Below are 53,147 nucleotides of genomic sequence, written 5' to 3'. Positions count from 1 at the left end.
GGATGACAAAGAAATCTTCCTTTTTTATTTCTGATCCCTGCCTCTAAAATCTCCTCTTCCTCGTCCTCATTGATAAAAAACTTAGTTACCCATGATCTTATTGCGTCTTTTGACCCTGCATGTAATGCATTTTTTAACTGTTGTTTATATGGACCATTTTCGTCATCATTTTCCACCAGCCCACTGTGCATCTTAAATGTGTTCATCATTCTTGTTCTAAAATCATCAAAAGTTTCTTCCTCCTTCTGTTTGATCCTGCTTATCTCAGTGTAGTTTGCTCTGCGTTTATATTTTTTGAATTGTTCTTGCTGCCCCCTCTGCCCCTGTATTAGGATTTGCCACTTGTATCATTGGATACAGTTCAGATGTATTTGGCGGACTATCTTTCCCTACTGAAGGACAAAATGGGGGAGGGAGAGAAGGCGCGATGGAAGCAGTGGCCCCCTGCACCAAGCTCTCCCCTAATGTTCTAGACCATGCAAACTTTTCTCCTTTTGATCTAGTGATAGGCCTGTCACTATCGCTGTCCTCATATTCAGGGGGCGATGGCAGAGCTGGGTATAAACTTCTACTCTGCCCTCCCGGTTTTACCCCCTCTGTGTTTTTTTTTTTTTGTAGAATCACCATCTAGTTCTCCACCCCCTCCTGCTGCTTGTTGCTGCGTTATCTGCCTCCTTGACCCAGTTTCATTATCCTCATTGCTGTAGTACATCACATTCCTGTCTTTATTCTGTTCTACACTCCTTTTTTTAGATTTATTCTGCCCATTTTCTCTTTTTAGCGCTAATTCTAACCAAAAATTCACATCGTCATACCCCTGTTAATGCATTTTCTTTGGATTTGACTTTGTTTTTTTTGTTTGATATTATCCTGCAGTAAAGTTTTTGTGAGTTAAGACGGCCGTCAAAGTTATAGTTTGTTATCCAATTATCCAAATGTTTTATTTTACCAGGATCCTGGGTTTCGACATATTTCCAGTCATTGGATGTTAAACTGTCTGTCGGCTTATTTTTACTTATCCCTTTCCCCATTTTTATGAAAATTTGGCCCAGTTTGTCGACGCCTAGGGAGTCCTAAAAACTGGGGTTCTGTTCAGTAGGCCAGCAATTGAAATAACCTGTTGAGGTAACCCACACTTCAACTCTTTCGAGTGGGGGTTCTTACCTCTGCATCCTCAAGAGGTTTGCTGGTTACAGTCCTACTGTTTTATATGAGGTAAAATACCAAGTGGTATTTCTACCTCCAATCACTCGCACAGTCACACACTTTTTTTTTTTTAATTTTGTCGCGGAATTTAAGCGCCTGTTCACGCAGGACTCCGCCGTCCTTTTTTTGCAACGGGTATTCGTCGGGCCCCGTCTCCCTGAACAGGAAGGCACCAGGCTCCGTCCACCTAACCACGGAATTTTGCGCGAGGACTCCGCCGTCCTCCACGGATTTCGTGCTCTATTTGTTACCTGTTAGAGTCTAGAATTGACAGGGTTTTCTGTGCGCGCAATGACCCTCAGTCACTCGCCACTTTTTAAACAAGAATCACTCACCCCCGTTGTCTTTCCCTGGAGCACCGTCAACCGTGAGATCCCAGCAGGCAGGTCGAGCTCCAGCCCTTGAACAGGATCTGATAAGTTTCCACTAGGAAACTTGCCGTGCGCACGGTCTGTACTGGGGTCGACCAGACCGAAGGACCAATCGAAGGACCAAGTAAATGTCAGGTTTGACACCTATTAAAGACAAGTTGAACAACACAGAAAAGACAAGAGAGTTAGATTCTTTTGTACTCGCGAGGAGAACGGACAGAGATGTGTTTACAGTTACAAATCTCCAACCGCTCTGAAACACATTTGTCCGCTCCTCTCTTTTTATTATCTTCAGAGTCCCTATCACAGAGAGCACTGCAACTCTAAAGGGTGTGGTCAAAGCATTTTAGTTGCAGTGCTAAATGGCAATCACTAACTAAACACATGTTATCTTGCATTAGAACACAGAGTAAAAACAGAACAGGTCGTATATCTTCAAGGCGACGATTCGTCAGCTATCTAACAGCTCAAAGGAAGAAGTAGTCCTGGTGAGCAATGAACCCCGTGAGCACGGTTATCACTGCTTCTCTTCAGGGAGGCCCTCTTGTGAAGACGGAGATAAAGTAGATCAAAACATACAGAAACAGTCTTTATGTTTAGAGAAAAGAAAACAATCATGGAACATCAAATATGAAACACTATTGTTATAAAGGAAACAACAAATATATGATAATATATACATTTCACCTAACAATGAGACTCCATTATCCATACTTAAACTACACTCAAAAAATAACTTTGGACCAGTTATTACTTTTCATTAATTTCAGCATTTACAATCTTTTGTAAGATTATATCCATAAATTTTATGTTTTTATTACCTTTAAGTGAAAAAACATAATAAATAGCAGAAATAAAATGAAAATGTGTGAAATTATGTGTTTCACTTAGTGAATTTAGTTACTGAAATAAACTTTCAGGAATATTATAATTTATTGAATATGAGTGTATATGATTCCCAGATAAATCAGGACCGCATCAATTCATTTGGACATGTCAAAGAATAATTCTGTCACATAAAAAGTCCAACCTACCTGGATCATGTTGATATGTGGATATTGCAGCACAATCCTTAGTCTCATGTTGTGCTATTATTTCTCAATCTTTGAGTTTTGGATGTAATACCTGACTCTTCCATGGTTTAATCTATGAAGATTAAACCATATAACATATAACTGTGTGTTCACCAACTCATCCCATTGCCAGAGTTTCCTGACTCCATTAGGCAATGGCATCATTTAGCAACTTTAAAGACAGTTAGTATTGACTTTTTTTTTGCTGAGGAGTTGACAACAGTGCTTAGGACTGTGAATCATGCTTGTGTATACACTGCTTACACTGACTACCACCTACACAAGGATGATTGACACTTGTACAAAGTCAAGATTGCCGGCTGCTGCATGTGGAATGGCAGAGAAACAAATTATTGTTACAGAGCCTAGCACAGGCTAGGCTCCGCTGTGGTGAAGTAGCTGCACTGCAGCAGGGAGGAGGCTGTGAGAAGCACATGAACTGATTCACAGCACTAAGACCCTCCTCCTGGCTCTGATTGGTTGTTTCTGACCAGGAGCGGTTTATTTCTGCAGATGGCAGTAGGACCACAGGGAAAAGACATACTAGCTCAGGTTTTTCACAGATCATCTGTCATATTCCACTGTCACATCATGGTGACAGTTTTAACAAATGTAAAAAACAGATTTTTATATGTTACTTAGTGCAGCTTTAAGGCTTCTATATTATATGTGAAATGTATTTCCAGTACTTCCACACTGTATCTTCCAACCTTATTTGTAATTGTATTCTCTGCCTAAAGTTACATGAGCTAAGCTGGTGGCATCATATTCTAACAGACTTCAAGCTGTAATTGCTGCCAAAGGTGGATTAACCAGGTATTAAGCAAAGGCTGTGAATACTTATAAATGTGATTTTCCTGTTTTCTATTTTTAATACATTTTCCAAAAAATCTCCAGCCTGTTTTTTTGCACTGTCATAACGGGGTATTTGTAGAATTTTGAGTAAAGAGATTAGTTTAATGTAAATTAGAATGTGTCAGGAGCATAAAAAGTGAAATCCTTCGACTACTTTCCTGATGTACGATGAGAGGTTCGTTTTTGACATTAGCTAAAGGAAAAGTCGTATCAGAACTTTAAGGCTATCTTACATTATGACATGTTATTTCTTAGCAGATGAAAGAAAATCTTGAACAAATTCAAAATTTTGTATGCTGCGATAAACATTTAACCCTGTTGTATTAACTGTTTTACATTACACCAAATGTGTTTCGTTAAAATTTTAAAAAGGACTGAACATTTTATTCACACGCACATACACTGTTCACCTTTTTAGACAGTTAATGGAGGGTTTTAGAGGGCAAATGTACTGTGATTTTCCCTCTATAGTTTACTTTCACTCAGACCTTTCATTCTAGAAATTATTTATGCTCAGTCTTTAAATGATGCAGCTCATGCTACACCAGTCTGACTGAAGCACAAACTGTTAGAGCATGCAGGCGGGTCACTTCTGGGTCACTGCAGGGGTCACACTGATTGAAAATTAAATGGCTAAATATTGAAATCATTGACTTACTGATTAAATGTTGGCTGATTGTAATTCATCACATTCCTTTTTAATATGTTTTATGTTATTAGTGTTAAAATTTTACCAACATGTTCAAAGAAAGTATGCATGCATTGCATGTATCTGTATAGTTCAGCCCATAATTATTCCCACTAGGCAAAAAGAAAAAAAAATCCCATGGGACTCCGCTTGTGGTGTTTAAAGGCAAACTGAACTGTTTCAAGGACAGTTTATACTTGCTAAAGATCCAACATTTGCTTTTTAAAATGGAATTTCCAGCTTCTCTTTCTGGTGCATGTCCTCGACCTCGTAGCTAACTCAAAGTCCCACTACTGGGTCCCAGCTGGGTATGGCACCACAACCAAGCCAAACCTTCTCAAGCCACAGATGATAGATTTTTTTTTTTCACAAATTATCACTCAGAACATAGTGACAGTTTTAACAAACATGTAATGATTTTTTTTTATGGATATTACCTATTCCAGCTTTAAGTAAGGCATGACCATTTAGACTTTACCATGTTAAAGCACCTTATTGCCCAAACAGTAACATTTTAAAAATGTGCTGCTCTTGATCAAATAAAGCCTCAAGCAAAGCCACCAATGAATGCTGCTATCATTAAAACCAAAGAGAAAAAGCAAGAGTTCTGACCTTCCTCTTTGGAGCTACACTAAGTGCAGCAAGATGTGAAGTTGTGAGAGGTGATAAATATGGAAAGGGTAAATAATTCCATTCTTTCCTGGATTTTAGGGCTTTAATTTGAATGAGAGAGTTGTAAGTAAGTGGAAGTTTTAAAAAGTCTGCACAGCCTTAACTTTTCCCATTTTTACCATATGATCATTAAACTAAATCGTACATTGTGCGACGATTTGAAGCATTTCTTCTGCTTCAAGCTGTTTGTCTTCGGCATCATAATGCCACTGACTGAACCTGACCTGTTCCATGCAGACAAGCATACCTCTGAAAGCCCAGACCAGATCCGGTTAAGCGTTTTTCGTCATATTGTTTTGAGTGCATATATGTTACCTTCCATCATTTAAAAAGCATTTGCAGGAATAATATGATAGTATTTCAAAGGTTTGTATTTTTTATGCTATTTCTGGCAGACAGAAAATACACAGTTCATCTGCAATGAGCAAGATGCATCAAGCTGAACATGTAAACAGCTCATAAAGCCTCCCACATGGCTCTCGGCAGCTACGTCGGGGCCAAAAATATGACACCAGGATGAGATGAGGCTGCTGGGGAGGCATTGATAGGCTTTTAAAGGCACAGCGGGTGGGCAACTATCAGCGGGATACTTCTACCTGTTTATTTTAAAAGCAGAATGGCTCTTTCCTTGGGATTTGAATATAGAGTGTCTATTTTTGTTTTTCTGTCTTTTACATACAGAGTGTGTTATAGCCTGAAATCAGCATTATATTACAAATGACTGGGTCGCGCTGGTAATAAACGGCTTCTTTAAGATGGTAAAAAACTGTGACTATGAGTAGCAGTGGTGCGATTCTGTCAATACAGAAGCATAATAACAGACTACGTTTAAAAAAAAAATCCTCACACAAAGGAGATGGAAAAGCACATCAGATACGTGACCATCTGATCGGCTGTTTACATGGTGAAGGAGGCAGAAGAAACACTAATAAAATTAAATGCAAAAAAATGGTTTGATGTTAATGTTGCAATAAGATCTAGTTGCAATATGAATGTGGTTTTTTTGTCACACACCTAATCACACTAACAGAAAGAATACCATTGAACATCAACTGTACATGAAGCATAAAGTGGCTGTAACACAAAAGCTGGTTAGACTGAGACCAAAAATGAATTAAACATGTTACACATTTTAATGCTGAGGAAACAAATGTCTATTTTTTATTTATTTATTTATTACTGTTTTTATTACCTGATTATGTCATAAAGTGCGGTGTGGTTGAGTGGTGAGGCAGACGCTGTAGACCCAAGTTGAAGTGAGTAAATTATTTTAATGATGAATGTCCAGTGCAACACAGTCCAACATGATCCAGTATAAACGGGCAGCACGGCCGAGCGGAAGCCAGGGCTCGATGCCGGTAGCAACCGTTAAACAACTGACGAGACGACGGACTGACAGACTAGACGCCAAAAGAGACGAGGACTCGACAAAGACACACAGGTGACACTAAATACACAGGAGGGTAATTAGGGAACGAGAAACACCTGGGAGTAATTGAGGGGAGAACAATTCAACACAGAGGCGCAGAGACACAGAAAACTCAAAATAAATACACAGAAAAACATAGAACATGACAGATTAAAAAAAAACACATATATTGTTGAGCTCCAAGGGATGAGAAAACACGTCTCGAGTTTCATCTGATCTTTGTTAAAAATTCAAGGTACAAAATCATCATTTATTAATTTCTACTGTCAATCAAAGTCCAACATATTATACTATATGTGGGTAACAGCCAGATACTGTGATTACTGCTGATAAAACCTCAATGTCTTCAGCTTCTAGGTTCAGCATGAAAACAATAACTTTCTGTTTCAGAATAGAATTGAAGATGACAGCTTGTGCTGCAACCTGAAGAGAGACAAAATCTTATGGTCACTGATGCCACAGAGCACAGCAAAGTCATACAGGGGTTGGATGGGAACCTGTTCCACAACTACAGGCTAGTAACTGTGTCATGATGGGTTCAAGTTTTCTAGCCCACATGCAGAACACAAGACAGGAGAGTAGAAATCAGTTTAAGTGATTTATTAAGATCACACAATTATCAGAATGTGTCAAGGTGGTCTGGTCCAGGGAATCAACGGTAACGGGCAGCAGTGGTTCACTGCGGGAGGAAAGAGCAGACTGGTGAGTTCAGGGGTCGTGGGAAGATGGAAAGAACAATGGAGGAGTGTGGCGGAGAACAGACAGGTAGGCTCGGGTGCAACGGAGACACAGAGGAGTGGTTCGGCCGCCAGCCGTGGAATCCAGGAGATACTTGCAAACAACGGAGAGGTGAGTCTGGGAACTCGGGCAACCAGTGGGTACTTTCCACGGCGTCACGAGGGAGGTTCTGAAACCAGGAAAACGGCCAGGATCTAGTCAGCGGGTCCAGAGTGTCAAAAGGGATCACTGAAGGCAACAGAGAAACACAAAGAGAATCACAGGAAAGCTCATGGCAACGAGGAACACAGAGACAGGGCTCAAGGGGGCTCAGAGGTACCGTGACTGGCAAACACTCAGGCTACGCTGGACTGGTGGCCTACTCCTAAAGTATGCTCCGCTGATGAGGGTAATCGACGACATCTGAGGATGATGATGACACCATCGCACTCCAACCGGAACCTGTCGCCATCTGGTGGTAAGAGGTGGAAAAGGCGCACAGGAAAAACCCCACCAAGAAAACCAGAGAGCCCCGGAACATAAACTGGTGACCAACAGGGAAACAAAGAATTCTCCTCCTGAGGTGGTCCACTGTTGTGCAAATTTATTAAAAACAGAAAAACAAGAAGTCACATTCACAGAAGTAATTGAGCTGCTTTCACTGTTCCTTACAGTGATGTTTCTACAACTTACATGGAGTTCACCTGTTACAAATTCAGCTGATTGGACTGGATTTGGAAAAGCAGATGACCCTTCTCTAAGTTTCTCTGAAGTCTTTGTGCCCTCTGACCTTCACTCACTGTTCTGACTGCCAGTTACTCCAGAAATGTTTGTTCCGCTCTCACCATCCTAATTTCTACCCTATTACCAAGAAGCTAACAGGTTAGTTTCATAACAACACAGTCCATACACAACACAATGAAACAGTTTACAGATACAATTAAAAAGATAAGAATAGAGGCTCTAAAGATGACTCGCTGGTATGTATGAACAATGCTTATACCAGATGGAATAGGAATTTCATGTGCCTCACAAATGTGCTGATAATTAAATAAAAGCTGAGTTAATACAATTCTCCCAAATACACCAGAATTTTACAAATTTTACAGAGGATGTGGAAGGAATATTCTAACTTTTATTTTCAGGTCCATGCTATTAAAAACAAAACAAAACAGCCACCACAGGGACAACACAACAAACAACATACAGCCTGAGCGATCTGCTACTACGAAATAAAATAAACATATTTATACCTCTGCAACCTAGAATTCTTGTTGTCTTTCTTCTTAATTCATATAGAAGTACACATACATTTCCTTGTTATCCTTTCTTCTATTTCCTCTAAGGTTTATATGTTTATGCTTTATGTCCATATAAGGCAGCACTGAAACCCAAGTCAAACTCTTGGTTTGTACACACAAACTTGGCCAATAAAGCTGATTCTGAAAGCTCATAGACCATGACATATTCTTTCCAGGTTATAAAAACGTGCTTTGATAGTTGTAAACTACCTCAAATGTCCTTGACAATGATGTTCTTAGCTGTTTTTTATCATCCTGGTAGTGTCACAGAGTTAATCAAAGCTTCAAACAACTCAAGGACATCTTCTGTCTTACCATGACCAGAGGAGAAAGGAAAGGAGAAAGGAAAGGAAGGGTCATGTGCATTTACTGGCTTAATGAGTTGCACATAAGAATCAGTTGTTGTGTTAATCTAGCAGTGTGTCCTCTTTCATCACATTTAGTGATGATATTTTTTTAAAAAGTTGCTTCATCTCATAGTGAAGCAAAGCGGGTTGTGAGAAGGCTGGGATTCAAACCTGTGATGGGCAGATGGAGGCCTGAGGGCTCTGTTTATGGGGCCCATGCCATACACAGAGAGTGGGCCCCAGTATTAACATTGTTTTCAACGTACTTACTATTGATATTGCATGTCTGCCACAATCTATATTGTTATTGTTTTTTTGCTGGAAGAACCACTTGTATTTTTGTGTATTTTTTGGGAAAATTTTACAACTCTGCTCATTTCAGCACTAGCCTGGCCATCGCCTTCCTACACTATTCCCCTCAATTCTCATCTCCCTTCTCAGCTCTGTCTGGCCTTTCTGCCATTGAAGTGATTTCCTGTGGTATAATTTCTACCGGGCCAATCAGTGAACAAAAGAAGTGTGAAAGGTGACATTGATTTTCTGTTATCTGCCTGTAGTTTAAGCAATAGCATCGGAGGGAGGGAACGAAGCGATCAGTCCAGATGTTGAGGTAATATTAACAGCTGCTTCATTCGGATCGCCACTTCACTCTTTGGAGTGAAAGATGGTTTTTCACAGCGTCAAACAAATGGCCATGACACATGTCATGGCCATTTGTTCTAGCGATTGGGTAACATGTAAAGCTTCCGCAGAGATCACGCCTCCAGGAAGTAATCGTTTCTCAAAAGTTGAGAGTCCAGACAAGAAGCTGGTTTTTACCAGGATATATCAGTGCTACTGTTCTGAACAAATACATGTAACATGTAAACACGCCATTATTGGATTAGTTATTACATTTGGTTTATTTAATCTGAATAGAATTCAGTCCAATCAAGGAATTTTTCACTAGTAAACATGAGGGGAAAGGTAGAATAAAACTGAAGCAATAGAGAAAAACCCGAGGTACCGGCGCCCCCTGCTGGGAACAGTTCTCCAGGCAGGACCTGCAGCTCCTGCCTCAGCTCTGCCCTCTGGTGGAATCCTGCATTTCAGGAACAACCAAACACCAGAATAGACACTAAACTAGTTTTGCATGTCACCTGCGTCTGAACACCCCACCAGTGTTTTGTTGTATTTTACAGACACACTTGATACATCTGCTCACAGTCAAATTTATTCCAACCTCATCAATCCAATATTAGACTCTTTGAGATGAAAGAAAATGTTCAATATCAGGATGATTTTCTCGTCTCATACAGTGTGGATCTGCACTGAGGTCAATTTAAGTCTCACAGAGTAAAAAAAAGAAACACCGTCTGAGTTTATATTATAATATCGATTTTTGATCTGCTGAGAAGCATTACCACTCCATTCTCTTCACAGGTTGGTGGAAAGCTGATAGTTGCTTCTCTCAATGTCTTCTAATCAAATTGTTATTACTTTTTGGGTGTTTTTACACTTTTTATTGCTTTTGGGAGAAGTAGGACTACAAACACTAATTTATTAGAGTCAGACTGTGGTGGACTAAAGTAAATTGATTTAAGTAAAGGGTCTTTGTGAAACATAGAACCAAATGCTATCTCATTGTTTTTAGATGATTCCAACAGAAAACTCTTTTTTTTCACTGAACATGTCTCCCTGTTATACTTTCTTTTTTTTGTTGTTTTTACTACATAACCAAATGTCTATGATCACACTAAATAGTTAGTACTGGTCTTTCCAATCCAACAAGGTCCAAATGGATATAAGTATTGATTCAAATGTTTTTCCTTAACCAGAAATGTTTGGACCTTGAAAGTGTATATAGATGTCCCTCAAAATAGAAGATACAAAAGTGAAACAACAGTACACAAAGCTGTGTGCACACAAAATTGAACATTCATATTTCTCTTAAATATTAAGTGGTTCTGAGTATCAGATGAATCAGATTCACAAAGTGAGAAATGAAAAACTTTTTCTTGAGATTCAGCTCCCGTCATTAGGTTGTAGCAGTACAAATGCAAACTGACAACACCTTTAAGAAACATAAGCTGATATTTCCATTTTAATGGAACAAAAAGAATGTTAAAATATACTGGGGCACATTTACACCAGCCCCGTGTAGTACACTGTAATCCAACTCTAGTTTGTTTGTCTAGAAAGTTTGGCTTGTTTGTGGAGAAGTGAATAATTGAATTCTGAAGCAGACCATAAAAGTGAATTTTGGTCTGCCTAAAAGCCTGCGTCTTGCTTTGGTTGGAGTGAATTTTGCTGCACTTTGAATGCATATGTGAACGCCAGGTGGACTGGAGAGAGCTACCAAAGAAAAAAGCAAACAATTGCACAGAGCATTCTGGGTAGATAACCAAAATAAATGCCAATCTGGTTCTAGTGGGAGAAATGCCTCGTGTTTCTTTTACCAAAGACAAAAGAGAAATTATCCAACCGCTAAAAGCTGATGCTCCATTGTCGTTCACATTTCATGAAGAATGAAGTTGCACTCAGTGTCTTCTTCAGAGGTTTTTGTGTTGTTTCCTTCTGTGGTTTTTGATGCAGCACCACCCCAGGCGAGGGGATGAACAGGTTTTTCAAAGGTTTTTTTTTTTGTTTGACACAGTGCAGTGTGAAAGAAAACTGCACCAATGGAAAATTGAGCAAACTTTTCAACATTGTTCCCAAATCTAACTGAGACAACCAGACCATCAGGTGTGAAAAAGCCCTTAACCTCTTCCATGTTGCGTACATAAATATGGGTTCTCAAATCATTCGGTTCATAATGAACCAAAGCTGGCTCAGAATGTTCATATATTTTTGTAGAAATTTGGCATATTCAAGAGGAAAGGCCAAGACACAAGATCTGATTGGCATCTGATTTAACAGGAAAAAAAGGGTCACATGATGTATGAAGCATTTAGAAAACATTAAAGTAAATTGAGCTTCATAGACTGTTAACGTTTAATTGTAACTTCACCTTGTGTGAAGGTACGTCTTCATCTGTCTGACCAACACCTGGGGTCTATCTTGCAGCTAAGTTTGAGCAGTATTCTCCTGAGTCCTCTCTCTTCACTTTAACTTACTCCACAGCTTTTCTATGAGATTTAGGTGGAGACTGAGACGGCCCTGGAATAAAGTGTAGGTGGTGTCATGTGAATTCTTTCTGTAATGAATTACCTAAAATGTTCTACATAATTTTCCACTTAAAACTCCTGATGATTAAAAATGTCCTGGTTATTCAGATATCCCATGATGCTGTGCACTCTCTGGAAATGCCCACAACATCATAGAACTTCCACCATACCTAAAGTGGACATGAGGGACTTTGTTTTATACCAGACCCACCCTTTCAGTAATTCATGGCACAATGCTTCTTCATTGGCTCAATCTCATCATCTCGACCAGTATTAGTAAAGACATTTGAGTTCCTCTGGGAAAGAAGCTATTCTGGTTTCATAACTTCAAACAGTGATCTCCTGCTGTTGCTTGTGGCCACTGGTGCATACAGAAACATTTCCTACCCAGTCTGCTCTGTTTTTCTCTTTGTTGCTTGGTCCACTGTCTCTTACCTGCGTGCATTTTGCTTCCCCAGGAGCCATGTCACTCTGAGGACATGTTTCTGTCTTAATGGGATAAAGCAGGGGTGTCAAACTCCAGTCCTCGAGGGCCGCTGTCCTGCAACTTTTAGATGTGCCTCTGCTGCACCACACCTGAATAGAATAATTAGGTCATTAGCAAGGCTGGGAGAACTGATCTACAAAAGGAGGAGGTAATTAAGTCATTTCATTTCAGTGTTTTGTAGCTGTGGCACATCTAAAAACTGCAGGACTGCGGCCCTCGAGGACTGGAGTTTGACACCTGTGGGATAAAGCAATGGGAAGAGCAGTCGTATGTTATTTAGGATGTGATCTAGCTTCTCCCCACTGTCCTTAGGCAAAACACTGACTCCTTTGTATGAAGGTGCATGTGTTTGGGGGCAGTGATGTCAGTAACGTGCAATGCTACATGACATGCAAAGTGATAGGCACTGACAAAGCAACCAATCCAGGAGCGTCATCTATTTTCTTTCGCGCTGATTGGCTGTATCCCCAAGTATGGAAATGAGGAAAAAAGTGGATTTTTTTTTCTGTGGTAGTTCAAAGCCAATTTCTACTGTGCCTACTAATGCATACTGAGGTATATTCAAAGAGGCGGATGTTACTATTGAATCCTGTCTATTAAAGTCAACATACAGGGGAGACCCCAGCAGTGATGTGGGGTCATAGGAGGCAGGTGAGGCTCTGCCTGTCATCATGGAAAAAGAATATATAATGATAAAATAATTTACGGTATATTGCTATTTTCACCCTGTAGTTTGTACTACAAAGTACCTATTTTTCATTTAGCTTAACCAATTCTGATAATATTTTCTTCAAAATCGCAGAATTTTCGCAATTTTCTATTCAAATGCTCGGAAGCAAAGCCGGTGAGGCAGCAGCAAACTGAGCCTCACCTGAGATTGCGTAACCTCTCGCTAACTGCACTGGCTGCCATTCTATGAGAGCATGCTCCTCCTGTCTGTATGTCACCAATAAAATGGTTAAAAAACCTTTAATATATGAGCTGATTTTCCATAATTTAGCTTATAATGTACAGTGCTTTTTGTCAACGTGTGTGTAACGTGTTTTGTGTGCCGAGGAACAATCAGAAACGGCAGAGAACAGATTTGAGGTGAGGCAGCAAGTTCTCTTGCGTCATGACAGGGGGCGCTCATGATCCCAGAAATTGTGACTCCACAACTTCAGAGTAAGATACAGTAACAGCGAGCTAGCCATGCAGTAAAGTCAAGTGCAGCAATATATTTATAGTTTTCTCCTCTTACCACACCAATCACGTATTTTGCAAAATAAACATTAAGCCTATAATCATACTACGGCAACAGACTGAATGTTCTGCTCTTTGTGTAGGAAATATCTGAGTGTTTTTTTTTGTGGCGTCAGTTGATATGGCAACAAGTCTGCACGTAGTTGCGCTGATTCAGAGAGCGAGAAAGATGTGGTTTTGAGTTGTGTTTTAATGGTTTTTCCCTTTCCCTTTGCTGTGGCGCACAGCACAAAATTAATAATGTACATGTCTAAGTTTGATTATTCTACGGCGGCAGAACGGCTATGCATGACATGTAAAAGAATAATCTTTTTGTCCTCCAGCTTTTGTCAGCATGTGCGGAATTTCCTCATGTAAACAATAACATTCAGGGGGTCTATATTTGTAAACATGATTATGATTAAGTCAGTGCCTCACCAGCTATAAACCTCACTGCACGTCACTGGACCCCAGTATGTCATTTTCATTTTGAAATCCTGGTTTGTTGGTGGAAACCAGTATAGCAGGTACTTCATCCCAAATGTGAGGTAACTATGGTGATCATAATTAACAACTAATCATGGATTTTTTAAATTTTTTATAGATTTTCTTTAGGAGACGTGTTGAACCCGGAACTGAAATTAAATATCTTCTGAACAATTTCTGTTGTTTGATAAGCTAAACATAAAATCTTACTACCAAGTCCACCATTCCAACGTCCAGTGGCAGCAGGAGGGACTGGTGCATTTAACAGACTAACAACATTGGGGCGGTGCTTGGTGTTGATGTAGTTCCATATAAAGAGGCTGTTAGTCATTATCGTGGCCATCCAGGCTTTGATTCCCAACCCTGGGAACTTTGCTGCATGTCTTCCCCTTCTCTCTCTGCCATTACATTGCATACATGGTTGTCTGTCCTGTGTGTCTCTGTGGTGGACAAGTGTCCTGTCCAGGGTGGTCCCCACCTCTTCCCCAGTGACCAATAGAGAAAGGCTCCAAGGTCTTTTCTATAAGCATTAAGATGATAAAGTAAAATAGTATGAAAGCTATTGCAACAAAAACACCCTCACTGTAGAACAACAAACTGAAAACAAGTTTGTTCTTGTTAGAAATGTGCTTTTAGACTAAAGTGTGTGAAGGTCACTCATTAATTATCTAGTGTGTCTTCATTATGGAGAGAAGGCTGGAGTAAACACCAGCATTAGTAAGTAGCAGTGACTTTAATCAGCTGAGTTTGTGTGAGGATCAGTAGGAAAATATTTACACTCAAATCATCTTCCTAGATGAAAAATAGGCTTTTTACATACATAAAGAAGTTGTTTTTATTGTGATGCATAATTAATATGTCAGCAAACCTGATATGTACTAAAACTACTTTACCATAGACCAACATTTTCTGTGCTCGTCTTTTTCCATCATCATGTTCTCTGTATGGCTTCTGCTGAAAATGTATGAATGCTTTCTAGATTGAATTTATTGTTTGATTTATCATGTCTTTTTATTGTAAACATTTGAATATTTCCAGAGGCAGACAGACATTTTTAACTTTTTTGTCACACTCTAGTGTTTTAGATCATCAAACAGATTTAGATATCAAAGAGTCTTCAGACTGTCTGGATTCCACTGGTTGAGTAGAAATCAATCCTTAGAGTGGTGAGAGAAATTAAGCTGTAAAATGTGATGAATATGTTACTTTAGGATTTGGTGGTTTATAAACTTAAAGTTGATTCATCATCGTACCTGGTCTGATGACAGACCAGGTGTTGGCCTGCCCATGAAAGCTGCATGTTATGAATATTTTTTCCAAATTCATATTGCTCTGTAGATAAGATTGTGCAATGATTGCAGATATATTCATATCCCATCTTCGTCACATTACTGTCACAAACTTAAATGTATTTTAGAGAGATTTTATGTAAGCGACACAAAATAATGCATTTTGAACACTATGAAAGAACAACTAAAGAACAGAAGCTAACAATGTTGTATTAGAGCATGATTCTCCTTTCAGATTATTCAGAAATAAGTATGTCTAACCTGCAATGTAATGTTACAAAACAAGGATGTTACCATCATCAGTGTGCTAATAGTTGTCCACACTGAACCAGTGTAAAAACATTAAGGTTTCCTCGTCTTCTAAGCGGTCCAGCTCCATGTAAACATTTAACAAAGCCAATTGTACAATTATTCATCAATGGACTTAATCCACTGATGTATAAATATCACAGCCTTGTAGAGAATTCTTTGACATTTTAATCCAAAAGTAAGAGAAATTCAAAAACATTTCTAAACCACAACAAAACAATAGATTCACAAAGGACGACAGTGGTCCTGCTTTCTTTCTGTTTTGTTGAAGTTTAAGAAAAGACGGCACTGGAATCATCCTGGGGAGTGGAGAAAAACAGAGCAAAGAGTAGTTAAGAAGTGAAGCTGGAATCAGCCTAAACTTGCAGGAGGAAAGATGGAATTGTCAGGCTGACTTTTACTTGCATAAATTGACTCAAATTAATGCAGTCCCAGCATCAATGTTTAAGTATGCAATTAAGAGTTGGAAGTGTTTCAAAAAAGTGTGATTAATCATCTAAATTACCTTAAAACTTAAAACAAATTAGATGAAGACTATATAAATAGCACTTCTTTTAAAGTGCAAATATTTGATTGAATTAAAAACAGAAAAATAAAACGCTCACATTAATTTAAAAACTGACAGATTAAATGTTCTCCGTGGATTCTTTCTAACTTGCGTTAAAACATTTATTTGTCTCCATCTCCCTTCACTTCTGGCATGAAAGAAATGAAGTGAGCGCTTTAATCCCTACCAACATAACATCAGGGAAACTGTCACCTTTCAGCAACATCAACCTTTCTCTTTTATAAAATCGTTTTTTTCATCGTCACTCACCACCATCCTCATGAGGACAAAGTCTCACTTAAAGGGCAGGAAAATATAAAAGAAAACATTTAAAGGCATCGCTGGAATTTACTAAAACAATTAGGGAGCTCTGCAGTGTGGAAGGAGTCCAGACGAGGAGGGAGAAATACAAGGCCTCTCGGAAGTTAAAAGCACATGAACAAGCAGTCTGTTTGTATGGACATCAAGTTTACTTTGACTACATTACATCAGTGCTCTTATGTGTACTCTGGTTCCACAGCTGCTGCTGTCACAGTGCATCAAACAAGAAAATGCTTGTTTTTTATTACATCACATCTTTCAAAACAAAGACCTGGAGGAAGAGAAGACTGAGACTTCTTTCAAATCCAACTTCTTCTGGTTAGATCAGTAGAAAATCACATCAAATAATAGAAAATACATTCCTGTTACTCGTAGTGAGAACTTGCATTGAGTTTTTACATTTAGATGTGTGTTAAGCATACACTGTACAGTAGTGATGGGTAAATGAGGCGTCATGTATCGTTTTTACCCATAGCAAAACTGTATTGATACTGTGTCGATGCTGCATCACTGAATACTGACACCTGCTACACTGTAAAAAAAGTCAGTAAATTTACGGTAAAAAACTGTAAAAAACCAACAGTTTTTGACCGTCGTATCCAAAAACATTGCATTACCGTAGAAATTACATGGAACTACCGTAAGTCGAAACTGCAAAGAAAGTCAGTAAATTTACGGTAAGAAATGGTAAAAGACCAACAGTTTTTGACCGTCGTACCCAAAAACATTGCATTACCGTAGAAATTACATGGAACTACCGTAAGTCGAAACTGCAAAGAAAGGCAGTAAATTTATGGTAAGAAATGGTAAAAGACCAACAGTTTTTGACCGTCGTATCCAAAAACATTGCATTACCGTAGAAATTACATGGAACTACCGTAAGTCAATACACATATATATCATGAATTGTTGACAGTCATGAGCAATAAAAAAAAGGATTGTAAAAATAATAGAAATGGTAAAATCCATAGAAAAATTGTATTCTTTACCAGTAATTAATAATCAATGGTACTAATTTCCCAAATTACAAAGTTTGTTGAAGTTAATCAGCAAAATGTTGCATAGAACTACATTACAATAATTGATTTCTACAAATACATCTTAAAATATATTACTCTCTTCTATTGACTTGTAGTGCAGGGGTTCTCAAAATGTTCTGCTTATAAATCTATATATTGTATTTAGTAAATAGTTATAGGGTGACTCAATCATAAGCATTTTAAAACAATGCAACACAGTTGCTTAGCAAAATAATTGCTTTCATTATTTAATCATTTATTGGGAAATATTAATATATTTATTCATAGTTATTCATTCAAGCTTTCTCTTTTTACTCATAAGGTTCTCCATACCCAGTGGCGCAACTGCACATTATTCAGGTGGATGCTGCGCCCCTATGCGTTGCATACACTGCATACCCACTTTTTGCGCCACTGTCCATATCTGTCAGGGGTCACATCACAATGATTTTCATCTTTCGACTCCCTACCTCGGGAATCCTGTTCTAGTCAACATTTCTAAGATAAATAGAAGCTCTAGTGACCGTTCATTGAACGTGGTCTGATAGGACCAGTAAATGGTAATGAGGGAGGGTGAAGACATGCATCTTGGGTGGTGAGACCTAAACTCGAACCTGTGACTACAGCGTCAAGAACCTTCTCTGTTGTGTGTTACTTCTGAGCCACCGCAAGGGTACTGCATGTTTAGGCTAACAGAGAATCGTTTCTGAGTGACGTCACCCGTACAAGATCGCTCCTCCCCACTCATCTTCATGTGTCCCCATGACATGTTTTATAAACAGAGTAAGGACCATACGCAGTGTTTTGTTCATTCGCCGATTAAATAAAAAGAAATAGAATAATAGCAGCTACAGTGTGTGAAGAGCATTACACTCACTGAGACTTGAGTCCTAGTGTCCATGAAAATGTGTCGTTCAAAACAATCAAATCGTGCGTAAATATTACACCACTAACAGAATTTACATGTACCGTCAATCCTTACATAAACACAGAGTTCTCCATTTTCTGTTGAGTATTTAAGCACAAGCGGGACAGCGGTTGCAATCGATTACCCAAGTTGCTTGATATGTTAACTGCGGTTTAGTTATGATGCAGTCTGACGGTGGGAGGTCTCTTGTCTAAAAAGGTCCGGAATATAATTTACATAAGGACGTAGTTGTCTTTAATACCAAGAACATAGGACAAAAACAGAAGAGATTTAATCTTGACCACGTGCCGACGATCGAACCCAGGTATTCTGAAGGAGAAGTGCAGACAAGCACCAGTGTGCTATTTTCCTTCAACTCGAGTGAAAGATTCAGATCCAACTACTTGGCACATCTCCTGTACATTAGCACCTGACAGGATCCTGTTGGCATTAAAGTGAAGTGCAGCACAAATGTCCTTGTATTAATGACTGGTGTGAGGGCTGAAATTATAGATAAAACGGAAAAAAACTGGTGAAAAACAATAAGATTTGAAAATATAATAGCCCGAGAATTCCAAAACATCTAATTGTAACCCTCTTCATACAATGAGAACGTATCGTTGCCTCGGGGCTGGGGGGGTTGAGCGAGTGAGCATCGCTCCTTCACCCCGCCCCCCAAGACAGCGCTCCTTCCTCTGACGGGGGTGGGGCGCCGATTTATGTTTTCGCGTCCACCTGAAAAATGTGTGGTTGCGCAACTGTGTTTACCCTTATTAACTTCCTTAGAATTTCCACCCCTCCCACTTTCTTAAACGGGGTCTTTTGTGAAGTGCGCATGTTCCAAACGCAAGTTAACAGTGCTGAAAAAAATAATTAAAATATATTTCATTTTATTTTTATTACGAAATGAAATACATATTATTAAAAGTTAAAATAGCACAGCATATTGAAATAACCTATTAAATAAATAAATATATAAGAGATAAATCACGTTTCTGCCACTTCCGGAGCAGAAAACCGCTGCTCTCTGTCGTACTCAAAGGGAATAAGACACCTCTCAGGTTCTGCCCCGTGCCGTTTCCAGGTAAGGACCTGCTCCGATTAAACCCTAATTTACTAATCTACAAAGGAAATGTTTACTTGCAATTTCTGTGGCAATTTGGCTAAAACATTAAGACTTTATTTACTTCATTGTAAGCTACATCGAAATGAGCCGCGATGTTTATTTAAATGCGCTGCTGCTGGTTGCAAAGACACGTTCTTGCGTTATGAAGCGTTGAAGGCTCATTTTTATCGGAAACACAACACCTCTGGTCCTAGTAGCGTCGGAACGGTTGTTACCGACTTTAAATGCTCGTTGGCATTGTGTGACCACCAGTGTCAAACTACTAAGGCTCTAATAGCTCACTTGAAGCATCATATTGTGGAAGGGCGTGTTGTGAATTGTCCTTTCAGAGGATGCAAAAAAGTTTTTCATGTGAAGTCCTCGTTTACTGCCCACATTTCCCGGAAACACAGAGATCTTGCAGATAATATCCATGACTCATACAAATGTTCTGGTTCTCAGTCATTATCTGTTCACAATGATCCAGATAACATCGAGTCGCAAGGAAATGAGATTATTTTACAGACAGCTCCAAATGAAAGTGATAATGATATTACTGAGGATTTCAGTGATCTTTTTTTTAGAAATGTCTCTCTATTTTACTTGAAATTGCAAGGGCAGTTTCTATTACCAGCTTCAACCATCCAGAATATTGTTGAGGAGATACAAAATATACACGAGTTGGGCCAGACATACTGTTTGAGCAAACTTTGGTCACTGCTAAAAAATGAGACACCATTATCAGATGAAGACATCACCAACATTTGTGAGTCTGTCAAGGGATCTGATCTATTCTCTATATGCCATACTGGGCCGATGAGGACAGCACACTCAAGAGTGCAAACCTTCAAAAAAAACTTCAACTATGTTGAGCCTAAGAAAATATTTTTAGGAAGAGATGAAAACAGAACAGATAGGTTTGCCTACTATGTTCCTCTGAGGAAGACTTTGAAATGTTTGTTGGAGTCTGATCTGTGGAAGAAATCAAGGCAGCACACGTCTGAGTCTCCTTCAGACATTTTAAGTGACATTAATGATGGTCAGATATACAAATTCAACAACTTTTTTGTGGAGAATCCATCATGTCTCAAGCTAATACTGTACCAAGATGCATTTGAAGTGGTTAATCCTTTAGGCTCAGCAAAGACGAGACATAAGATATTAGCCGTGTATGTGTCTGTTGCCAACTTGCCACTTCATGTACGGTCTGACACAGACCACATGTCACTGGTTTTATTGTGCAAGGAAAAAGATTTCAAGGAATTTGGGCATTCTAAAGTTCTTTCTGAGTTACTAGAAGACCTGAGGCTGTTGGAGGAAAATGGGATTGTAATGGTTGATGAAACGGTAGTTAAAGGAACTGTATTTTGCATTGCTGGAGATAATCTAGGCTCACATTGCATTGGTGGGTTCTCTGAAAATTTCAGTCGCACACAGCATTTCTGCAGATACTGCTTAATAACCCGATCAGAATTTCAGGGTGAGGACCCAAATGTGTGTGGACCACTCCGCACTATTGAGAGGTACAACTCTGCTCTTGATGAACTCCAGACAGCTGAGGAACCGGACGTAGAAGGTGTAAAGTTCAGGTCAATATTTAATTCTTTGAAATACTTTCATGTCTGTCTTCCAGGTTTACCTCCTTGTCTAGGTCATGACCTCTTTGAGGGAATTGTATCTTATGACCTGGCATTGTACCTGAAATATTTAATTAAGAAAAAGGGATGGTTCACTTACTCCACTTTGAACAGGCGCATTAAACAGTTCAAATATTGTGACTCTGATGCCTCCTCGAAGCCGTGTGAAGTCACTTATAACGCAGCAAAGCTCTCAGGACAGGCTACGCAGAACTGGAACCTTCTAAGGCTGTTGCCCCTCATTATTGGCGACAAAGTACAAGATACAGCAGATGATGTGTGGCAGTTGACTCTCCAGCTGAAAGATACTGTAGAGTTGATATGTGCTCAGAAAATTTCTTTGGCTCAGATTGCATATCTTGACGTTGTTATTCAAGAGTATTTGGAGACAAGAAAAGCGCTTTTCCCACAATGTAATCTAAAACCAAAGCACCATTATTTACGCCACTATCCAGCTCTGATTATAAAATTTGGACCCTTGATTAGACTATGGACAATGCGTTTTGAAAGTAAGCACAGTTATTTCAAGAGGTGTGCTAGACATTTGAAGAATTTCAAAAATCTCTGCCTCACCCTCTCTGAAAGACATCAGATGTTGCAGGCTTATGTTTCAGCAGGCCAAAGCGGTCAGACTATCTTACAGATTAAGTCTGGTTCTCCTTTTTACTCAACATTATACAGTAAATCAATTCAAGATGCAGTTAGGCAGTTTGACTTCACTGAGACCAACACAAATGTCTCATTTGAAATACTCTACAAGGGAACGTCTTACAAAAAAGGCCAATTTCTTGTAACAGGGAGCATGGAGGCAGTGGAGTTTGGTGAACTACAGCTTATATTGATAAATAATGAAACTGTCCATGTTCTGGTCTCGGTGTATATAGCAGAATTCCTTCCCGAGTATCACATGTACTCTGTTAGGAAAGATGATGAAAAGATGCAGTGTCTAAACATCTGTGACTTGATAGATTTCTATCCATTACCATCTTACATAAAGAATGGAAACAAAATGGTTCCACTGAAACACAGTGTGCTGTCACATTAAACCGGGGTTTTGAAAAGTTAAGTCCAGGACCCATTTGCAGCCTTTTGACTGTTTTTCTTTTCTTTTATCTTTTGCCAATGACGATAATCCCCTAATGAAACAGTTTTACTAATCCAGCATGACTGATGGAGTCTTTAGTTTTAATTAAGGCAAAATGAATGCAGAAAACATTAACTATTACCACAAAACATTGCCTACACATTTAAAAGTTTAAAGTATCAAAACTTTTTGCATTCTCTTGTGAGGACCACATGTATCCAGCAAGCCCTGCTGCACCCAGATTTACTTTGAATGAATTTATTCAATTTTGGAGACCTTTAAAATGTCCATAGTGGATCACTTTTTCTCAGTTGAGTAAGAAAAACTGATTAGTTTTTCTTTTTAGCCTCTTTTTTTCTATCACTTTTTTTCTTTGGCCCTTCACTTCTTTCAACTTCAATATTTTGCACCTTAGGACAGAAGGTTTGGACACCGCCATACTAATGATGTTTTGGAAGAAGTCTTAGGTTGTTATTTTTGTGTTAACTGGAGTTCTTTAACTGTTTTGTTCTCAGATATGGATGATGACTCCCGAAGCCTCACACGCAGGGTTATTTATGAGGGGTTGGCAGATCTCCCAGTCTCAACTCTACAGACTTTGGAGGACACACTAGAATCTTTGGGGGTGGAGACCAATGAAGATTTTCAGTATATTAATGAAAATGATCTGAGATCTGTACTAACACCAATTCAAGCAAGGAAGTTACTGAAAGCTTCGAAACAAACCAGTAGGTACATTATTACAGAGATATAGCAGCCTATCTTTACCTTTTGTTCATTACTATATACCTTTTATCATATAGCACAGACCAGTGGAATTTCCAGTGAGCCATCTCTGTCGTTGTCATCTCCTTCTACAACCAGCACATCGTCTGCCTCTTCATTTTCTATACATTCCACGCCAGTAGATTGGGTTGACACTTTTCAAATTCCTTGGAACAGGTTTCCAGAGAACTTGATTGAGTGTTTTGAGAATGAGGCAAGGCCGAAACCCCACCTTCGAAGAGAAATGATTCGGATTGTTGTTGCTTCAATGATGGAGGTGTGTGCTTCTCCTCGCAAGCAAGAAACCACAGAAGTGGCGAAAAAATTGATAGCAAAATATCCACTTTCACTCCAAGATATTATTGAAGGTGATATAGTGGGCCCAGGGTATTATTCACTCGTCAAGCAACTACAAAATCGTATAGAAAATTTGAGACGGGTTTCAAAACCAAAAATAAGGAAGCGTAAAAACATGTTAGATGAAGATGGCACAGTCCCACCAGAGCAAAATGCAGCTGTTCAGGACATTTACGGTTGTATAAAGTGGGACATGGAAGTCATGCCAATCCAGGAGACAGCAGAGACACAGAAAGAGAAAAAAGTCAAATTGAAAATGCTAAGTGAAGAAAATAACTTAAATTCGGACGAGATAAGAGATCTTATGCAGAGAACCTACTACACTCAAAGGAAAGAAATAAACCAGGGAAAAGACCTACAAATTATGGTGAAGGAGTGGCCCTTCCTGTTTCAGGAAATTGGTATGACGATCCACTTCCAGGAGCTTACTGGAGTAAATCTACTAGAGACTTTCCATAAAAATCTCGAAAAAAAGGGTAAAAGACTTCTGGACTACTTAAGGACTGTCTCGGCCCACAAAATTAAACGAGTTCTTCAAACTGTCCGAAACCTGGATATTCTGAGAGGACAGGTCCAGGGCTGCTCTAAAGAGTTGAAAGATCTTGTCCTCCTCCTTCTGTCTCATTTCAATGACAAAGAGGAAACCCTCTTCCACTATGTAGATGAGACATGCCTAGCAGGAGAAGTAAAAGTGGACAACTTGCCTGTCACACCATGCTTGATTGTATGTGGTAAGTAAATATGAATATTCACTGAGTAATTTTAAGAAAGAAATATTACACTGGTTAAAGTTTGTATAAGACTAATTGTTTTCTGGAATATTTTTTGTCAGGAACCTCCTGTTATACTTCCAAGAATTTTATGCTTGGCATTGACGGCAATGTTGTGAATGACCAAATACCAACCTTCACATCCGCTATATGTCTAATGTTAGCAAGTTACTTTTGCTTCAACATTCATTATCCGACTCATCTGGCCTCCACACTTGATTTCATTCAGAGGTAATATTCTTTTGTTTTCCTTCCCTCATTTAGATGAAGTCATATTTCATTACAGTGGTTGATTTTCATGTATTGAATAGGTGCTTCCTAAACATCAATCCAGACCGGGGGACAAAAGTTGAAACCAAGAAGAATAAGAAGAACGTGTCAGTGAACCCAAGGGTCCTTACCCTAATCTCTGAAATCGCAGATCATGAATGGAGAGGGACATATTAAAATGGACATAATAGTCCAGCAGAAATGTAAATTCTGATTTCTTACACACCACTTATAGAGCAGAATACAAATTTCACTGCAAGAATATGGTTTGCAATCTGGATGGATAGAATTTACATTTAGTTTTCATATTTCTTAGTTTTAGGATCTATTGAATTTATTTTAACAGGCTTGCTGTATGTTTTGCGGTAATTATAAATGCCTGAATATGTAGACAAGTTCAAGACAACAGCTACTTTTGTTTCCATCATTGTGAGAGGCTGTTCCTTTAGTTCAGTAAAATGAGAGAAGAGTGACTTGTATTATTTATTTTAAAATTGTAGATTCATTTAATTTAGATGCTCCATTAATATCTCAGCCAGGACTGCAACTAATGATTCTTTTGGCTATCAATAAATATGACAATCATTGAAACCCATACAAAATTGCACTGTAAGTCAGTAAATTTACGGTAAAAAATTGTAAAATGCCAGCAGTTACTGACCAGAATATTCACAGCATTATACTGCCGTAGAAAATACATGGCATTATCATAACTGAATAAACATATATCCTAAATAATTGTGACAGTCACGAATGTAGAAAATACAGAAATATAGTGTAAAAATATAAGTAATTGTAAAGTTCTTAAAAAATTGTAATATTGCCAGCAGTTAATTACCCTAAACTTAACAGTAGCAATCAGCCAAAATTACAAATTTTGCTGATGTTTAGATCTACAATGTAAAAGCGTAAACAAGACTGCAAAATAATTTTTTACAAAGAACAGAATGCTGGTGTGATATTTTGGTTTCTTTTTTAATAATGCCTTTAATACACCAAACTGAAATCTCAGCAGTAGACCAGGCATCGATCTGGCGATCCACCGATTGCAAAGCAAACTCCTACAGCCAACGCCACCATCATTTATGAGAGCATTTGATCATTAACATTAAGAGAACTGTATGTTAGCCCCTCTTGCTTGAATGAAGCTGAAGTTGGTTTCCAATTGCTGCTTCCAATTTGGGAAATGGCTAAAGGGCAATTCCACCTAATTTTTCACTGCAATCAGCATCTTTAATTTACTCTAGCTAAAAAACTACAACACCTAGACTCTTCAAATCTGGACTAGATTATTCTCAACTCATATCAGAATATTTAAAACCAAGTGTGGGATTTGTAAAACCTTTATCTGATTTGTGAAACTTCAATAAAGAACAATTCTAGTGTTATCCAAAATCATACAAGTTGTAAAGTCACCCATCATTGAAGTTTCACAAATCCCACACTTGGTTTTGAATATTGTGCTATTAGTAGAGAATAGTCTAGAGCAGGGGTCCCCAAACTTTTTCCTGCGAGGGCCACATAGCTGTTCCTTTCTCTGCTCGGGGGCCGGTCTTAGTTTTTGGAGAAAGATACCTTAGAAACTTATTGTCGGCGGGGGGGGGGCGGGGGGGCTGTTCTGTCTTTGAAATTGTCGACGGGGGGGGGGGGGGGGGGGGGGGTTGCTGACTACGACACATTCGCGGTCGCTTTTAGATAGATTTTTACCCAGAATGGAAATGGAAAAAACCGTGAGTGAAACGGTGACTGGGACTGACTAGTATATATTTGAGGGAAAGTTAGTTTAACATCTGCTCAAGAGCCCCCTGGTGGTTGAAGAGAAATCCACAAACCAGAAAATACAATATATGAAAAAATACACTGAATGCTCTCTGGTATGAGGAGGCGGGCCAGATCCGGCATTGCCAGACCAAATGACGCAGGCCGTAGTTTGGGGACCCCTGGTCTAGAGAGTTTTTCATTTTGTAATTGTGATAAATAGTAGGGTTTACAGTAAATGGAGACTGTTATTTGTCATGTAAACAAATAATTATCTAGTTTGCATTGCTGCTTGATCCTTCAGCATCAGCAGCAAGATTCTTTTAACTCTGTTCCTGTAGTGGTGTCCTGAACTCAACACAGTAAAGTCACTGTGCTAACTAAGGTTGCTAACTAGGGTGCTGAGAGCCCAGTAGGCCTGGTCCTTGTCAAGATGCTGCTACTGTCTTTGAAATCAAATTTCTGCTATTTTTGCACGTTCAGGAGGAGAAGGGCAACACATCACAGGTGAGTCCCTTTCACGGTTTCAACTGAAGTTAGCTAACTTTAACCAACTGACAAAGAAATGTGTAGTTTCTGAGCCATGCTGTTTATGTACATGCACTGCAGCTAGATATTTTTACTATATGGAACATTTAATCTTCACAGATGCAACACTTCCATTAATGTTTCTGTAGGAACGGCTGCATAGATTATATTTCTGGTCTACTTCAGACTACATGTGCTTAAAGTTATTGTTAATGGCAGAAGCAACTTTTTCCAAGTTTGGTTCAATAATTAATTTGAATTACTTTGAGTGTGAAATGTTCATGCATGCAAGTTAAATCTCTGAAGAACATGTTAGCTTTTGTTTCAATACTTTGGTAATACTTAGAAGTATAAAGCTTGGCATCAGAGATATTATTTAATATTTTCCTTTGACCTCTTGACTCTCACACCCAAAATACTTGCACTAAAGTCACTGGGTCCATGACAGTTGAAGGATTTGAAGATAAGAGAATTTAAATATTAATATTTTACAGCTTTTCTCAGTTTGGGTGCATCTCTCAGAACAGAATTGAAATTCTTAAAACTACCTGTTCAATCTTCAAATTACTGTGTCACTTCTGCACATCAAAAAAATTAGTTTTGCAAGTTTTGCTTTTGTACATCATGTAGCTGGTTATGTACACTTCTATGCTTTTATAATTGTAATTTGCTTTTATCGTCTTGATCAAAATATGTTAACCCTCCTGTTGTCCTCGGGTCAAAATGACCCGCCACTGTGTTAAACCCCCCCCCCCCCAAACAATCCCCTAAATGTAATTTTTTTAACTTGAGATTTTAAGACTTTTCCTAGATTGGCCCAGACAATAGAAAAAGTTCAGTGTTGCTTTTATTCTCATTTCCATGTAAGCTGTACAAAAAAAGGTACAAAGATGGTCTTCAGGTCAAAATGACCCGTGAGGCAAATGGAGTTGAAATCAAGGTCACAGAGTTATTTACAAACCATAAAATGTTACAAAGTTTTAGTTGTGTCTCAGATCAATCAGTAGCAGAAGTGAGCAGAGAGTGGAAGGCCAATTTTCCGAGCCACAATGCCAGTCAAACTCTTTCACACCTACTCAAGACTGATGCGATTTGATGACCGTGAATCAAGACCAGCAAGACGTATGACAGACAAACTTGCAGCCATAAGAGAGGTATGGGACAAGTGGGTGGAGCGGTTGCCCTACCTCTACAATCCAGAGCCTGATGTAACAGTGGATGAGCAACTGGTTCCATTTAGAGGTAATCTGTTTTCATATTTGTAATAAAAGTGATTTTCACTATTGATTTCTTTGACTGTTTTCTGTGACACTGATACTAATCACTGATGCTAATGTCTTTTGTCCAAAGGTTGTTGTCCTTTCCGGCAGTATATGCCCAGCAAGCCAGCAAAATATGGGATCAAGTCATGGGTGGCTTCTGAATCAAGCTATGCTTGGAAAATGCAAGTCTATACTGGGAAGTCAACCAGTGGATGCCCAGAGAAGAACCAGGGGTTGCGAGTTGTGCTTGATGTGACAGAGGGACTGAGGGGTCACAATGTGACATGTGACAATTTCTTCAACTCTTATGAACTCGGACAGCAGCTCCTGAAGAGGAAGATCACCATGGTTGGTACAGTTCAAAAGAACAAGCCTGAGCTCCCACCTGCACTGCTTGGGTCAAAGGAGAGAGAGGTCTTCTCCTCAAAGTTTGCCTTCACACCCACCACCACTCTAGTTTCCTACCTCCCAAAGAAAAACAAGAATGTAGTTCTTCTGAGCACACTGCACAAAGACGGCGACATTAGTGACCGTGAGGACAGGAAGCCAATCATCATCCTGGAATAAAACCGAAACAAAGGAGGTGTGGACAACCTAGATAAGGTGATTGGAGCATATAGCTGCAGAAGAATGACTGCCCGCTGGCCCCTGGTCATCTTCCACAACATCATTGATGTGTCCTCCTACAATGCCTTTGTGATTTGGATAGAGATCAACCCAACCTGGATGTCTCATAAGCACAACAAGAAGAGGGTGTTCCTGGAGCAGCTAGGAAAGGCACTTGTAACTCCACTCATTGAAAGAAGGAAGCATGTCCCCCACACAGAAGCCTCAGCAGCAGTTGTGAAAGCTATTCAGAGTGCAGCAGCTCCTGATCAACCTGAGGATCCATCTACCACAGCCACTTCCTCAGCTAAGCCAAGTAAGAGGAAGAGATGTCAGTTCTGCCCTCAGACTGTAAAACACATACTGTGTGCTGCAGGTGTAAGAAATATATCTGCAAAGGCTGTGCACTTGCATACTGCCCTACATGTGCCAATTAGTTGAATGGGTTATGTTATTTTTCATATTTTTGTATTGTACATCCTCTTGTTCACTGGAGAAAAGTAAAAGAAAATTAGTCACTGTGATGAATAAAAATGCATTCGAAACTCATTTTGCACATTTTTTTTCTTAAGCTATAGAAATTCAAGTGGAGAGGGAAAAGTCAAGTATTCACACATTTTGTGGTGAGTGACAATATACAAGATAGAATTTGGTGTTTAAAATTCAATTAAGCTGCTTATATTGGGGGTTTATTGAAGACGGGTCATTTTGACCCGGAGGATAAAGGGTGTATACAGAAAATGAGGACAACAGGACAACAACGTGTCTGTGTTGAATTCTCAACTTCCAAAATAGCATCAGTTCATTGTGTAAGTCTTAACATGCATAAGTCTTAAAGTTGTCATAATGTGACTCATATATTAATTAATTTATATTCTATTATTTTCTAAATCTGTCCTGAATTGGTAAATTGCTCCCAAGTGAGTCCTGAGTTTCTCTAACAGGTCAGTGTATGAACCATTAGCTCAACCAACGATCAACCAGTTTTCTGAAACAGATTGGAGGTGCATCTTGTGAACCATCAGTTGGCAACATTATGCTCTATATAGTCAGAACACAACACAATGTTACATGTCTGAGAACTGATGAACAAGTATCTGGGCAGAGTGAACAGCCAGAGAGAAGAAGAGGAGTGAGGCTGAGGAGGAAATAGTTGGGAGGAAAGCAGAAGAAGAGTCAGAAGAGGCTGAGGACATCTGCCAGTTTCCATCAGTCCAACATCAGGACATGGCTGAGACCCACAACATGATGCTGATGGAGGTCCTCCCACCCTACTGTTCATTCCTTAACCCCACTGAGGAAAAAAGATTCCTCAGTGGAGTTAAGGAACAAAGTGACTATGGAAATTAAAATGTAATGTAATTTCTACAGCACTGTACAGTTTTCCTTGAGGAGATTGTCCTGTGGCTCCTTTTCTACTTTTTTTGTTCTCTGCATTTCTGTCTTTTTCTTTCTGAATCACCATGGCATGGTCCATGAATAAATTATAGCAAAAGCGTAAATCAGTGTTTCTCAATCCTGGTCTTCAGCGTCACCCTGTCCTGCAGGTTTAGGTATTTCCCTTCTGCCACACACCTGAATTGTATCTCTGGATGATTAACAAGCTTCTGCAGTACTTGATTGTCATCCAATCATTTGAATCAGCTGTTCTGGAGTAGAGGCACATCTAAAACATGCAGAGCAGGGGGGCGTTGAGGACCAGGGTTGAGAAACACTGGCGTAAATGATCCTTTTGTAGTCTCTTCTCATGACTAATCGATTTGACTGTCTTATCTGTACATAGAGAGACTATAACTTATTATTTTGAGTCACTGATATGTTAACAGACAGGATTTTAAGAGCTGAACTAAGGATTTTGAAAGCAAACAAATGCTATTTTTCCTGTTTCTACAAATTGTTTTGAGAAATGCGCTTACTGTTTTGTAAATGCCAACAATGACTCGAGAAATGCACCAAAAGTGACTGAGAAAAACTAACCTAGCATAAATTGTCTCAGCTGTATCAATTTGTTTGCCTGTATGAAAAGTGTTCACATTTACAGCTTTGTTTCTGCTAGCTTGCAGGAAATGTAACTTACATAAATGGTTGAAGACAACCTATTGGCCTTCATGAGACTCAGATAAATGGTGAGTATCTATTTCATAAATTGCCTAAAACAGTTATATTTGTTTTTATTTGTTTTTTGTTTGTGTATTTTGTCTGGTTGCAGACCAGAGGATCACACCTGTTGACAACAAACAAAGGTTTAACTACTGAATTTTCAGTCAGAAATGATCACACCACCTGGTTGAAGTACCTGTGTCCATATGCAAGTCAACAAAGGTGAAACAAACATTTAAGCGAATAAGATGTTCATGTAGTGCATCTTTCTAACTTTTTCTTTTTGTTTTCCAGCAGAGAGGAAACACCCGATTGACAACATGCGAGTCTCAATTTCAACCTGTGACTGGGAAGACTACAACCATCCTGAGCAACGTCTGATCTCAGCGACTTGTGACTCTCAACCCAGAACAAGAATCCTTTTATCACCATTTTGTCTTCTACAATATGTTATCTCTTATGTGGACACATACTGTTTGTTTTGTTTTTGTTTTCCAGATCTCAGTAATACCGTGAGGAAACTGGACATAAAATAGAATCAGTTCTTTTTTTAACTTGACTTTTTAAATAGAAATTGTTTCTTTAAGTGGATTACTCGTAATCTGTATTTTTGTTTAATTAGAAATTATTTTCTTTATAACTTTCTGTATAGAAATGCTTGACAGGTTACACTTCCTTGGTTGTTGTACTATAATTTGTATGGTAAAATTCTGGTAGGAACAGAGACCAGTAATTTACCATAAGTTTTTTTTGGGGGGGAGGGTTTACAATAAAATGTCAATATATCATACAGTCTGGATGTGTTTTTCACTCATGTAGATATTATGCCTCAGTCAGCATGACCGTATTTACTACGGCAAAACCACATTTTATTTTTTTTAAAATATTTTAGGAAGTACGGTATTTTACCGTATTTTCAAAATACGGTAAAATCCTGCATTTACAAAATACGGTAAAAAACTGGCAGCTGTGGTTGCCAGAATTTTACCGTATATTAAAAATACGGTAAAATCCTGCATTTACAAAATACGGTGAAAAACTGGCAGCTGTGGTTGCCAGAATTTTACCGTATATTAAAAATACGGTAAAATCCTGCATTTACAAAATACGGTAAAAAACTGGCAGCTGTGGTTGCCAGAATTTTACCGTATATTAAAAATACGGTAAAATCCTGCATTTAGCAAATACGGTAAAAAACTGGCAGCTGTGGTTGCCAGAATTTTACCGTATTTTAGAAATACGGTAAAAAACTGGCAGCTTTGGTTGCCAGAATATTACCGTATTTTAGAAATACGGTAAAAAACTGGCAGTTTTGGTTGCCAGACTTTTACCGTATAAAGACGGTAAACTTCTGGCAACTCAGCTGCCAGTTTTTTACCGTAAAATGAGGCCGTTTTTTTTTACAGTGTAGACATTAAAAATCTCTACAGGCAACGTAGTTGACAGACTGATTTGATGACCTAGTCTATACAGTACAATAAGATTTAAGTCATTGTATTTTATTGTATATTATATATTGTACTGTTTCATATCTTCAGTTAAATTAAAAATATATTTTATATTCTTCGATACAGTCAATAAATAATGTGAACATGTACCAAGTGATGAAAATGAAAGTGAACATGTTTGGAATGAGGATGCTTGTGGACTTTTTTTTTTGTTTTTTTTTCCACAAATTTTCATTTAAAAAAATAAGTTTTTCCAACATTTTGTAATTTACTCTGTTCTGTTTTTTTTTTTTTTGACACAACTTCTCCTGCTGTAGAAAAAAAATAAAGTAAACAATACATTTACATGAAATAATTTATAAAAAGCAACAGAGTAATTTGTAGAATGGCTGTATACCTGAATTTATCCTAGTTGTATCTGGGACTTCATTCTCATGCTTTGCCCTATAATGCCTCAGCATTGAGGAGGTGAATTTATTTAAATAAGGCATTTCTGTCAAACATGTGCGACTCTTAACCTGCAGAACATAATATGAAAGTAAAGTAAGACTCAATTTCAGCTGAATTTGGATTCAGATAGATCAAGTACAATCTGAAAAGAACCGGATGAAACAACGAAATCAAACAAATAGGCTACCTTGTGTTCTACGGTGGCCCTGAGCTGCAAAGCACAACAACATACGGTGGCCCTGAGGTGCAAAGCACAACAACATTAACGAAGCACAATTACAAATTCAAGAACACAACAACATTAACGGAAACACAACAACATTAACGAAAACACAACGGAAAAGGTATGTCCCAGTGGGAGACCTAAGAAATCGCTGATTGGACTACAGCTCGTTTTACTTTTGAACCGGAAGTTATTCTGGCTACAACGTGTTTTTTAATAACATGAATGTTCTCGGTGATCCAAACCTTACTACTGCTATTCGAAAGTCTTTTGACTCATGACGTACATATGAGGTGATACTGGACATGCTTCGGACCAACCATAATACAGCAATGCAGTGTACCCTCCGCCATGCGCATACGGATTATTATGCTGGGTCATCAAGCCACAGTTACGGATCATCCACAGGGAATCAACGCATCGAGTCATGGTGGTCTTTTTTCAGAAGAGGAAGGTTGGTACATATCTGTGTTTTTCAGATGTGAAGTACAGCGAAAGCTGATCATGGTCTGAAATCCATGGAAGCATACCGTCTGAGTTTAAAAAGGATTTGTAAAGTAGGTCCAATCTCTTTGTGTGAAAAACAAGGTTCTGGTGACTTTAGTAACATACACGTAAGCTCTATGTTAGTTAAGCAAATTTTGCAGGTTCTGCAGTAAGTACTACAATACATATTTGTGATATTAATTTTAGTATTACACACAGGTGGGTAGAGTACTCAAAAATTGTAATGGAGTAATAGACGTTACATACTTTTACTGTTTATAAATAAGGGATGAGGTGAAAGCTACTTCTAAGCTTGTGGTTTGTTTATTGTTGTCATTGCAACTCCATAGGAAGTGCCTATGGAGTTGGCAGTCACATAGCTGTCATTTTGCCAGTTAACATGCCATATTGAATTAGTTTCAAACATTTATTTTCATAAGGCTTTAGCAAATATTTTGTTTCCAAATTAGAATTTTTCATTGTTTGGTTACAGATGCTATACAAATTTTTAGTTTGTACACAACAACATTAACGAAGCACAATTACAAATTCAAGAACACAACAACATTAACGGAAACACAACAACATTAACGAAAACACAACGGAAAAGGTATGTCCCAGTGGGAGACCTAAGAAATCGCTGATTGGACTACAGCTCGTTTTACTTTTGACGTACATGATGCAATATTCCGTTTGACATACATTTAGAGCACGCTTTCAATGTTATGGACATGGAGAAAGACAGAAAATCTTTTAATCATTTTAATATTAAAAAGAACAAAACCGTTTCTAATTCAATGTATCATTGAATTAGATGGATGGACTTGTTTGTTTTGGATGTTTTGGATGGACTTGTTTGGAGATTTAAGAGACTCCGGAAACTTCAACAGAAGCCTTGAGCACCAGTGCTTGCTCAGATTCTGCTTCACCAGAGTTCTGCAGAAAGACCTGGATGAATGCAAAAATCTCTGGAATAACCACAGGATCCGGCCAAGCAGACTAGCCTCATGTCCTGGGGGGATTCCAAACGAACTCTATCTCTTGCCTCACAGGTAATTGACATCTTCACAAATAAAAATAATGCTTGACATTACAGAATAATGCAGAAGTGCTGTTAGCACAAGTTAGGATATCTATGATCTATGTACAAGTAACCTATAGCTGTTGATGTATAGTGTATCACAAAAGTAAGTACACCCCTCACATTTCTGCAGGTATTCAAGTATATCTTTTCATGGGATGACACCAACAAAATGACACTTTGACACAATGAAAAGTAGTCTGATTACAGCTTATATAACAGTGTAAATTTATTTTTCCCACAAAATAACACTATGTAAAGGCATTAATGTCTAAACCACCAGCAACAAAAGTGAGTACACCCCTAAGAGGTCCCTAAGAGCTACTCACCAAACGCCGCACACTACATCAAATTAGTCTGCATGGCTGTCACCCCAGAAGGAAGCCTCTTCTTAAGTCCGCACACAAGAAAGCCCGCAAACAGTTTGCTGTAGACATGTCAACAAAGGACATGGATTATTGGAACCAGGTCTTATGGTCTGATGAGACCAAAATTAATTTGTTTGGTTCAGATGGTCTCCAGCATGTGTGGCAGCTGTCAGGTGAGGAGTACAAAGAGAAGTGTGTGATGCCTACAGTCAAGCATGGTGGTGCCATGGTCTCGGGCTGCAGGAGTGTAGCAGGTGTTGGGGAGTTACATTTCATGAACCCGAATATGTACTGTGAAATACCGAAGCAGAGCATGATCCCTTCCCTCTGGAAACTGGGTCACAGAGCAGCGTTCCAGCATGATAAAGCCCCCAAACACACCTCTAAGACGACCACTGCTTTACTGGAGAGGCTGAGGGTGAAGGTGATGGACTTGCCAAGCATGTCTCCACACCTAAACCCATTAAAACATCTTTGACATGTCCTCCAAGCCCAGGAGAGTCAAGGCAGTTTTGGTAAATAATGGTGGCCACACAAAATATTGACACTATAGGAATCTTCACTAAGGGGTGTACTCACATTAGTTGCCATTAGTTTAGACATTAATGGCTGTATATAGTTAGTTTGCGGGAAGAATAAATTTACATTCTTATATAAGCTGCACTCAAGACTACTTTTCATTGTGTCAAAGTGTCATTTTGTCATTGTTATCCCATAAAAATATATACTTAAATATCTGCAGAAATGTGAGGGGTGTACTCACTTTGTGATACACTGTATAAGGTGTCACTGATAGTGCTCACTTATACTGTGTCATATAGCCAGCAACCCCCCCCCCCCAAAAAGAAACAAACAATTACAAGTACTTGTACTAAATATATAAAATATCTGTCACAATTCTATTACTAATTATATTCTGACTTTGCAGATATGGTTCAAGAGATTGTGGATTTCCTGTTGAGGACAGTGATCTGGATGTTTTCCCAGAAGCAAGTCAGGTGACAGAGTTGTGTGGTGATAAAGGAATACCTACGGCAAGTTATGCAACAACATGGACAACAGCAGTCACAAAACTGGGAGTCAGCTATGGAACTGTATTTATTCCTCAAACACATAGCAAGGCTGTAGACACAAACAATATGAATACATTTTTTTTTATATTTTGTGTTCTGTTCATTTTACTCAAATGAAAACTCATTGTTATGGTAAGAACATTATAACATAAAATGTTATCTATTTTTAGATATTTTCATGTGATAGCCCTTCTAAAGTGGCAGTTTATTCATAGTTATCAGTTTATGAAGTCAACAATCCCTTTGGGCAAATTCTGTTATTTGAGACTGGTGTATGTCTGGTTTAGGCTCACAAAGCTCTACAATATAAAATTTTGTATCATCTTAAAAGGGAATACACTCGGCTTTCATTTAAGCCAAGTTTTGAATCTGACCAACTCAGAGGTCACCACAGCTTGTTAAACAGAAATAACACAAACTCTTTTTGCCTTACCAAGAAACATTGTTTTTAGTCCAGTGGTATCCAGGGACATCAGGGACACAAGAGTTGACAACTGAAATACTCAGACTAAGAAATCCGGAAATGTATACCATATACAGTTTTTTAGATTAGCCTACCATTGTGTAATTCATAATAACCACATAAAAACATGACTGCATGGTAGTATAGATTTGGTACATTTCAGGATTTCTTAGTCTGAGTATTTCAGTTGTCAACTCTTGTGTCCCTGGATACCATTGGATTACAAACAATGTTTCTTGGTTAGGCGAAAAAGATTCATGTTATTTTGTTTTAACAAGCTCTGGTGACCTGAGTTGGTCAGATTCAAAACTTGTCTTAAATGAAAGCCGAGTGTATCCCCTTTTAAGATGATACAAAAAACTATATTATGGACATATTACAAATGCCCGGACCATGAGCCTAAACCAGACATACACCACTCTTAAAAAAAATACAGAATTTGCCCTAACGGATTGTTGACTTCATGAGCTGATGTCCCTTTCAAAGCTATCACTTTGAAAAGGACATCATATTATCTAATCTTTTCAGAAATTATGGCAAGGCTTTGCCACCCAGAAATAGAGAACAACATGGTCTGACCCATGGAGCAACCTTCACAAAATTAGCTGAATGCCAACAGCATTAGAACAAGACTGCCAAGAAATCTCTTCTTTCAGTTTCAGTAGCATCCGAATCCCGGAGCATTTTGTATTCCAAAGTCCATGTTAGCCCTAAAAGCAGCGTAAGATTCCAAAAGTGGCAGTTCCAGTGTATTTGCACAGGTGTTTGCAACAGGAAAGGGTGAATCACTCAAAAACTCAAGATGTGGGGATGGCATCATGCCTGCTGGTGGAATCGCTGTCAGACCTTCCCTAGAGATACAGCAGTGTTTTTCTCTGAAAAATTAAAAACAATGTAGTTAATAGATAATGCATTGCACAAATGATTTATTTTTATGTATGCTTTCCTCCTAATAAAACAAAGGGAAAAAAAAAACAATTTTAGAATAAAACACAATCCGTCCTTACTAACCTTTGCAATCAAGCAAATAATCTGCCCAGAATACGATTGTTTTGCCCTCCTTTTGCCGCCTATTGGTTCCTACTGGGCTGAGATCTGGTTTGAACATTGTCTCCAAGTCTGAAGCAGTCAGGGCCTTGGCAGAGAAACATAGGACTGGGGACAGGACACTGGAATGCTGTTGCAGTGCAGCGAAAAATCCTAGACTTGCCAGTCCATCTTTGAATCTGTTAAGAATAAAAACATACACGCTGCACTTTATTCATAGCATAGATATGAAGTATTCTAAGTCCTGTGTAAATGTGAACCACATTGTAGTACAATATGTCTAAAAAGAAAAGAAAATTAAATATACAAAGTAAAGCTAACCTTTCACAGTGCTCAAAAATCATCATTAAAAGTAAAAATGTATCATTTCAAACTTTAAAAAAAAATGTTTTCACTGTGCAAAATAAACGAAATTGTGTCATGCAACAGTATATTTTTAGAAATCACATTGAAAAATTATTCATGTGTCATACCTATGAATAATCTGACAATGATTAAATATATATATATATATATATATATATATATATATATATATATATATATATATATATATATATATATATATATTCCTGTATATTGTAAATGAGTTTATTTACTTTCAGAAAGCTGTGAGTTCTTTTGGCACTCCGAATGTTAAATTCTGTTGTTAGCTCCGTTGTTAGCGCTGTTGCTAACATACTGCTGTTAAATCAAGTTAATAATAACCGTTGGAGCAGAAGCACCGTGTCCAGCTCTTTTATTAAAACACTTCCCTTCTTCAGGGCATTTACACACAGTGAAAACCATCTACAGCAGAAACTAATTTCTAAAGTCTTCATTTCTGCTCTCATGGGCCCAGCTAGTGTTCATCAAAAAACAAAAAATAAATAAATAAAATAAAAAATACATGGAACTCCAGGATTGGCTACTTGTCAAATGCCAGCCAATAGCCTGTCAAGAAGCATTTCGCCAAGGTCCAAGGTTTAGCTTCCCTCTTTGCATTTGTTTTGCATGTTTTAGGTAAATTCTTAAATTAGACAAATTATTTGTGAATAATTCAGAGTTACATTCCACAGAAAAATCAGCAAATGCTGAGCTGGAACGAGGCAGGAGTCCACTGTACTGGAGCTTACAGTGCAATTAGAGAGAATATCTAAATGCTAATGCGACTCTGCAATATCGCATGGACATCGGGGGCAGTTCCCCTGGATTGGCAGACTGGGGTGGTGGTCCCCCTGTTCAAAAAGGGGGACCGGAGGGAGTGCTCCAATTATAGAGGGGTCACACTCTTTAGCCTCCCTGGCAAGGTCTATTCAGGGGTCCTGGAGAGGAGGGTCCGTCGGACAGTCGAACCTCGGATTCAGGAAGAGCAGTGTGGTTTTTGTCCTGGTCATGGAACACTGGAGCAGCTCTACACCCTCGACAGGGTTGTGGAGGGTGCATGGGAGTTCACCCAACCAGTCTACATGTGTTTTGTGGACTTGGAAAAGGTGTTTGACCGTGTCCCTCGGGGAGCACTGTGGGGGGTTCTCCGGGAGTATGGAGTACCGGGCCCTTTGATACGGGCTGTCAGGTCCCTGTATGACCGGTGTCAGAGTCTGGTCCGCATTGCCGGCAGTTGGGCTCGTTTCTAGTGAGAGTTGGACTCTGCCAGGGCTGCCCTTTGTCACCGATTCTGTTCATTACTTTTATGGACAGAATTTCTAGGCGCAGCCAAGGTGTTGAGGGGATCCGATTTGGTGGCCTTAGGATCTCATCTCTGCTTTTTGCAGACAATGTGGTCCTTTTGGCTTCATCAGGTTGTGATCTGCAGCTCTCGCTGGAGTGGTTCGCAGCCGAGTGTGAAGCGGCCGGGATGAGGATCAGTGCCTCCAAATCCGAGGCCATGGTCTTGAGCTGGAAAAGGGTAGAGTGCCTTCTCTGGGTCGGGGTGGGGGGGTGTCCTGCCCCAAGTGGAGGAGTTCAAGTATCTCGGGATCTTGTTCACAAATGGGGAAGAAGGGAGCGGGAGATCGACAGGCGGATTGGTGCAGCGTCTGCCGTCAAGCGGGTGCTGTACCGGTCCGTCGTGGTGAAGAGAGAGCTGAGCCAAAATGTGAAGCTCTCGATTTACCGGTCGATCTACGTTCCCACCCTCATCTTTGGTCATGAGCTTTGGGTCGTGACCGAAAGAACGAGATCGCGGATACAAGCGGCCGAAATGGGTTTTCTACGTAGGGTGTCTGGGCTCTCCCTTAGAGATAGGGTGAGAAACTCAGTCATCCGGGAGAGACTCAGAGTGGAGAGCTGCTGCTCCTCCACATCGAGAGGAGCCAATTGAGGTGGCTCAGGCATTTGGTCAGGATGCCTCCTGGACGCCTCCCTGGTGAGGTGTTCCGGGCATGTCCCACCGGGAGGAGGCCCCGGGGAAGAGCCAGGACACACTGGAGGGACTATATCTCTCGGCTGGCCTGGGAACGACTTGGGATTCCCCCGGGAGAGCTGGAAGAAGTGGCCGGGGAGAGGGAAGTCTGGGTCTCCCTTCTAAAGCTGCTACCCCCGCGACCTGACCCCTGATAAGTAGAAGAAGATGGATGGATGGATGGATGGATCTAAATCCACCTGGCCTCAGTGTGTTTGATGCTGGAAAATTAATAGAATTTGTCAAATGTTGCATCTTGCAGACAATGTTGTGTGATTTCTCCCTCTGCAGAGATCTTATAAAACAATCCAGAATTGTAGTGAGCTAATTTTTGATTAGCACTCTGGTTTTGGTACCAGAGATTACTATCAGGCACTTGGTTGGGTCTGAAACTATCTTTTTAATATTGCATAAAGCAGGCTAAAATGTCTGAAATATCAAAGCCCTGCACTTTTTCTTCCTTCGCAGCCTTCATTACTCGCTCTGCTTCATCAGATGGAAACCCAGTCACACACAAACTGCCCAGATCCTTCAGAGTCAAATGAATGTGCTATGATGTACTTTAAAGTTCGTCATCGGAGATATTTATACTTTATGGAACAATAACTTGTCCTTAGAGAGCAGAGTGCTCTCTTTCAACAATTAGCAGAATGATGAAATGTTGAAAACTGACATAATGCAATGCTGAGACAAATGCACTCATGATGTACTAGAAACTGAGTCAGTTGAATTTACGCAATTTCTAAATGGTTACTTAATTCTTTTAATGTTACAATTACATAATTTAGCCACTTTTATATTTTGCTTCATATTTTGTCAATACATTTTTAGGCTTAGATTTGGAGGAACTTCTTCCAAACAATGAGGTATTTTTAAAGTATTCCACTAAGGTTTCAAGTCACATTATGTTAATGCCTCATGTTGATGACTGTCAAATCCACGTTCTTGTAAAAAAACATCACACCCAGTCTGTTGACCATTTGTCAGAATGCCTGGGTGAAATCAAAGCTTAGATTTCCCTGAATTGTTTGGGCTTCAGTAATGAAACAACTGAGGTCCTTCTATTCCAGTGGCCCTTGTGACACCCAGCATGTCAATCTTGGCTCTTTGGCTCCATACTTAAAATTCACCACAACCAATGTGGGGATAGAATTAGTTGTCAGTCTTATATTTGACACATAAGTCAAACCTGTAGTAAAAACGAGCCAAACAACTGGTGCTGCGTCGAACAACAGGAAAAGAAGATGAGTGAGACTCATTGGTGATTCTTGAAGCAAACAGTTTGGTGACCATCCATCACTCGCTGACCGCCGCAGATTCCAGCAAGTCTTGCATACCACTACTAGTAATGCTCCCTCTTGTGCTGCCTTTTGAAATTATACACAACATCTTTTTTTGCAAATCAAACACATTGCATTCACATTGAAGATCAGCAAAAATATTTACCAAACTTAACATGCAGTGAAATAAGTAGTTCATTCATTACAATGTAGAGTATGGGTTATATAGAGTAAACTTCTGGTAAGATATGCAAAAAGTCTATTTCAAATCAATTTATTTGAAACGTTGCATGTTCCTGTCCCTCCTCCTGCGCCGCCTGCTTTAAGTTCTATTTCTCCTCAACAGTTCCTCTGCTAATGAACTGGCTCTCTGATTGGCAGCTGGAGCAGCAGCCCAGCCGGGAGTCGGTGCAGCATGGAGACACTCAGCTCGGTTCCCACCATGAGGGAGCTGCAGACTTCAGGGTCTGCTCAAGCTGCAAAACAACATTTGAATCAAACAAACAGGGAGGAGGCTTTTCATTTTTAACAGGCAGCGACCGATTGCTACTTGTTATTTTCCACCCTGGTGTTTCTTCATGTTAAAGTTTTATTTTATTACTGTGTAATTATTTTGTGTTTGCTGAATAGCGAGGCTGACAAGAGGAGTCTAACTAAAGTTAAAACCTCTGCTTTCATCTGGAGAAATTATAACCATGATGTCTGGTATGAAGTTACAGTTTTCTATGAAGGAAAAAACTGTGTTTAAGTTTTACATTGATATTTATAAGTAACAATGTTTGAAGTTAAGGTTGAGTTTTCAAAGCCACATGAAATCAGATTCATGCATACACGTTCAAATATGCACATATACTGTAGTTCATAAATCTTTAAATTGTTGCTCACGTTTCCCATACTGATTCAAAATGATCCACGGACACTTGCGTCTTTATACAAAGGAGGAAATTCTAAACACCTAAAGACTCTGAGGTTTAAACAATTAGAAGCTGTTTTGGTTTTACTCCATTTTGCAAAGGTAGAAGAACATCCAAACTGGCAGCCTTAGATGAACAGCAATTTATTATATTTCCCAGGAACAATCTAGAACGACTGAGGCTAAGACCTTCTATGAACTACAAGTCCATGGTGGTGGCGCTGTTTCACTACGACTTTATAAAGAACTGTCTCAAAATTCTTTAATCACCTAAAAACAAGTAGATGGTTGAAACTTGGTTTATGTTTTACTTACAGATGTTTTTTTTCAGGACGGCTCATGGTAGACGTCTTTCCTTCTCTTCAATATTTTATCACCTTTTGGTTTAGAAACCAAACTCCTTCACTGCTAACATTCTTGTCTGATCTGATGACATTCTAATCAGTCTCAGTGGTGATTTTTGATAATTTTGTCATTTCAAATTCTTATGGCACTTTTAGTGTTGATGACAGGGAATTTGAAGAAAATCACCTCCTTTCCCTAACTATGATAATGCGTCATCTCCATTAAAGCAGGTTTCATGACAAAATATTTTTATTTGTAACTGATCATCCAGTCAACATCGTCAAACATCATAGAAACACAAATGATGCTGAGTGTTGAAACACTATTGAACTTCAGTCTGACATGCTTGATGTGTGCGCATTATTAATTATTCATGACAGTTTTGAAAGGCCCCAAAAGGCAGAAATAAATGCATCAGAGCATGCTTCAGTATTTATGGGTCATCAAACTAAGTCGTGTTTGTTTAGTCTCTTGAAGCCTTTTACGTTAAAGTCTCAAACATTACTCGTTTGTTTTCCCCTCAAGTCGTAAGTTGTTGAACATGAAAGATTTGTTCTGAGTTCTTAACACGAGTGCTTCAGACCTACCGATCTGCTGGATTAGCTAAGTTCCAGCTTGATTAGCCGTCACCCGTGACCAACCAATCAGAAACTCTGTGTTATTTATTATTTTTTGTAATGTATCCACTTATCATCTGCTTCTTTGTTGTGCGTCAATGGCTTTGTACTCCACATATTGTTTGTTTTAAATGTGCAATTGACAAAAATAAAACATTTTCAAACAATTTTTGAAATATGCCATCTTTAAGGTTCACATACACATTCTAAACTCTGTGATAAACACATAACCATGAATGCCCCATTTTAGATCACATTCCTCTTCACCTAAAATGAGTGGGTCCACTGAGATCAGAGTGTGCTTTCAGATGCTGCAGGCTGGATTGCAGAACCAAAGGCTTGTAGCATTCACCTAAACAAAGTGCAGATCATCAGCTCCTCTGTACCTGGAGGAGTTCTGTGTTGCTGTTCTAACTCAGACTTTCCACATGTATAACAACCAAAGTTCTTTAGAATAGAATAGAATAGAATAGAATAGAATAGAATAGAATAGAATAGAATAGAATAGAATAGAATAGCTTTATTCATCCCAGCAGGGAAATTATTTCGCAGTTACAGCAGCATAGAGACAAGACACACAACAACCACCACTGAGTAGCAATTGTAGACAAAATAAAAATAAAATATAACATGCTGTCAATATAAAAAGCAGCTTAGAGCAGTCCTTGCAAAGATTCAAAAAATGCAGCTACAGTATGTAGCTATATGTAAATATATGTACAGCAAGTGTGCCACAGTGCAGTTGTGCAAAATTGGACTGATTAGTGCAGAACAATGATTTAGCTTTTATTGTACAGTGAGATGGCATGTGGCAGGAAGGATTTCCTGTATCTGTCCCTACGACAGCGGAGCTGGAGCAGTCTATGTGAGAAGGTGCTCCGCTGTCTGTCCACTATGTGGTGGAGAGGGTGCTGTTTATTGTCCATAATAGACAGAACCTTCTTCAGTGTCCTCCTCTCCACCACAGTTTCCAGGGACTCCAGCCTTAGTCCCAGTACAGAGCCAGCTTTCCTGATGATTTTGTGTAGTCTATTAGAGTCGCTGGCTCTGATGCTGCTTCCCCAACACACAGCAGCAAAGAAGATGGCACCAGCAACAACACTGTGATAAAAGGTCTCCAACATCTTGCTGCACACATTGAAGGATCTCAGCTTCCTTAAAAAATAGAGTCTGCTCATCCCCTTCTTGCACACAGCGTCAGTGTTAGATGCCCAGTCCAGTCTGTTGCCGATTACAACTCCCAGGTATTTGTAATCCTCTACCTCCTCCACCACTTCCCCTTTGATCTTTAGTGGCCGTGTAGGTATCTTCTTCCTTCTGAAGTCAATCACCATCTCTCTGGTCTTACTAATGTTGAGCCTCAGGTGATTCTGGTCAGACCACTCCACAAAGCTGTCCATCAGTGTCCTGTACTCCCCCTCTCCTCCATCCCCTATACACCCGACAACCGCTGAGTCATCAGAAAACTTCTGTAGGTGACATGACTCAGAGTTGTACTGGAAATCAGTGGTGTACAAGGTGAAGAGAAAGGGAGAAAGCGCAGTTCCCTGTGGAGCTCCTACGTCACTGACCACCACATCAGACAGGACACTGCCCAGACGGACAAACTGTGGCCTGCCTGTCAAGTAATCGGTCACCCAGGAGATCACTGAGTCGTTTGACACCCATCCTCCGCAGCTTCTCACCCAGCAGCAGAGGCTGGATGGTGTTGAAGGCACTGGAGAACTCAAAGAATGTGATTCTCATAGTGTCTCCTCCACCATCCAGGTTCGACAGTGCTTGTTGCAGCAGGAAGATGACGGCATCGTCAACTCCTAAGTGGGGCTGGTAGGCAAATTGCAGGGGGTCTAGAAACATCCTCACCTGAGGCCTCAGCTGGGCCAGGACCAGTCTCTCCATGACCTTCATCACATGAGATGTGAGAGCAACTGGTCTGTAGTCCTCTGGGTCGGCTGGCCTTGGCTTCTTGGGAACAGGAACCACATGTGATGTCTTCCACCGCAGCGGGACTCTCTCCAGCCTCAAGCTCAGGTTGTACATGTTTGCCAGTACAGGGGCCAGCTGGATGGAGCAGGTCTTCAAGATCTGTGGTGTAATGCCAGCAGGTCCTGCAGCCTTCCCCTGGTGTAATCGCTCCAACTGTCTCTCAACCTGGCCTGTAGTCACCGTTAGCTGGGGGTAGGTGTTGTTGTCTGCAGTGGAGATGGGGGAGGAGGGGGTGGGGGGCATGGGGGGGCTGAAGGAGAGGTGGTGTGCTGGAGAATGCCGGTAGGTGGATTGAACAACTTGGGGCAGTGTGGATGTGTGGGGGGCTGGTGGTGGTAGGGGAGTAGCAGGAGGTGAGCTGAACCTGTTGAAAAACTGGTTGAACTGGTTTGCTCTATCCCGGCCCCCAGATATCTGTGTGTCTTTCCCCTTCATTCCAGCAATGTTCTTCATTCCTTTCCACACATCTCTCACACTGTTCTGCTCGAGTTTGGACTCAAGCTTCCTCCTGTAGTTGTCCTTGCATGTCCTCAGTGTCTCTCTGAGTTCACGCTGAACTCTCCTCTGCTCCTCCTTGTCTCCTGACCTGAAAGCCATCTTCTTTTTGTTTAAAAGTGCCTTCAGGTCACTGGTAATCCAGGGTTTGTTGTTGGAGAAGCAGCGCACGGTCCGGGCTGGCATGACAGTGTCCTCACAGAATCTGATGTACTCAGTGATGCAGTCAGACATGTTGTCTATGTCCTCCCCATGAGGCCCACAGAGCATCACAGAGCATTTACATCATCCTCCACATTTGAGCTCTATAGGATTCTGCTGATTAACTGATTTTTCAGGCCAGTTGGGCTCTGAAATGTACTATGTTGCTGCTGCAACAGTTCATTTTGTCACATTCATTCCACATTCACATTTGTACATCAGGAGCAATCTGAGTTACAGTTTACAGCCATTTAAGAGGTTAATAACTTCCTGCCCTGACAAAGACTTCGACCACAGGGCGATATTAATTCAAGTTTTGCCCCATAATTTCAAAGTTGGGGGCCAATCCCATTATCATTTAAATCTTACTTCTTCCTGCCTTTGTTGTCCCAGAGCTGAGCGCACTAAGTGGTGAGTCGGTGCCAGCAGACAATGAAAACCTCATTACTCGCATTCAGTGTGTAGCTTGCCATTGCAGAAAATGAATATGTCATTAGCCTGGTTTACCCCACAAATAAATTGTTTTAAATCCAACCTGCACTATATGCATTATGTAAAGCAGTCCTGGATCGGTTCTGGAGTCCTTCAGACACTGAAGTCTGTTCCACCATTAATTAGAAATCATTGTTCATGGAGCACAAAAGAAAACCTAATTCATTTTTGATTTACATGTCATATTGATTTCAAGCATGCATGACTAACCTAACTTGATCTAAAATGAAGATCTTGGTTCATCAAACTTAATTATCCTTTCAGTTGAGATTTAAATGTTCTACCATGTTCTTTTCATGTCAATGAAAACTGGTTTTAACATTCTTTTGTGAGCTAATCAAATGGAACTAATGTGTGCTGATATCTGAGAAACTCACAAAACGAGGAAGCACTGAGCTAGTTAAAGCATTTTAACCTACGGACCGGGGGGGGGGGGCTTCGTAATTATCTTGTCCGATGCTGTTGTTCGGGGGTGAAGGGGGGGGGGGGGGGTGCGCCGCAGTACTCCGATGTTGTTTTGTTACTTATTCTGCTGCAAGTTGGCTAAATTTTGATGCGCAAGACGTAACCGGTAAAATCCGGTTTAGGATTTTCAAAATAAAAGATCCGGATCCCCTCTGTCTGTTGGACTCCTCCATGGTTTTGAGAAGGACATGAATATTTTAGGTTGAGCTTAAAATGGCTAATATTAGCTGAAGACGGGACAGATGTTAGCACTCTACTGCTTTAAGGATTTGTTCTCTTACAGAATGAGTGTGAGATAATAATTATCTACCACAGGTAAGAGAGTTTTTGCTGATATTTACCTCTTTGAAAAATCCTAACTATTCCCGTAGGACACTTGATATAATTAATACTACCAATAAACAAATAATAAAAAAAGACAAAATATGCAATAAACGTCTGGTCAATAAACTGACAGCCAATGGACAAACAATAAAGATTTAGTTTTATTTGACTGATAATCTATCATTTATAGTTGTAAAATAAATAAATAAATAAATGAAAACACACATTATAAACAATTTGTTAGGGAAACTGATAAATAAATTAACTCTCAAAATAAAGTGGGCACCCCTGAAGGAGACGCCTGGTAGTCCAGAGCAGTAAATCACCCAAACTGACACCTCAGTCACAAATTTAGAAACATCACTGAATATAAAGAAGGGAGACAGAGGAGGTCAGTGATTGGATTAGCCATTTGGATGTGAAGATAAGCTAGTGAGGACAGCCGGCACTGCGCCTCATGGCCTCCCTGATAACAAAGCTAATCCATCCATCTTAACCTCTGAGCCTCCGCTTTGATTCCCCTCATCAAACATCCCGCTGCCCCATTGTTAGCCATGTTTGCTGCCTATCCTGCCACCGCTCTCTGGCCATAACTCTTCACTCTGCTGTGTAGTGAGTGGGTCAGCTATTAATTTAGGTGAAGTGCCACTGTGTCTGCCTGCTGCTGGGCGCAGCCAGTCGAGCAGAACCGTTCTCCTGAATGAAAGAGACATGCTGCCTGTCATCTTTCACTTGCCAGGCACGCAAACTCCTCCGGGACTTCTTTACATACCGCTCACTTCCACAGGTCCTCACAGTGACGGGCAAGACAAATTGCAATATTAAGGCTAAACTATCAGCAGGACATTTACTGTGGCCAAAACTAACTGGACTCATAAGTCAGTTTCAGCAGACAGCCAGTCGCTGAGGATGCAGCGCAGACAGCGGGGCACTGAGTCAGACCTGTTTGATTTTGCTCTGGTAGCCTTTACTATCATAGCGCCCTCACATGGCTGACCACTAATTCAAATGTGCATTGTTTATACAAATGAAGCTCAGAAAAACATTCAGTCTCTCTTATTTCCCCTCATGCCTACCCCTAATCCAACATTCTGCCCATTCCGGATGCGGGTAGAGAACGTTGAGCGTTTTCTCTCTGTTTGTTGTTCTACTGTGGGAGAAAGGTGAAGGTGTTCTGCTCTCTAACCCTGGCAGTTTGAGATTCCTAAGAAAAAAACAGCTTTTGTTTTATTTCTCTGTTACAGCAGCTGTTTCAGATTTGTCAAAGGGCTTTGCTCTGTATCATTATCAGATCCTCTCAACAAACAAAATACTTAGGGTTAACAGGTTCTTAATTGTCCATTAAAGGTACATTATTTTGTCAAAAACAAGAAATATCAAAGCAAGGTTTCTCTCTATATGGAAGCCCATCAAGTTACATCCAGTCATTTTATACAGCAATCCCTCTGTTTTGTATTCTTCTGTCTGGTTTTACACCAAACAGGCACAGGTGCTTCATCTGTACCTGGTTAAGCAATTGCTTTTTGTTTATTTTTGTTGCAAAAAAGAGAAAAAAAGTAACAACAATTGAGAAATTTAGTTTAAATAATTATTAGCATTGATATTCAGAGTGAAACTACTAAGTATACTCCATTTGTGGTGGGAAATGTGCAGCAAATCAGAGCCTATATTTTAACTCCATAAAAGCTGCTCTAATCACTGCAGTATATGTCAGATATTTTTTTTCTTATTGAGTTCAATACTAAAAGGTTTGTCTGAGAGTGATTGTTTTGATATATAGTATATAAATAAAGTTAATCATACAATTAGAGTTCCATTTTCAGATGTCCTTCCTATGGAGAAAAAACTGTTATGGCTGATTAAGGCAAAAAGCTTCCTATACGGAACTCCTGAAATGCCAAGACAAGACATGAAATTTTAAAAAAAGCTGCAGTTGCAACAGACATCTCTGCAACTGGAGTTTGAACTAGTTTGGTTTTTGTAAGGATCAAATAAACGTAATCTTTTTACTTCCTCGTTATGACAATGAACACACTTTCAGGAATTCAACATTATGTGTAATATATTCATTTTAACACTTGCTTACAATGGTTTTGAACTTGCATTTCAATCATTTTTCCTAGTAATATTCAAATTCTTCAGTTAGTGGAATGAATGAGTGAACAGATGCATTAGAAATCAAAAATAAGAAGCAGTTAGTTTTCTTTATTCCTTTATTCATTCTCTGTGTTGTCCATTTTGCTCAGTGCTGTAACATAATAGTACAGAATAGAATTATAGCAACATATTGCCTTCAGATTTTCTACCATACAAACTGACAAAAGAATCCAAAAACCTTCAATTTTAAGCTGCTCACTGTTAAAGTGTTGAAGTGAAACAGAGATGCCTTGTATTCAGTCAGCTAGAGCCAAATTATTTTGTCAAACTGATTAAAAATACATTAGGAAGTTCCCCAGAATTTCAACGTGAGCTCTTAAAAGTATGTTCTCAGGCGTGTTTGTGCATGTGCATGTGCATGCTGATGAATCACATTAATGACTTGTTTTTGGATATAAAGAATCTTTCCGTGATTAAATATGCATTAAAAACTGCTGCTTTGATTCACTCCTCAGATAGCCCACTTTCCTCAGCCGTTGTTACGCATTTTGGGAGCAATACTTGAGTAACGAAGCATAAATAAAGTTGTCAAATGAGGAGTGTCTTTTTTATTAAAGTGAATTTAGCTCGATTAGACAAATAGATGTGATCAACATTGCACTGCCAGACTACATCCCTTGACTTTGCTAATCAGCCTGTATAGGTGGAGCCTTTTAATGGTCATTAGGTGCCAGTAATCATCAAACTGCGAGTGTCTCTGAAGGATGCAGCATGTGGCTTTGAAGTGACTCAGCATGTACTCTGTGAAGCATCCACCAACTCTATTGGGAATTCGTTTAATTTTAACTAAAATGTATACACATTTTAGTTGGTATAGTGGAGCTGAACTGAGTCAGGGAACCAAATCAGGCTTAATGGAATCAGGCCATCTTGAATGGAAGTCTTTCTTTCTTTAAGTCTCTGCAGAGAAACCCACCCCCCCAAGCCCCAGGTGGCTGCGCCTGACAGGTGTTCCCTTGTTTGAACATCAATTTTATTTTCAGCGCTCATTTGCCCCAGCATCACCAAATCCCACAACAATTACACCTCTGATAAAATGTTTTGAGTAGGGAAGCAGCTAATGAAAAGCAGCTTGCAGGGCCACTGGTGGGCAGTTATGCGTCAATGCAGTAGACTTGCTCCTGGCTAATGGCGACTTGGAGTTTCCAGTACAGATGCTGCGTTAACCTTGGTGGAAAACTCTTTGAGCCGGCTTTGTTTACTGCCTTTGTTTTCATGTGGAAAACATTCCTGCCTATCTCAAAGGAAAACCGTCCTGCATCCATGGAGACTGGTAGGACTCTGGTGCTTCTCAAGGACACGCTGTGTGAGTGGGGCTACTAACAAGGACAAACTCATTCATGTTGGAATCCCTTAGAGGTTTGGAATCACGGTGTAATGATAATGTGAGATGCTCAACAATTAGAAATAATTTTGAAACCAGGTTTTACATAACCTGCATACAAGACAAACCAGCTTTCATTTTCACTGCCTGAAAAAGCAAAACTTTTTCTGATTTGAATGATTATCAAAGTTATTTGCATTTGACAAATGCCAGAGTAATGAATAACAATAAAAACTTTTGTTAAGCTTTAAATCTTACCTACATTTTCTTTAGGGCAACCTTTAAACAATGATTTTGATCAAATCATCAGTAATTTTTCACAGACATAATAGTTTACTAGAATGTTGTCCCATTCCTCCAGACAGGACTGGTGTATCTGGGGCAGGTTTATAGGCTACTTTGCCCATTTTTGTTTTTAGTACTGATATTAGAACTTTGTGATAGCCACTTCAGATCGATGACATTCTTAAACCACTTTGTAACCAATTTGATTGCTTGTTTCTATTATGCATTTGAAAAACCCATGTACACCGGAGTAGGGTTGTAAATACCTGAATTTGAACAAAGCATTTAAAACTCATTTATTTAGTTATAGGATTTAGGAAAAATAAATAAACTATGAAATCTGACCAAAAAGTAGAAAATGTCTAGTAATATTTTCTATAGTCGGGTTCTACAGAGATGACTGTATTCTGGTATAAGGTGAGTTCTAACCAAGAACAGAAGTAACTGGTGAGCCTGCCATCATGAGGAAACACAGCATAGATGAATTTATGAAAGTAAAACCTGGACACATCAGCCAGGAAGGTAAAACCTGGACATATGTAGGACTTCCAACTGAACAAGGAAGATAAGCATACTGCCTAATTAGTTGCAAAATGACTAAGGGGAAACAAGAACAGCCATCACAAAATCCTGATCTTAGTTCTGTAATAAAAATCTGTTTGTAGAGCTAAAAAAAAGTGTATTTAACTACGGACAACTACAGATCTGACTCAGGTAGATTCACTCTGTCGGGAGGAAATGGTCAAAATACACCAAAGATACTCAGGGAGAAAAAAATGTGTCTAACAGAGTGCATTAATATGTTGTTTCAACTTTAAACTGTATAAGAAACATGTTAAAACACAGGAGATTAATTAAATATCAGCAACAAAACAGCACAAGGAAGGTTTTTGTGGATCCCGTCTCCATACAAGCCTCGGCCCCACACAGAGGTTGTTGGTGCTGAAAATGCTTTCATGGTTGGAATGGTTGTAGTTCAACTCTGACTGAATACAGCTTATTGGCTGCACACCTGTGATTGTGTTGGACCTGAAGCTTTTAGCACTGCTACATTACCTGGTTGTGGTTCATTGACTGAGATCCACTGAGCCGTAAAGCTTACCTGTCCGAAGTCTGGAAGCCATATAGAACCAGAACAGTAGGCTGTTTTTAAGCTGCCTTTTAAAAAATAACATCCTCAGATTTAGTGAACTGCAGCACTACACACTACAAGGCCAAGACACGACCCTGGGGTATTTACAGTATTTCTGATATTATCACCAGGCAGAAGTTTAAAAAAAGAAAAGAAAAAAAAAAAAAACTCAAAAAAGCAATTTTACAAAACCAGAATAGAGGTTTCCCATGTGACAGCATCTGTTCACATCGGAGCCATAAAATGTTATTAGTCTCTACCAGCGGCTTGAGGACATCATTCATGAGACAACTGTTTTAGAACAAGTAATAAATGTCTCATTGAAGTGAAATCTTTTGCTTTCTCATGTTTCTTTCTTTCAAAAGCCACTTTGGAAGCAGTTCTTACTGGATATTCATGACTTATTCATACTCACAGGCTCCCTCCATTCAACATGGCTGATCTAGCTAAGAGGAACGGTCGAAAACGTGAGTCTGTAGATGTGCAGAGCTGGTAAAGACTATAACCGCAGCAAAAGGTGATTCTTACAAAATACTGAGTCAGGAGAAGCTAGATGAAAATGCATTTCATGTCTCTCAGATTTTTATTTGCAACAAAGAAAATAAAATCAAAAGCATTTATCCTTGCTTTGCTTTGTTGTATGCCCTACTTTTTGTTAGCTATTCCAATAAATCACACTAAAATACATGGATGTTTGAGGTGGTAATGTGACAAAGTGAAGAATTGTTCACCATTTCAGCAACAAGACAGTTCAAAGAGGTTCAACAAAGGATGTTTTGCCGTTTTCTAAAAGTTTGTTACAGATTAATGGGCCAAAAAACTGAATTCTGCTTCTCCATAGTGATTGAATATTTCCATACTATTTTGTCACATTTTACATTAGACATGATTAAACGTGTCCCAGACTCTATATAATGTTACATAAAATAGTATAATATACCAAATATAATAGTGCAGTTGGTAGCTCTGTTGCCTTGGAGCAAAAAGGTTCTGGATTTGATTCCTGGTCCGGGGTCTTTCTGCATGGAGTTTGCATGTTCTTCCTGTGCATGGTGGGTTCCCTCCAAGTAATCTGGCTTTCTCCCACAATCCAAAAAAAACATGTCTGTCAGGTTAATTAGTCTGTATAAATTCTCCCTAGGTTTATGTGATTGTTTGTCCTGTCTGTCTCTGTGTTGCCCTGTGATGGACTGGTGACCTTTTCAGGGTGACCCCGCCTCTCACCATTGACAACTGGAGATGGGCAGACCTCATGACTCCAATGGGATAAGGGTGTAAGAAGACAGATGGATACAGTATAATAGATCAATCAGAACACTCTGAAGCAAATGTGAACTTGATCTTTTGTTGACTTTTGTTCCCTATATTTTTGGATAATTAATCCATCTGACTTTGAATGCTGTGCAGCTGGAAGGATTTTTGCTTGTACTTTTTTTTTTTACAGTTGTTATAATGCATAACCATGGTACACAAGGA

General features: G+C 39.4%; 2 protein-coding genes and 1 long non-coding RNA gene across 3 annotated transcripts; all 3 read left to right on the top strand.

Moving 5' to 3' along the window:
* Positions 1-19,404: 19,404 nt before the first annotated feature.
* On the top strand, positions 19,405-25,319 carry LOC111606177. The gene is made up of 5 exons (XM_023325992.1): positions 19,405-19,475; positions 22,733-22,945; positions 23,021-24,070; positions 24,172-24,340; positions 24,421-25,319. The coding sequence occupies exons 2-5, from the start codon at positions 22,735-22,737 to the stop codon at positions 24,554-24,556; spliced, it is 1,566 nt and encodes a 521-aa protein (XP_023181760.1). The 5' UTR covers positions 19,405-19,475; positions 22,733-22,734; the 3' UTR covers positions 24,557-25,319.
* A 2,253-nt stretch (positions 25,320-27,572) lies between these two features.
* On the top strand, positions 27,573-29,056 carry LOC111606179 (piggyBac transposable element-derived protein 3-like). The gene is made up of 2 exons (XM_023326005.1): positions 27,573-27,907; positions 28,016-29,056. Exons 1-2 carry the CDS (start codon positions 27,715-27,717, stop codon positions 28,492-28,494), a joined length of 672 nt encoding a protein of 223 aa, XP_023181773.1. The 5' UTR covers positions 27,573-27,714; the 3' UTR covers positions 28,495-29,056.
* A 1,455-nt stretch (positions 29,057-30,511) lies between these two features.
* On the top strand, positions 30,512-31,110 carry LOC111606266. The gene is made up of 3 exons (XR_002752005.1): positions 30,512-30,659; positions 30,743-30,855; positions 30,928-31,110. It is a non-coding gene; the product is annotated as an uncharacterized LOC111606266 (long non-coding RNA).
* The last annotated feature ends 22,037 nt before the right edge of the window (positions 31,111-53,147 follow it).

This window comes from Xiphophorus maculatus, chromosome 21 (genome assembly GCF_002775205.1).
Source record: "Xiphophorus maculatus strain JP 163 A chromosome 21, X_maculatus-5.0-male, whole genome shotgun sequence".
Lineage (NCBI taxonomy): Eukaryota > Metazoa > Chordata > Actinopteri > Cyprinodontiformes > Poeciliidae > Xiphophorus > Xiphophorus maculatus.
The sequence above is the reverse complement of the archived record's forward strand: the minus strand, read 5'-3'. Positions and strand labels throughout refer to the sequence as shown.

What these genes read in the sequence shown, in the direction of transcription:
- LOC111606177 (XM_023325992.1), top strand. Translation starts at nt 22,735, where the DNA reads ATGGATGATGACTCCCGAAGCCTCACACGCAGGGTTATTTATGAGGGG. An exon ending in GAAAGCTTCGAAACAAACCA is followed by an intron (nt 22,946 to 23,020) that starts GTAGGTACATTA and finishes TTTATCATATAG; the next exon opens with CACAGACCAGTGGAATTTCC. An exon ending in ACCATGCTTGATTGTATGTG is followed by an intron (nt 24,071 to 24,171) that starts GTAAGTAAATAT and finishes ATTTTTTGTCAG; the next exon opens with GAACCTCCTGTTATACTTCC.
- LOC111606179 (XM_023326005.1), top strand. Translation starts at nt 27,715, where the DNA reads ATGCCAGTCAAACTCTTTCACACCTACTCAAGACTGATGCGATTTGAT. An exon ending in GCAACTGGTTCCATTTAGAG is followed by an intron (nt 27,908 to 28,015) that starts GTAATCTGTTTT and finishes TTTTGTCCAAAG; the next exon opens with GTTGTTGTCCTTTCCGGCAG.